Source organism: Aotus nancymaae, unplaced genomic scaffold (assembly GCF_030222135.1).
Source record: "Aotus nancymaae isolate 86718 unplaced genomic scaffold, 86718_ANA_hifiasm-v0.15.2.pri h1tg000014l, whole genome shotgun sequence".
In the NCBI taxonomy this organism is placed as follows: domain Eukaryota; kingdom Metazoa; phylum Chordata; class Mammalia; order Primates; family Aotidae; genus Aotus; species Aotus nancymaae.
This window is the reverse complement of record NW_026988425.1, coordinates 23,309,673-23,381,761: the sequence shown is the minus strand read 5'-3', so window position 1 is coordinate 23,381,761 and position 72,089 is coordinate 23,309,673.

The window sequence follows — 72,089 nt, the reverse complement described above, 5'->3', positions numbered from 1 at the left end:
TACAAATACATTAAAATACAAAAAAAGAAATGATCTTTAAAAAAATTAATCTTTAAAACTTATAGTAATAAAGCATTAAAATAGACTCATTGATTTATCTTCATGTGAAAGATAAATCCTTATGTGAACGATAGATTCTGTTTTTGACGAAAATGAGACAAGTTGAGTTTACCTACTCAATAAAAGCTAAATCTTTTTAATGCTCTTTCTGAAGAAGGCTATTAAGGTTTTTCATTTGCCCACTTTCCAAATAGTTTCCTGCTCTAGTCTCTTTACAGCCACAGATCTTCCCCTCTGAAGAGACTACGAATCCCTCGAGAACCCTCAATGGAGGCTAGGAGACCGCAAGTTCAAATGTTTGATGGAGCGGAGTGGGAAGGAAAAGTGTCTCACAGGGGCAAATTGAGTTTGCAGAGCATATAATAATCAGGAGTTCAAGAAGAAGGGTTCTAGGTGACAGAATCTCCCATGGGAGAGGCAGGGTCCAACAGAGAGAATAAAGAAGACTTTTGGAGAGCCAAAAAGAAGGTCTTTCAGCCCAGGGTGTCAGGGAATTACCCCCACTCAAAAATAGAGAGCCAAAAAGTAAAAAATAGGAAGATAATTACAGCCCAGGAATTCAGGGAATGATTCCCACTCAGAACAAGGAGCTAAGAGAAAGACCTTGCATCCCAGGTGGTATGTTTCAAAGGAAACCTATGATTCTAATCCAGTTGCAGAGAGTATCCTTATATGTTAAGAATTAAAATTTGTTTTTACCAGCTGTAGCTGATATTTGTCTGGAGCAATGTTTCAGGAGCCTTGACTCTTCAGTTGATTTTCATTCTGTCAGGAGTAAAGACAAAATCTCCAAAGGTTTGTACTTAGGGTCCTGGGTGAGAGATCTAGGAATCTAATGATAAATCTGACCCTATCTGAGTCATGATACCGTAACTGTTAACGAATGATTAAATGACACTTGTTAAAGCATGGTAAAAATACTATATTCCAAACCATTATGTTCATTCTGGGGACCACTTATACTGTGGGAAGAGAGATTGGACTCAATTTGAAATGCAATATGGATAAGTGGAAATTTATGCCCAAGAAACAGTGTGGGAATCAGTAGATAGAAAATTACTAATAGGAAATGTCAGAGATAAGAAAGATTCTGGCTAAACTGCCCCAATATGATGCTTGCTGAAGACTGGGCAAAGTGATCAGACAGCATTGAGAGAATAATGAAGGATGAGAGATCTGATCAGCTACCTAGGATGGGGAGGGGAGAAATGCTTGCTAAACTGACTTAGCGGGGTTCTTTACTAAAACTGAAATTTGCAAGGAACTGCACAGATGGGCCTAGCAGAAGATTAAAAAGCCTGGCTAACATTTAGTTAAAAAAATACTTGTCAAAATATTTTATTTCTTTGGTTTCTTAACAGTCTTCCCATTTTGAAATCATGCTTCCATTTGTTTCTTTATTTATGGTTATTCTGTTCCAGTAGCTGCAGGCTACATAAGGAGAACATAACTGAATGTTGTACCATTCCATGCATAATAATTGTAGAATAGCTAAAACTTAATAAACTATCAATATTTGTTGAATATCTTAGCGAGTTATTTTATATGAACCTTACTATTTAAAATGTTGAAGTAAAATATTTATTAGAGATTAAAATGTCAATTTTAAAAATTGAAATAATATGCAATAATAATACTAACATTTGGAAATACTAATTTCCAAATATTAAAGGATGGGTTATCAATGAAATTTATTTTATGACTAAAAGGATCACAGTTATTGAATTGATCCAAATAAATATTGTCTCCTCAATCAATAAGAAACAAAAAAATTTACCTGCTTTGATAAAATTTTTGTAAAATATAGATATATTTCATATAAGACATGAATGAAAAATAAAGGGAAATTTATAATGCTGAAATTACTCAAAATAGTTTTTATTTAAGTAATTATCACTATGTTATGGGCAAGAATATTAAAATATTAAAAATATATCTGTGAAAACATTCTAATCTGTGTTTAAATATTGGCACTACCACTTTCTACTTGTATGAACATAATCAAATTACAAAAATGATTTTGATTGTTAATTTAGCCAAGTATTAATTAAAAAGAACTGATAAAATATTACATACATTAAAGAGATGTAGTAAAAATTACAGTTACTTTTTTTTTTTTTTTTTTTTTTTTTTTTTGAGACAGAGTCTCACTCTGTTGCCAGGCACCAGGCTGGAGGGCAGTAGAGCGATCTCGGCTCACTGCAACCTCTGCCTCCTGGGTTCAAGCAATTCTCCTGCCTCAGCCTCCTGAGTAGCTGGGACTACAGGCACACCCCACCATGCCCAGCTAATTTTTGTATTTTTTTTTTTAGTAAAGACAGGGTTTCACCATGTTGGCCGGAATGGTATTGATCTCCTGACCTTGTGATCCACCTGCCTCAGCCTCCAAAAGTGCTGGGATTACAGGTGTGAGCCATTGTACCCAGCCTACAGTTACATTTTTGACAAATATAGAACTCAATGTATATAGTTTTGGTTTTTAATATTGTCTTTTGTACTACTGGGTACATCGTCTTTACTATTTTCCATTCTAAATGATGATAATTTGATAGTAGTTTTATTATTAAGCAAGTGAAACAAAAAGAAAATATTCGATAATTAATGTTACTCTTCAGTGTATCAGAGAGTTTATGCTATTTTTGTCTCTTTATTAGAGAAGAAGGAATTAGAAATAAGACAACTTGTTTATAGACTCATGACAAAGGAAGGATGAGAGTAGAGCTAATGCTTAGAGGCCAAGGTAAAGTTTCTCCTCTACTCTCTAAAGATTCACCAAGAATTAACTAAAACTGGACATATTAATAGGCTAAAAAGACAAGCAATATTTATTTCATGTGTATAGCATGGGGGAATCACAGGAGAATGATTACTCAATAACCCAATGATGGTTTTATATACTTCTTAATAGAGAAAGGGGAGATGAAGAATAGTAGAAAATTATTTTCAAAGGAGATGAATAAGCCAAAAGTACAATGTTCTGGAACAAAGTTCTTCTGAGCTGTGAGGGAAAGTGGCAGGCAGATGAGGTATGAAAATTCACTGTGAACAATGTTGGTTATGTTATGTAAGTAAAGTATCTCAGGTAATCTTCTAAAGCTGCCTTCAGAGTAAATAACAACCTACAGAGAAGTTCTTAAGACAATTGTATTTCTTCTCGAAGTAAGTTTTCTTAGATAAGAAATTTCCAGAGAGTCTGTCCTATTTGCTTCAGAAAAGTAGATAAGAGAGACAGGAAAGCAGGGGAAGGTCAGAAACCTTGAGGCTTCTTTAGTTCAGCATGTCAAACTGCCACATTTTGGGATATCATTTTCTAAATCCAAGCAATATGAACAGAAAATTATTGAACTCAAGAGTAAGATTTGCATGGTCATATGTAGCATGTATACAAAACTACCCTGATTAATGGAACACGAATAATTAGATACTGCCTTTACTTTGAGAAAATCCTAATTTATATAAATCTCCATGGTAGTATTAAAGATTTTGCTCATTGTACCCAATAGATTCTTCTTGCCTACTGCACAGAAAAGCCAATACACTGAGACAGAAGTGTTGCAGCAGAGAATGAGTTTAATAATGCAGCAGAGAAACAGGACGCTAGATGTTTCTCAAGTCCACCTCTCAGAACTCATAGGTTAAAGTTTTTAAGGATAATTTTGGCAGGCAGGGGCTAAGGAATGGGTGTTGATGTCTTAGGTTTTACAATAGTTATATTATCTATAGAGACAATTGTGGAAGTTACAAATCTGGCTACTTCAGGCTACAAGACCCCTGAGCAGTAAGCAGCTGTTAATAGATTATAAAACAATGACTAGAGTTTAACTATGCCTAAATTCTAAAAGAATTCAAGCCCCTAAAATAATTTCAACCTTGTGGTCAATATAGTAGTCTTAAAAAGGTGATTTTGGCCCCTCAGCAAGGACAGAGTTAATTTGGGGAGGGAACTATTTTCATTTTTGTTTTCAAGTTAAACTTTAAATTCTACTCATAATTAGCTTGTTCTATGCTGAGGAATGAGCAAATAGAGTTAGGTTTTAAGGTAGAAGCAAGATGAAGTAACCAATGTTAACTTTCTCTCACTGTCATAATTTTTGCTAATATGGTTTCACCATCAAAGCAACACAATTGTTTGTTTTTAAGAACTACCATTGTAATATAAATGTGTGTGAATATTATGTCTAATATTCTAGAATAAGAATGAATAAGTAAATAAATAGATACATATATCTTTCACATGTTCATAAAGTAAAACCCATGCAGCTTCATCTTATATTTTGCTTAGAAATGCTTCTACATTTTTCACTATATGAGTACATAGTAGTATGTGAAATGAAGTTTGTTCTATTAGAAAAAATGTTGAGCCTTACAAAACAAACTTTCTTGGGAACTTATATATCTACAATTTAGGGGAATTAAATCAGTGAAAAAGCAGAGATTTTTGTAGATATTCTACTGTCTTGGGAAAAGAGCATAGACTAGTTATTATCAATTGGAATCTGATATTTTTTAAAAAGGATATCCTCCTAGAGAACTCATGCTAACTTATTCATTAAATATTTTGTGGAGAATGGATATAAATTTTCTTGTAATCTTTATATTCTTCCAGTCAACATATCATAATACTTTCACTAGCTTATTAATATTGGTGAGCAGACATAGCCCAAGAGGTTCCATGGAAGTTTTGGGGAGTCATAATTTTGATTTTCATTGAAGTCTTGCTTTACCAGAGGATATGCTACATTCTCAGTTGAATTTTCATACATTTGTGAATAACAATCGTTCTTCGGACAATAAAACATGATTTTACTGAAGACAAAACACATTTCCTCATACAAAGTGTAAAGCACGAATGATTTACACAATAAAAATTGAACTCAGTTATTAACTATATTTTCACATCTTATATGTAAAATTATCCTCTGTGGAACAAATTGTTTTATACCTGTGCAAACTACCTTTTTCTGGTGTTCTATTTAGACAAACTAGCCTCCATATTCAAGAGATGTATAGAGAAGTTCATTGGCCATAATTGTTCGGATTTATCTCCATTCCTCTGCCTCAAAACACTGCACATGGATGTGCTTTCTGGAATAATTTCAACATTTTTATTCAGAGCTTTTAATAATTTTACAGCATAACTTTAACACTTGAGTTTTTAAAGTGCTTCGAACTTAAAGCAACTTTAAAGTGCTTCTAACTTAAAATAGACACTTTTTGCACCAAATACAAATATTACTATATTCAAAAATAAAAATGTATGTAAACCACAATTTTATGCATGTGTTTAATGTAAGTTTAGTTGGTTTCTAAAATTAAAATTGTAAAAAGAATCATACATGGAACATTAAATGTTAATACTTTGGTATCTAAACAAGTGAGGCATAATGGGATTATATAAACTGGAACTTTTTTTTTTTTTTGAAACAGAGTCTTGCTCTGTCACTCAGACTGGAGTGCAGTGGTGTGATGTTGGCTCACTGCAACCTCCAACTCTTGAGTTCCAGTGATTCTCCTGCCTCAGCCTCCCAGGTAGCTGAAACTACAGGAGCCCACCACCACACCTGGCTAATTTTGTGTTTTTAGTAGAGACGGGGTTTCACCATATTGGCTAGGCTGGTCTTGAACTCCTTACCTTATGATCCACCTGCCTCGGCCTCTCAAAGTGCTGAGATTACAGGTGTATATTAGTAAAATTTGAGAGAAATGTAAAATTAAGACCCTTATTTTGGTTATAACCAAAATGTTTAATTCTTGATAATATGAAATATAATTGTAATTTTTGATAGTAGGTTTAATTGGTTGGGTTCCTTAATATTTGAGAAACTAGAAATAAACATTTAAAAATTAATTAAATAGAAACTTCTAAAATTAATTATTAATATAGCAATATTTAAATAGTAGTTACATACTTCAAATGTAAAATAAAATGATTTCTACTTTATTTTATTATTTTATTTTTTGAGATAGGGTCTCACTCTACCCAGGCTGGAGTACAGCAGAGCAATCACAGCTCATTGCAACCTCTGCCTCCAGGTTCAAGCAATCTTCCTGCCTCAGCTTCCCAAGCAGCTGGGACTGCAGGCACACCCCACTATTGCTGGCTAATTTTTAAAGAAATTTTGTAGAAACAAAGTTTCACCATGTTCTCCAGGCTAGTGACAAACTTAATTTATAATTAAAGAAAGAAAAATATTTTAATAACTTTCATTAAATTTAATACAATCAAGTATACAGTATGCATAAAGTTAACAATAGTGTGTGGCAATGTCTTAGGCCTTCACATTCAGTCACTACTGACTCATTGGCTTACCCAGAGCAATTTTCAGTCTTATAAGCTCTATTCATAGTAAGTGCCTTATACAAGTGTACAACTTTTTATTTTTTATACTGTATTATTATTGTTGCTCTTCTATGTTTAGATATACTTAGGTTACAGATACTTCTCATTGTGTTGCAGTTGACTACAACATTCTGTATAGTAACCTACTGTACAGATTTATAGTCTAGGAGCAACAGGCTATACTCTATAGCTTAGGTGTGTGGTAGCTTATATATGTATACATAGTACACGTTTATAGCTTGGTGTAAGTATACTCTATGATAACTGCACAATGATGAAATTGTTTAAGAATGCATTTCTCAGAAAGCATAATGGTGGCTAAGTGACAAATAATTGTAGATTTTTTTTGTTGTTGTTCAGTCAGGAACAATATCATGGGATTTATTATGATGTAAATATACATTAGTTCCTCAGTCCTTCACACTGCTAACAGTTCCCTTAATTTTTAACCAACACAGGATTGATTAGAATGTTACTTATAAATTAGTTCCATCAGACCTCTAGAGACATTTTTATTTTTTACTATTTAGGTTTGTTATATGGAGCCTCAGTTTTGCAGGTAATAAACTTATTTACTTACTTTCCTTTAATATCTTTAATTTTATTTTTGAATACAACTGTTTTAAGTAGGATAACCAATTTCTTATTTTTAATCACATATTTAGGAATAAATACCAGTTGTTCACAAATTAGAGGTACAATCTAATGGAGTAGACAGACGCTGAAATTGCAATGAAAATAAATGTTAAGCTGTAGGAGAAGAGGACTTGAATATGGATGTTATAGTGTCTGTGGGATTTACTGATCCATATTTCCATATATAATTATAGATGTTTCACATCAAGGTTCAGAAATTTCTTAATGCTAACTGCTATATTGTACAATTGGATCCTCCAAATCTCATGTTGAAATGTAATCCCCATTGTGTGACTTGAGGCCTGGTAGGAGGTTTTGGAATAATGGGGGCAGATCCCTCATGAATGATTTTGTGCCCTTCCTATTGTAATAGGGATGTTCTTGCTCCGTCAGTTCACATGAGATCTGGTTGTTTACAAAATTGTGGTGCCTCCCCTTCTGTTTCTTGCTTCCTCTGTCACCATGTGATGCACTGGCTTCTCCTTCACCTTCTGCCATGATTGTAATCTTCCTGCAGTCCTCACCAGAAACCAAGTAGTTATTGGTGTCCTGCTCATATACCCTGTAGAACCATGAGCCAATTAAAGCTCTTTTCTTTATAAATCACCCAGTCCCAAGTACTGCTTTATAGCAATGCAAAAGCAAACTGATACACTAAGTCCATTCGCTTTTCTTACTTAAGCAGTTTCAAAAACAGTATTGGTTGTTCTGTTGCATTGTTTTGTCTTTGATTTTAAATTCCTGCCTTAGCCACCTTATATTTTAGGACTAAACAGTATTTAAATAGTATTTGTTTATTATTAATTTAAGTAAATAAACCAATGGCACTATAGAGCCTAAGGATCTTATAGTCATCATTAAAGAGTTTAAATGTATTTTTTATTGTAAAATCAATCAATTTCATATGATCTTTGTAAAACACAAAACAAAAAAAGAGTTATTTTGTGATTCGTTTTTAGTACATAAACATTATTGACTTTGGTGTCATTGAAATGTTACTCATTTCAATTGTGAGTGAATTGTAATGTTACCCATTATTTTTCATAAGAATGTTGTTTGAATTATCTTTGTCCGTTTTATACATTTTATTCATATAAGAGTGTATGCATTTACATCTATCAAAAACAAGGCTCACAATTTGGAAGAATGCCCCGCCAGACTGAGCACATTTTCAACTTTACCTAGGAATGCTACTTTTTATTTTAAGAGCAAAGCAAAGTTAATTACCTTTAAGTCTTTTATCTGTAAAATTTACAATATAAACATTTAGTATTTTATTATTTTATTTATTTTATATTTCAGAGCTTTTGAGCTAACAGTTGAGCTCAGATATATTTTAGTTCCAGGCTTTAGGCTTCCAGCTAAGCCAAATCTATTTATGCTAACAATCTCCAACAGCTGCACTCTGTATTATCTGAGACTTCTGGGAGGTCTTCCAAAGGAACTCCAAATAGAGCATATTGCAGTTATCTAGTCTGGAGTGCTGAAAATAATGTTCCACCTGCAATAATTTCTGTGCCACAGAAAACTTGCTGTAGCTACACAGTACTCTGAAGAAGAGAGAGAGAGAGAGAGGACAGAGAGTGAGAGGACAGAGAGAGGGTGGCCTTGTTTCAAAAAGGTGATTCATCCTATTCATTTTCCTTTTGTATATCCCTTGGTTTATTAAGGATAATGAGCTGTTACCTCAATCACTCCCACCCACCAGGGTTCCCATTCTCTTTCCTCATTCTACCTCCTTCCTTTTATTTCTTCCTGTGATGTGAGCAACAGCCCAGAGAAAGAACTCGAGTGAACCATATAACATCATTGCTATTAATGAGCTTAAAAAGCACAATCCATGAAAGTACACTAGTTCTGTAGAAGAAAAAAGAGAGTGGAGATTTTACCACCCATTATTCAAATGATGAATGAACACACTGTGCTATTTCTGTGAGACAGATGAACAGTTAGAGATGAAGAGGGCTGTTCAGAGGGACTGCGTCAATAAAGCCACCACTCATGAAAAATGACTGCAGTGCTGTGCTTTATCGGCATTAATGGTGCTTAAAATGCATTCTTGAGCACACACATATGCTTACACTGGTACAGAGATAAGAGAGTATTTGCTCTTCCTAGATTTTTTTTTAACCAACAGATTAGTGCAAATAATTTCTAAAGTTCAGCTTCATAACTTTTCTAATAAAAAATGAGAAAATTTTGTTACAGCTTGACAAATGATTCTACCTGGAGAAAACTCTCAGAATCATAACCATTTTTTACATAGAGATGTGCCAAAATGCTTGAAAAGAAGTTAGGCAGCTGACAGACTATTTTATTTGCCAGTTCAAGACATGGTCTTTAGCCATTTGCTTCTCTTCCTTCCATCTGAATACTTTAGTCAGGAAATTACCATTATAGTGATATAGAATTCCATATGAATTCATGTCCAGTAAACTTAATAGAAAATCAGTATTAGAAAGTTGAGCTTTTTAAAGCTTTAGTACTGTAGATAAATATTTCTGTGGTTTACAGGAGTAAATGTTAATTTATGAAGGAAATAAAGTGTGTGAAATGTTAACATATACCATATTTTGGTCCTAACAGTGTTTCCAAAATTAACCTAAAAGGATAACTTTAAATTCACATTCCAGTATGCTTTTAGCAAGTTTTACAGTTCTCAATATCTATTTATATTTATTCTATACATAATGTTTTGAAGAAAATCAATATTATTTGCTTATATTACTGAAGGTGACAAATGCCCTGAACTATATAAAATAATTTTACTTGTACTTAGAAAAGAGTGACCAAGAATTTTTATATCATTATTAGGCTGAAACCAAGGTCTTGAGCAACTGACTCAGGAGGAAATCATTTTGCTTTATTAACTTGATAACATTGGCTGTAATAATAAGCAAATGTAGACCAAATTAGCTCTTTCACTCAAATTTAAAATTTTGACAATTTCATTCTGAGTACTCACAAAGATGTGTTAAAAAAAATAACCAAACACTCCACAAGATGTTTCTGAATATAAATGTAAATGTAAAGGAGGGGAAATTATGTGAAACTCTAGATCATGTGTTTATGGCATTAGTTATAATCAATAAAAGTATTTTATATCTAACTTTTATACCCTCGATTCTGCCTACCAGTCTTCCTTTCACAAAGGTCACATTTAATGCCCAAATTGCCAGTTCCATGGATTTTTAAAATGCTCATGTCAATTACCTCTCTATATCACTTGTCTATTCTTTCACTGGACTTTGTTTCTACATTATTAACTGTTTCTGAGTTTCCTTCTATCTTTAGGGTTACTCTTTTAAACTCACTGATCCAGGCTTGCTGTCATTCTCTCCTATTGTTTCTGAACCAAACTTGGGTCCTCCTGCCTGGTGCTGCAAAGCCAAACACTGACATTGGAACTACAGGAAAGAAAGTGAGATATTTATTGCAGAGCACTACAGAAGGAGAATTAGGCAAGTAATGCTTATGACTCAAATTCCCAGAGGGCTTACAGGTAAAGATTTGTAAAAGTGGGGTGTGGTGCTGATCACATTGGTTCTCCTCACATGGGGGTACCAGCTGCAGCATTGGTTATGTTGGTAGGTCCTTGTTTGGGTGCCAGCTGTGATGGGTATCATGTCGGGGTCACCACCTGAGACTTTGATCACAACCTGTGGAGGTCTGTCCTGCAGACTCTGACTCAGAGACAGATAAATGAAATACACTCTCACACACAGAATGCAGTACAAGAGTTGGACTAGGGGGTCGTCAGTTGCTCTCAGAGGGTGATTGCAGCTAACCGACTGCCACTTGCTGCTCCTCCTCACATTAATTTAGTATAGATTTAATAATAGAGGTTCTAAGTCAACACGCTTGTGGAAAATTAACATGGATAAAAGAGTGGTTTTATGAATGATAGAAGGTTTTGGTTCTGGGGCCTGGGATAAACACCATTAGTAGATAATTCCCCTTTTACCTCCCCATGAGAGGACCATCCTGTGCGAAGTTTACATAAGCAAACAAATTAGGGTAGGGACAAAGGAATGTGGGGTAAACACCTAACTGGGGAAGCTTTTATTATCCTAATCTTCACTCTATGACTTAATGCTCTAACGTAAGAACTGGTTACCTTCAGCCCGTTCCATAAGTTAATAAAAACCTTTCGATCTTCCAAAAGGATAGAGACTATAATCTTATAACTTCCCTAATATTTCCCTTAATACTTTGCCAGCCATCCCAAGTGAATTTCAACAGTAGGAAGGCAAAGTCATAAATCAGCACATAGAGACCATCCAGGCAAAGTCATAAATCAACACACGGAGGCCATCCATTGTTTTCACCTAAACAAGCAGGCTCTAAGCAGAGTCTCACAAGCCATAAGTGGATTCAGACATTTTCCGATTTGGGATTGGTTAGGAGGTGAAGCTTCATTTAAAGATTTTGAATCAGCACAAAATAATGTTATCTCTGTCCTGTGGATGTAACCTTCTCCAGGCCCCTCAGGAAGACACTTAGAACAAAGAATGGTGGTGATCCAAGTTCAGTCCTCACTTTCCCCTTATCTGAGGTCTGCATGCCAGTGGAACCACTTGGTGGCTGTCTGGGTTTCTAAAAATAACTCAAAGACATATATTTAGATGCTATATTGAGAAGAGAAGATCTTGTGACTCTAAGTCCTTTGGCTCTTGTTTTAAGCTATTGTGACCTCTTGCTTATCAAGTTGCTCATTTATTTCTCAGGGCTTGCTAAATCCCTGGAATTTATCTTGAAGAAACTCAAAATCTTCCTTTATTTCCATGCTGAGGGGACCCAGACAGGCCCCTAAGAGAGGTCCCTGTGCTGTCTCAGCATCTTCTGAGGAACCAAAATTTCAAATAGAGCCTGAAGGGGAAATGAATACATTTCCCCTGTGTTCCAGATATATTATTTCTAGTCATGGATATCTCATCCAATTGGGGACATTCAAGAAATAATTCTCACCAACTCATAAATATATTTTATGCATAGTTATCTATCTCTATAACTAGATGCTAAAGCCTCTGAGAGCAGAGACTATGTATCTTTCTTTCCATTTTAAAATTACTTTTATCATCATTATGTGGGACAGTCCTCCCTTCCCTGAACCACTCTGCTGGAACCCTCCCCTCATCTCTTCAAATGACACAATCATCTGGAAAGGAGCTGTTTTACAGAGGTCTGAGTTCAGAGTCCTTTCCTCCATGTTGCTAGGTTCTAAAACCACAACCTCCTGAGTTATTGCCCCAGGCATAAGAAACGACTGATGCTTACTGAAATCACTAAAACTGTGGTAGATTAGTATCTACTCTTCCTTTGTGTTCAGACCTTCCATTTTTTCCAATTCCTCTAATTTGAATTATATCATGAAAGTAAACCTGTAATTTTAACTTTTCTGTTTTGATGCTGAACAGTCACAAATGTGTTACCAATATTTTTTCACCTTATGCCCCCTATTACACTTTTTTAATAGAGGCTTTGATGTATCAAAGTTTTTACTCATAATGTAGTCAACATATCCATTTATTTTTTCAATAATAATATTTTTGTGCATATTAAGAAATCTTTTCTTGCTCCAAAGTAAGATATTTATTAGCTCATATTAACCTTTGGGGAATTTATCTTCTCAAACATTTAACTGATTTTTTTTTTTGGTATATGGTTTGGATAAAAATATTATTTTTTTAATCCCTTAGTATATACGTAACAATTATCCAGGATAATTTTTTTTGAAATACTATTCTTTCCACATTGTCATTTCAGACAGCTCTGTTTTACATCCATTTCTACATGCATGTTTTTTTTCTCTGAAGTCTTCATCATGCTTCACTGGTGTCTGTTACTTCCCAGCTACCAAAGTCTCACTTTTTCAATTATTGTAGTTGTATCCAGTAACATTCTCTCATCTTGTTTTTCTAATGGTTAAGGAAAAGCCATGACCTTTTTGATATGAATATGAACACATTTTAGCTTTTCCAAAAATGATGCTGGAATTACATTGACTCCATAGATTAATTTAGAGAAAATGAACATATTTATGGTATATACTAAGACGATTGAGTTTTAATCTTTTTAGAAGACCAGCTTTGGAATTCATTGATTTTTCTCTTTTTTCCTGTTTTCAATTTGATTGACTTCTGTTCTAATTTTTATCTTTGATTTTTTTCATTCTTGCTTTTGACTTAAATTAGTCTTTCTTCTTTAGTTTCTGAGTGGGAAAGTTATGTTATTAATTATGGATATTTATAGTTTTCCATTACATTCATTTGTTATTTTATATTTACCTCTAAGCACAAATTGTGCTGCATCTCAAAAATGTTGATAAGCTGTAGTTTTAATTTAATACAAATATATCTTTGTATTTTGGAAATAAATTCTTGACTCATGGGTTAGTCAGAGCTGTGTTTTGTAATTTCCAAATATTTTCAAAATTTCCACTTATAATTTTGTTATTAATATCTAGTTTAATTCTGTGAGTTCTGAGAATGTTATGGGTTAAATTGGGCCTTCCCACCAAAAAGCATGTGGAAGATTTCAACACATGTGTCTCATAATGTGACTCTAATTATAAATAGGATAATTATAGATGCATGTAATTAAATTAAGAGAAAGTCATACTGGAGTAGGGTAGACCTCTAATCCCATGTGACTAGTATTCTTATATAAAAATGACCATGAAAAGACTGTTCAAAGAAAAACCTTAGTCAAATTAAATTTAACAGAGTTTAATTGAACAAAGAACAATTTACAAATCAGGCAGCCTCCTGAGACGGAGTAGGTTCATAGAGACTCCAGTGAAGCCATGTGGTGGAAGATTTATGGACAGAAAAAGGAAAGTAACACACAGGAAACATGAAATCAATCTAAGACCCGACCACCTTGAGCACATGTTTCAGGATATACTGGGCTGTGTCACAGGCAATTAGTCAATCATATTTGGCTCAGAGTAAATGAATATTTTATAGATCTTGACTCTTTTTGTCAGCATAGTACAAGCTCTGCTTGATAAATGCTAGTGCTCAATTTTTTGTATGTTTTTATGTTCAGTGAATGGTCAGCATATTGGAAGACTCAGATATTGGCGAACTCTAGGAGTTGAAAAGAGTCAAGCTAGTTGGTCATAAGAGGAAAATGATAATAAAGCAGAATTAATGTTTTTGAATATATAGATAAGAAGGGAACGATAAAGTCAGAAAAACTGATTCTCAGAGAGTTTTATCAAAGGTGGCAAAAAAAGATACTACAAATAAATAAACTTAAGGTCAGGAATTCAATGAAAAGTCCTTTAAACATTACATGGCAGGACATAATGTTGAAATCAATTAAGAAATCTATCAAACATAAATCTTATTAATGTAAGAGACAATCAGATGATAACTGCAAAAATCTAGTATTTTCTTGAGAAGTGGGTCTCTGTTTCTATCCAGCTACTAAAGCCTCACTTTTTCAATTACTTTAGTTGTTATCCAGTGACATGCTCCCATCTTGTTTGCTAATAGGTAAGGAATGTAGAAATTATAAAGGAATATTATAGATGTGAACAAGGCTAGGACATTTTATCAGAAAGCTCAATCATACTGTAAGTAAGCTAGACAGAATATAAGTAAGTCGAAATTCAGGCCTGATGCATTGGGAAGTGTTAAAATACAATTGATAATCTTGGATCATAGTCTTAATAAGTGTATAGATTACTGAGGATACAAATATTTTCTTACACAAGTAACACTTTTTTTTCTTATTTCCATTAATTGTTGTGATGAGAGATTATAGTCAGAGGCTCTAATTTAGATAGTGTGAGAGGAGGTGCTGGTCAAAAGTGAAAGACATAGTCAAGCTGGGACCAGCACAGTGGAGGGGACTGAACTGTAAGGAGTATGGGTATATTTATGTCCTGGTTGTGCGTGCATGTGTGTGTGGTGTATATCTATTTTGAAGGACAAAATAAAGAAGGATATTTAAAAATAAGGAGGCTTTGTTGTACAATAGCTGGTGAATTTGACAAAATTAAGGCCACGTTAACTGAGTCACAGTGAGTGGCTGAGAGAATATCAATTTGTTTGCCAGAGCAGTAGAGAGAAACCTAATCATGCCCATTTAAACCTGTTAAAAACCTTAAAGCAGTAAAAGCATGGATTCATGTGATCAGATTTGCATTTTCAAAAGATTACTGATGTTAAAAGAATTCCTCCTGGATGAATTTACCATATATTAGGAGTTGAAAATGGCAGGAATTGCTAGAACAAAGAATTTTTTAAAGTAAATCCAATATTCATTGACTTCTTGGATTTCAAAAGCCCACAAGGCAAAATTTTGAGAAATATAAAAAGAGAAAAATGGAATGGGAAAGAAAAGAAAGCGAAAGAAAAGGGGAAAACCTCAATATAAAGCCCAAACCACAGAGCTACATTTTTATCAGGGGGAAGAGGAGCAATGCAACATTTATGACAATTAACAGCTCTCATGAAATTACAATGAATAGGCAAATATCAAAGAAAATTTCAAAATCTGAGCCTAGTCTTGGAGTTAATGCAGTGTAAAACATTATTTTTGAAGTCACTGAAATGCATAGAATTGCCTAAGGACTAGAAAGTTCAAAGCTGAGGCTTATTTGTCCTCCTGTACCCTTGGAACCTTTGGATTTGGAAGCAACAATAAGGCCTGTGCAAGTTCAGAAATTTATTAAAAGAGATCCTCTCACTGGGAGAAATTAGTTACAAATAGTCACAATAGCAAAATCCAAAAGAGCCTTGTAATCTTATACGTGATAGAGAAAGGCAGAGTGAATTGTTGGGAGAATGGCATTGTGTATACTGTATCCAATAAACTTTGCTTAGAGAGTTTCTCATTAAAAATGAGAAGCATGCAGTTTGCAAATGGAAGAGAAGAGGTTGTTCTTAGGCAGCCCAGTTATAATTCAACATTGGATGTCTATAAAAGCAATGGTACAAAGATAACTATAAACCAACTTGTCTTTTTCTATTTTTAAGTTTTTGTTTATATGTACGGGATGTACAGGTTTGTTAGATAGGTAAAAGTTGTGGCAGCTACCAACCCATCACTTAAGTATTGAGCCCAGCATGTGTTAGCTATTTTTTTCTGATGCTCTCCTTTACCCCTAAAGCCCTACAGGCCCCAGTATGCATTGTTCCCCTCCCTCTGTGTGTCCATGTGTTGTCACTGTTAAGCTCTAACTTATGAGTGAGAACATGTAGTGCTTGGTTTTCTGTTTCTGCATTAATTTGCTGAGAGTAATGGCTTCCAGCTTCATCCATGTCCCTGAAAAGGACATGACCTTGTTCCTTTTTGTGGCTGCATGGTATTCTATGATGTATATATACCACATTTTCCTTATCCAATCTTTCATTGATTAGAATTTGGGTTGATTACATGTCTTTGCTATTGTGAGGAGTGCTACAATGAACACACTCATGCGTGCATTTTTATAATAGAATAATTTATATTATTTTGGGTATATATCCAGTAATAGGATTGCTGAGTCAAAGGGTATTTCTGGTTCTAGGTCTTTGAAGAATCACCCTACTGCCTTCCACACTGATTGAACTTATTTGCATTCCCAACAACAGTATAAAAGTATTCCTTTCTCTCTGCAGCCTCTTCAGAATCGTTTCTTGATTTTTTGATAATTGCCTTTGACTAGCACGAGATAGTATCTCACTGTGGTTTTGATTTTCATTCATCTAAAAATCAGTGATGTTAACCTTTTTATTGGCTGCATAAATGTCTCTTGAGAAGTGTTTGTTCATGTTATTTGCCCACTTTTTACTGAGGTTGTTTATTTTTTACTTGTAAATTTGTTTAAGTTTCTTGTGGATTCTGATTGTTAGACCTTTGTCAGATGGATAAGTTGCAAAAATTTTCTCCCATTCTGTAGGTTGTCTGTTCACTGTGATGATAGTTTCTTTCGCTGTTTTTTTTTTTTCTTTAGTTTAATTTCTGCTCTTATTGCAATTGTTTTTGATGTTTTTGTCATGAAATATTTTCCTGTGCCTATGTACTAAATGGTATTGCCTAGATTTTCTTCTATAGTTTTTTATAATTTTTTATTATTTTATTCTATTTTATTGTACTTTAGGTTCTGGGGTACATGTGTGAGAGTTTTTATAGTTTTGATTTTTCATTTAAATATTTAATCCATCTTGAGTTAATTTTTGTATAAGCTGTAAAGAAGATGTCCAGTTTCAATTTTCTTCGTATGACTAGCCCATTCTCCCAGTACAATTTATTAAATAGGGAATATTTTTCTCCATTGCTGGCTTTTGTCCAGTTTGACAAAGTTCAGATGGTTGTAGATGTGCAGTTTTATTTCTGAGTTCTCTATTCTGTTCCATCGGTCAATGTGTCTGTTTTTGTATCAGTACCATGTTTTTTTGGTTACTGTTGCCTTGTAGTATAGTTTGAAGTTGGGTAGCATGATGCCTCCAGCTTTGTTCTTTTTGCTTAGAATTGTCTTAGCTATGCAGGGTTTTTTTTTGGTTCCGTATGAATTTTAAAATATAATTTTCAAATTCTGTGAAGAATGTCAACAGTAGTTTAATGAAAATAGCATTGACTCTATAAATTACTTTGAGCAGCGTGGCCATTTTTGATATTGATTCTTTCTATTCATGAATATGGAATGTTTTTGCATTTTTTTGTGACCTCTGATTTTCTTGATCAGTTATTTGTGTTTCTTCTTGAAGAAGTATTTCACCTCCCTGGTTAGCTGGATTCCTAGGTATTTTCATTCTCTTTGTAACAATTCTGAGTGAGAATTCATTTATGATTTGTCTCCCTGCTTGTCTTTTGTTTGTTGTGATTTTGCCATTGATTTTGTATCCTGAGACTTTGCTGAAGTTGCTTATCAGCTTAAGAAGCTTTTGAACTGAGACATTGGGGTTTTCTAGATATAGGATCATACCAACTGCAAACAGAGACAGTTTGACTTCCTCTCTTTCTCTTTGAATAAGCTGTATTTCGTTCTTTTGCCTGATTGTCCTGGCTAGAACTTCCAATACTGTGTGGAATAGGAGTGGTGAGAGAGGGCATCCCTGTCTTTTGCTGGTTTTCAAGGAGAATGCGTCCAGTTTTTGTCAATTAAGTATGATACTGGCTGTGGGTTTTTCATAAATGGTTCTTATTTTGAGTTATATTCCATTAATACCTAGTTTATCGAGGGTTTTTAACATAAAGAGATGTTGAATTTTGTAGAAGGCCTTTTCTGCACTTATTAAAATAAACATTATTGTCTTTAGTTCTATGTATGTGATGAATTACATTTATTGCTCTGCATATATGGAACTAGCCTTGCATCCCAAGGATGAAGCTATCTTGATGGAGCTGACTTGATAATGGTGGATAAGCTTTTTAATGTGCTGCTGGATTTGTTCTGCCAACAACATTTTATTGAGGATTTTTGCATTGATGTTCATCAGGGATATTGGCATTCAGTTTTCTTTTGTTGTTATATCTCTGCCAGGTTTTGATATCAGGATGATGCTGGTCTCATAAAATGAGTTAGGAAGGAGTCTTTCCTTTTCAATTGTTTGGAACAGTTTCAGAAGATTTGGTACCTGCTCCTCTTTGTACTTCAAGTAGAAATCAGCTGTAAATCCATCTGGTCCTGGAATTTTTTTCATTGGTTGGCTATTTATTACTGCTTCAATTTCTGAACTTGGTATTGGTCTATTCAGGGATTCAGTTTCTTCTTAGTTTAGTCTTGGGAGGATGTATTTGTCCAGGAATTTATCCATTTCTTCTAGATTTTCCATTTTCTTTGCATAAAGATGTTTGCAGTATTCTCTGATGGTTGTTTGCATTTCTGTGGGGTTAGTGGCGATGTCCTCTTTAGCATTTTTGTTATGTCTATTTGATTCTTCTCCTTTTCTTTATTAATCAAGCTAGCACTATATTTTGTTAATTTTCTTTAAAAAATCTCAATTCATTGATTTTTTTGAAAGGTATTTCATATCTCTATTTCCTTCATTTTTACTCTGATTTTGGTTATTTCTTGTCGTCTTCTAGCTCTGGAGTTTGTTTTCTCTTGATTATCTAGTTCTTACAGTTGTGATGTTACTATGTCAATTTGAGATCTTTCTAGCTTTTTGTTGTGTAATTTAGGGCTCACACAGAATCAATACAGAGAAAAGCTTCTCCTTTAAAAGCAAGTCATAGATCTTGTCTCCCAGCTTTTCCATCTAGTAAAGGGATGGCCTTGGGTAAATTACTTAATTCCTTAGTGCCTGATTTATTTATACATAGAATATGAGGGAAACAACTGAACTTCCTAATTAGATCCTGCTTTCAAATGTTTTGTGTTGGAAAGAGTTGTAGTAAGATCCATGAATCATATGGTAGTTATATTTTTAATTATTTGAGGAACTGTCATGTTCCTCAAACAATTAATCATATGGTAGTTATATGTTTAATTATTTGAGGAACTGTCATAACTTGTTTTCCAAACTGGTTACAAAATTTTTATTTTTTTAATTCCTGAGTTTTAACATACACATTCCTGCCAATGCTTATTACTTTATTTTATGTTTTTGATTGTAGCCATTTTAATGAGTATAAGACATCTTATTGTGGTTTGGATTTGCATTCCTCTGATTAGTGATGCTGCATATCTTGTTAAGTACTTTTTGGTGATTCGTATATCATCTTTGGAAACAGTTATCTAAGTCATCTTTCACTTTTAAATCAAATGATTTAATTCTGGTTTTGAGTTGTGAAAGGTCTTTACATATTTTAGATGTTAATTCATTATTGGGTATAGGATTTGCAAATCATTTCACAGGTGGTATTTTCAATCTATTGATTGTATACTTTGATGCATAAAAGTTTTAAAGTTTGATATAATCCCATTTATGTATTTTTGTTTTTATTGCCTGTATTCTTGATGTCATAGCCAAGAAATCATTGTTGAGTATGCTGTCATGAAGTTTTCCCTATGTTCTTCTAGGACTTCTATACTGTAGGATCTTAACATTGAGCTTTTTAATCCACATGGAGCTCATTCTTGAATGTGATATAAGGATCCAAATGTATTATTTTACACGTGGCTATACAGCTTCTCTAATACCATTTATCATAAAAACTGTTATTTCCCTATTGAGTTGTCTTGGCACTTTTCTTGAAAATCGTTTTAACAGAAATAAGAGGTTGATTTCTTGGCTTTCCATACTGTTCCATCGGGCTACATGTCTGTCTAAGGCAAGTGCCACAGTGTTTGAATTATTGTAGCTTTGTAAAACATTGTGAAATAAGAAAGTATGAGTCCTCTGGTTTTGTCAATTTTCAAGATTAGATAGGCTACCAAGAGTCCCTTAAGAATACATATATATTTTTAAATAATTATTTCTATTTTATAGGAATTACTGGGATTTTTATAGGAATTGCATTAAATCAAAAGATAGTTGGGTAATATTGACATCTTAAAAATTAAGATCGTCAATCCATAAACATGAAATGCCATAGCATTTATTTCTTACATAATTTATTTCAGCAATACGTTCTAATTTGTAGTGTATACTTTCTAATTTGTAGTGCATAAGTCTTTTGTCTTCTTAGGCTTAATCTTAAGCATTTTTAATATTGTTTAAAATGGAGTTACTCTCTTAATTTTATATTCTGATTGTTCATTGTAAGTCTGTAGAAATGCAATTGATTTTAATATATTATGTGTTTTGCAACTCTGCTGAATTTATTTGTCAGCTCTAACAGATTTGTTTTATTTAAGATTTAAGGTTTTCTACGTGCAAGGTCATGCCATTTGTGAAGAGGTAAATGTACTTTTTTCTTTCAAATGTGGATGCCTTGTATTATTCTGGTATAATTGCTCTGTTTAGGACTTCCAATAACATGTTAAACAAAAGCGATGTGGGTAGACATCCTTGTTTTCTTCCTATTTTACCTATTTTAGAGGAAAATATTTCAGTAATTCACCATTAAATATGATGTTAATTGTGGGCTTTTCATATATAGTCTTTATTACATTGAGGTAATTTTCTTCTATTCATATTCTGTTATATGATGTTTATCATGAAAGGGCATTGAATTCTTCTGTATAACTTTTTTCATGAAAGAACATTGAATATTGTTGAATGCTTTCTCTGCAAAAGTTGACATGATCATGGGTTTTTGTCTTTTATTATGCTAATGTGGTATACTACATTGATTGCTTTTTATAAAAACAATTCCAAAAATAAACTTTTCTTGTTTGTGGTGTTTAATTATTTTAATGCTTTGTTGAATTAAGTTTGTTGGCATTTTTTGAGGGTTTTGTATTAATGTTCATCGGGAATATTAGTTTTTAATTTTCTTTTCTTGCAATTTCTTTGGCATTGGTAGTAGGGTAATTCTGGCTTCATAAAATTGGCTCAGAAGTATTCCCTCCTTTTCAATTTTTCTGGTAGAGCTTCAAGAGGATTGATTTTAATTCTTAAAATGTTTGGTAACATTCTTTACTAAAGCTATCTGCTTTGGGGTTTTTATTTGTTGGGAACTTTTCATTAATGATTTAGTTTAACTACCACTTATTAATTTGTTCATATATCCTATTCCTTCATGATTCAATCTTAGTAGGTTGTGTGTTTTTAGGAATTTAGCTATTAATTCTAGATTATTAAATCTGTTAGCACATTTTTAATATTAATTTCTATTAATTCTTTTATTTGTGGCATTGATTGTAATGTACACTTTTTATTTCTGATTTTAATTATTTGGGTCTTCTTTCTTTTTTCTTAGTAATTCTATGTAAGTGTGGTATGTCAATTTCATTGCTGTTTTCAAAAAATCAACTCTTAGTTTTATTTGTATTTTTCTATTGCTTTTCAAAAATGTCTTTAACCATAACTAAACCAGCTATATTGCTAAGCAAGACATTGACATTTATGAGAGCATATTAAGGTGTAGCATATTTTTTTCTCTTAATAAATAAGGGAATTATAAAAAATTCAAAAACTTTCAAGACAATATTATGACTAATATATTTAATTTTCTTTGTTTTTCTCTATTTTAGATAAATGATCAAGTTCATTCCAAAAACATAGCCTTTATGGATATATTTAGAAGATATTTAATGTTTTCCAACAGGTACAATTAATCTTAAGTTTTACTTCTCTTAGATGTGACTGACATTTAACTACCTACTTGATGTCATGTAAAACCTTATTTCATGACCATTAGAGGTTATTCTATGAGCAGAATTCTTCGGAGTTAGACCTCCAAACATTTTTGTCCTGTTCACCTACTGAAATAAAAATGAAGACAACAGCTCACTAGGAAATATTTACTTCCTAGAAAGATATTAATCAATAAATATTGCCAACAATTTATAAATGAATTTTCTTGATCATCCATTTTGTCTATTCACTATACCATACATGCTGCAACATCATTTCTATTTGGCTTCTTTGATAAGACATTTTTCCAATCCTCTTCATGCTTTTAGACCACACTTTTGAATGCCAGACTTCCTCTTATTGCCCAATAAATGCTGAAATTCAAAAGGTCCTTCTTAGACTTTTTCATGTTACCACCTTGTGTGTGCACACGTGTGTGTGTGCATGTTTGTCTTTTGTTCCTTAAGTTATCTTAACCCACAGTTTCAATTAATACCTATAGAAAGAAACAAGAGTCTTTACAAGCTTACAAATCTCACTGTGACCACTTCACTCTCTCCCCTTGGGCTCTGGAGATGTGGATTAAACTTTCTCTATATTAGCTGGAGTGTTGTAAAGGACAGTAAGCCAAAACATAAAAACCCACTGACATAGCTACTTGAGGAGTTGCCAAAACTACCAAACTTCAAGAAGCAGCCATTCTCTCTTGTCTGCATGATATATTGCACTGTATACTTTGTGTTGCCTATTTAGTACTTTAGGAGTAAACATAAGTAAATGCATCTTAGAAGTGTGAAAGTCATTCTGCGTATTTTAGAATAGCATTAATGAGGAGCAGAGGTAACTAATGACAAGATGAATAGAGAAAAGAATATACATAAAAATAAGGCTTAAGAAATATTAATTATGTCTAGCGTTAGTTTAAGCCAGGGGAACCTTCCATGCATTTTAAAGTGCATATGGGAATTATATAACCTTTAGTCCAAATTTTAGCATAATGTAATTCAGTAGCCACAATCAGTAATATTAATTACACTTAAGTAATTAATTAAAAACAAACTAACATTAGCCTAAGTGTTAGAAAGATCACGTTCAAGTAATTTTTCAGTTAATTATACAAGAAACGTTCATAGACAGGTAGACAGAAAACCTTATTTCTCTGAAATTCACTATTATTATCAGGAAAAATGAAGTAAAAGGTAATAAATTGAATTAAGATGACTAGATAAAATCAAAAATGTATAACTGAGCAGAAATTGTTTAATTATATGAATATATGAATTTATCACTAATATTAGAATGTTTGGCATATTCCTAAAGAATAAATAAACCCATCACTGTATTGCTTGATATCACTGTGGTTGGTTTCATGGAAATGAGGATATTCTATTTTTTTATTCAAAAATCCTGAGAAGGTAGAAAATTTGATATTAATATAAATTTTATTTTTTAAATTTTAAAAAAATTTATCTTCATGTATTTCATTATTATTTATGAGTTATACTTTCTAGCTATATAAGAACAATATGTAAAGTATTATGCAAAATATTTAATATAATTTATATTAATAAATTTTTAGCTCTAATAAAAAAATCTTTTTTATTATATATAGAGTTTTTATTAATTACTGACTGACTCCACCATACAAGGAATGTAAAGAAATGTACAAGAAAAAATCAACCCCATCAAAAAGTGGGCAGAGGATATGAACAGACACTTTTCAAAAGAAGACATTTATGTGCCCAACAAACATGAAAAAAAGATCATCACTGGTCATTAAAGAAATGCAAATGAAAACCACATTGAGATATCATCTCATGCCAGTTAGAATGGCAATCATTAAACAATCGAAAGAACAGATTCTGGAGAGGATATAGAGAAATAGGAACATTTTTACACTGTTGATGGGAGTGTGAATCAGTTCAACCATTGTGGAAGACAATGTGGCAATTTCTCAAGGAAATATATAACCAAAAATACCATTTGACCTAGCAATCCCATTACTGAGATATACACAAAGGATTATAAATCATTCTACTATAAAAACACATGTACACAAATGTTTATTGCATCACTATTCACAATAACAAAACTTGGAACCAATACAAATGTCCATTAATGATAGACTGGATAAAAAATGTGGCACATATACACCAGGAAATACTATGGAGTCATAAAAAAGAATGAGATAATGTCCTTTGCAGGGATATAGATGAAGCTGGAAACCATCATTCTCAGCAAACCAGCACAGAAACAGAAAACTAAACACCACAGGTTCTCACTCATTAAGTGGGAGTTGAAAAACGAGAACACATGGACACAGGGAGGTGAATATCACACACTGGAGCCTGTTGGGATTTGAGGGGGCAAAGGGAGGGATAGCGTTAGGAGAAATACCTAATGTAGATGGTACCTTGGTGGGTGAAGCAAACCACCAGGGCACATATATACCTATGTAATGAACCTACAGTTTCTGCCCATTTATTCCTAAACTTAAAGTATTAAAAAAAAAAGTCTAAAGCAGCCTGATATTTTGATTCATTTGACTGATGCAGACTGATTTAGACTTATTTAATCAATTAAATGATTAATTGCATATATTCCATATAATGAAAGACATTAGATTGAATATAACCTTTGGTATGTATTCGATGTCCTCTTTGAAACTTCTGCCTTCTCTGAATCTCATTTTTCTGACGTCTGAATAGAAACTTTTTTTATGTAATAGCAAATATTTTTATTTTAACTCCAACTCGCATTTTAAAGATTAATTATGTTAACATATATATTCTACATAGAGTTTTGTTATTGTTCTACACATAATTTTTTAAAAAAGTTATCCATATTTAACATTGTCAGATCACATTATTTTATCCCTTTGAATGTGAACAGTGAATAATGAACACAATGGTATTTTTTGCTGGTGAAAGAGAATAAATTAAGTACTCAATTGCATATGAGAGAGGTACATATTTCCTTTGAATTTAGCTAGTCTTGGGCAGGTGGGTAGAGAGACTAATGTTTTTCTCTAAGTGTGCCATTTATCAACCACCACAGTGGCTCAAAGCAATTTTGTTCTCTCTTCATGTCTCAAGGGTCTCAATATAGATTTTCATTTTGCCTGCTGGAATGAGCCTGAAAACTCTACCTGATGCTTGGTCTTGATCAGCTGCTGGTCTTCATTGACTGAGCAAGTAATCATTTTACTGCCACTGAGATGGAGAGGTGACCTATCTTATGAGTGACCCTGTAATTCATTTCCTCTTTGTATGATGCTAATCTATCCTGTTGAAGGACAACAGAAATTGCCGGGTTAAGTAATGAGAAGCCTGGGTCACTGGCCACACCTTCAAATGAAATCCACATTTTGTAGGTAAGAATAAAATATAAATGGAGCTTCTTCTAAGTAGAATTCTGCAATAGGCTGTGCACACACATGTGCACATACACACATCTCTATCAGAATTGTTAAGAGAAGTCCAATATATATTTCATTCTCACTCCAATACCATTTTTGTGTGTGGAAGCATGGCCAGTGACACAGACTTTTCATTATTTAACCCCAACAACTTCTTTAGTTCTTAAATAGTATGGATTAGTGTGACTTCAGAGCAAATTAATTACAGGGTCACTCTTATGATAGGTAACTTCTCCATTTTAGTTGTGTGTGTGGTGTGTGTACTCATCAAAATTCTGCTTTGGTGAAGCTTCATATATATTCGTGGATTTCATCAAGGGAAATAATTACGTGTATGTTTATTGTTTTCTTGCTTACTTATGCTTGCGAAGTCATTTTTTATTTACTGTTTATTAACAATAAGAATACCTTCACGTATTACTTGACTGAATAAGTCCCCTTTGGTAAACTATCTCTAATATTTTACATGCATATATCTTTAGCTGATTTTACCAAAAAAAAATACTTTTTAGGATTTGTTTTGTGCATGTTAGTACAATAGATAACAGAAATGCAAAGATGAATACAGAACAGGCTTTATTATTTATTAAAAAAAATCTCAACTATCCTGGCATCAAAAGTGAAAACATGGATGTGCTGAACAATTAAATGAAGTACACAACTATATTTTTTCAATCATTTCAGTTAAAATATTTGTATTAAGATTTAAAGTGCCAACTTTTAAAGTGTTACTTCTGCAAAGAGCTTTTATTTTTTCTTAAAACATACATATGTTTTATTCATATATTACTTCATAGCAAACTACCCTATAACTTAATGGCATACAAAAGGAGAAATTTTAATATGTTCATAGATTTTGAAAGGAATTCAGAATGAACCCAGTGAGGATGGCTTGTCTGGGTCCCCTGATGTCTGGGATATCAGCCGTGAATATATAAACACCTACAGTAGGAAAAGATAGAGTTAGAAATTTTATTTCTATCTTGGCTTCTTCCACTCATGTGTCAGGTTCTTGAGCTCAGATTGTCCGCCTCTATGTTGCACTGGAACACTTAAATGGTGATAACATTACACTAACATCATTAATTACATATTTAGAATTTATGTAATAGAATTTCAAGGCAAGATATCTAGTGACTCATTCATCTTCAGTAGTTACAACTAACTGAGAAATGGACAAAGTTATCAGATGAAAGTCTTAGTTTTATGATGATAAAATTGGATTGTAGGAAGTGGTCCAGATATGAAGCCATCGTGGTCTTTATACTCCCTGCAAGATTAAAATTACTTGCTCAGTCACAGAGAGAGAGAGACCTTCTCCTCATAGACTTCCTCAGTCCAGTAGAGTTTGGTGAGCAAAATAGAAGTACTCTCCCTCTGAACAGGAACTTCACAGAGGAGGAACAAGAGAATCTGAGCCAGTGATGCTTATTTCTTTCTCTCCAAAAGAACTAAAACTTATAAAGAGGCTGGAATCTTGTAAGTTCCCACATAAAAACAAAGAATAAAACACAAGAGGTGTCTCTCAACAGTGTGAAACACACTGAGAAAATCATGTCGTTTTATGATATTTGAAGACTAGAATATTTGTAAGTCGAGATAAAGGGATAGATAATTTGAAACGTATTTTCTCTGAAGATTGTGGGTTTTCCTCTGATTAGTTTATAAAATATGATTACTATATTGTCAGATTAAAATAATTATTTGCTTATAGTACAAGCCTAAAATTTGAAAAATGTAATTTCTATTTTCGGCTTTAAGTAAAAGGATGATACATTGAATGATTACCATTTATTGAATATCAAATCATATTATAAATGTTATACTAGATGATGACAATTAGAACAAAATAGAAAGACACACACACACGCATGCACACACACAAACTATGAGGGACTGTGAAAGAGCTTTACTAGAGTAAAGGCCAAGAGCAAATCTGAAAGCAAATCAGTGTTCAGATATTTACTGTGTCCTCAAATGTTGGTACCTTCCCCAGTTAATCCAAGAGAAGAACATTAAGTTTATGTGGTACATACACACCATGTGATACTATACAGCCCTGAAAAGAAATGAGATCATGTCCTTTGCGGGGACGTAGATGGGGCTGGAAGCCATTATCCTCAGCAAACTAACATAGGAACAGAAAACCAAATATCACACGCTCTCTCTTATAAGTAGGAGCTGAACAATGAGAACACATAAACCCAGGGAGGGTAACAACACATATGAAGAGCTTTCAGGGGGTGGGGTGTGACAGGAAAAGCATTAGGAAGAATAGCTAATGCATGCTGGGCTTAATACCTAGGTGATAGGTTGATAGGTACAGCAAACCACCATGGCATACATTTACCTATGTCACAAACCTGTACTTCCTGCACATATATCCCAGAACTTAAAATTAAATTTAAAAAGAACCTTGCAAAATAATCAGAATCTACCTTTTACTATCTCACATTTCACAGGTTTTATTTTGATGCACTGTTTATTGAATGTTTCCACTTCATCAACATTTTTGAAGGCATCATAGATGTCTCAGAAAAGCAAAGCACCAGTGAACCTGAATGTCATGTCATCAAGGACCTAAAAAAGCTCTGAATTCGAATAGTATCTTTGTCAATTACTACCCAAGTATATTCTGGTTAAATTGCCATGATTTAAGAAAAATTCATGCTAGAAGTCATATAGAGAAGGAAGCAATGTTGAAGTAGGGGATATTCATTATAGTTTTTGTCAGTTTTTCCAACTGTGTTTTTATGTGCTTGTTTGTGCGTGTTTAATAAGTGTAAAACAGATCACACAGAGATTCTTTGAGACCTAATATAACTAATAATAAATCTCAGGTTGAAATAAATTCTGAAAAATACAATTGAAGCCACTGTATGTAAGAAAAGCAAAGTTAAATAAAATCCTTGAAAATAATTCACCAAATTTAATACCAAATCAGTATACACTAAGGATATAATTGGCATTTGGAGTCATTCAGGGCTTTTTATTTTCACATAGATGTGAAATTTATGGCAACTGCCAGCTATTACCTATAACATTTGATTTTTCTACTAATAATGAAAAAATTAATAAAAGGAGTGAATTGTTTATACAGTGGTACATTTAAAGTTTGATTAGACTGTCTAGAATAATTAAATTTTTTCCTTGAAACCATGAATTGCAAATCATCATTAATTTAAACCTGTTTAATCACCTCAGATATTGAAACAAATATACATAAACTCTTAGAGATATAGACATAAAAGAAAAAAATGAGCCATTGTGTTTTCTCATGTCAGTATCTTCAAATACAACATGGAAAATTATATGTAAAGTAGACATACTGCTTTTTTCTATATTAAAATTTTATTTTTAATTTCATAGTAGTGGGATTACTCATTTTACTTAAAAAAGCTACACAAGCAAACATACACACATATTTATATGAGTATGTATTTATATAAAGTGAACAATTAGAGAATATTATGGCATGGTGACATCTGGTTTCATCAGTCATTGTGTAAACATGATGCAAAATACATTGACATAGAATAAAGCTGTCTTATTTATCTGTTTATTTTCACTGCAGTTAAAAATATGCAATTAAAACAGCACCACTTGATTGTTGATGTTGCTCCTCAATTAGCATAAAAGAAAATCAATTTTTCTTTGGCTTGAGGGGGCAAAACAACAGAGAGTTGTTCTCTTCCTCCAGCTGAATTTTTATCAAATCCATTTTTACCGCAAACTGTGTTTGAATCTTAGGCAAGTGATTTTCATTCATATAAGTCAGAAACAATTTTTAATTGAAACTTTCTATGCTCCCTTAAAGAAATATATCAGCCACGACATGGTGGTTTAAGAGCTTAATTACCCTTTTCCTCACTCTTCCCAAGTTACACACTTCCCAAGGTGGGTGGTCTTTAAACACTCAAGCAGTTATTCCAAGGACATTGAACATATGCAAGTTTAGCTCTCCTACTGGACTCAAAGATGAATTGTATTCAATCATGTTTGACGTTAGATGAAGTGGTTTGAAAACAGTTTGAGTTTTAGTTCTTCAGTGAGTCTTTCTCCACCGAATGGCAAAGTGTGATAAATTATAACCGAGATGGAAGAAAGGATGATACTAAAATAAACATTCCAATCACTCAGGAGAAACAGCGGGACAATAACAAAAATAGTCTTTTTATTAAATCTGTTGGGTACTGAATTATGGAAAGTTAAAAAAGACATAAATGTACTTTGATATAGAAATAAAGGCTGTCTACCTTCTAATAGAAAGTGGTGCACTTTATCTGATTACTCTTACAGGAAGCCACATTATTAATTAATTATAGTGAAAAGGAGATACAGGTGTGTGCCTGTTACATGCAGAGCTTTTAGTGACACTTAAATAACTAGATTACAATTTTGTAAACAATAACTGAACTGAAACCCTCAAGCTTAAAGCCTTTCTCTCAATTCTTAGGTTATTCTATTCTTGATCGTAGGTACCAGACAAACACATATAGTCTATGGAGACACAAATCCAAAGTGTGTAATCAGCATCTATTCAATAAAAGCAGGCTGTCCCTGGGAAAATGCTGCTATTAAGAAAATTAAAAATTGTTCCACATGTTCATATGTGAATTCTTCTCAGAGAAATGTGCTTCTCTCTTTTCATATCTAATGATATTCACTATATATATAGCTGTCAACAATATATAAAAATAAGGTTCAATCCCATCTTCCCTCCTTAAAAAAAAAATATTGACTCATAACCCAAAAGGAGGCATATTATCATTAAGGTTATTCAACATGATTTGTTTGGGTAACTATATGAACACAAAGAAAACAATAAAGCAGCCCACCACTCCAAAAGAAGCTATCACAATTTGAAAATGCTTCACAAAATACTTCAAAAGGAGCAAAAAGCATCAGCTTTCTTTCCCCCTATTTGTTGACTATAATTATGACTTTGCTTTCATCAAGAATGTTTGAATAATGTTTGTTTCTTTGCTTACTTCTAAATGGTTTTATTATAGTTCATTATGTGAATATTAAGCTGTTTATATATGTTGTCTGACATGTCAATATTAATACACTATAAAATTAGTTGAGAATGTTAGAAATATTATTTTATACTTGAATCATATAATTTTCAAACTAAATTAATGTTAGTCGAAAGGTTGCCTTGTTCCTTGAGTAAATTAGATAATTTTCTGTCATTTGATATGCTGTACTGTTTTGGTCATAATAGAGAATATTTTTTAAGACTTCAGTGTCACTAAAAAGTCTGGTCACAGGAATTATAATGCCTGTTTCTCTTTTGCAGCATAATTATCTAATAATGTGGCTTTTTACTGCCATTGTGCCTCAATTTATTCATCTATAAAAAGGGGATAATAACAATTGCTCCATAGTATTCCCTGGGATATTACATTTGTAACTTATTCTCCATTAAAAAGTGCCTTTCAAATATTTAAAGATTCAGTAAATGTTAGCGTTAGTCCTAGTATTAATATAAACCTGGATTGCTTATTCAGCACTTGTATTCCTTTACTTTGCTTAGCCATCAAAGAAGTTCTAGAGACAAAGAAATATTCCCAATTTCTGATTGACTATGCAGAATTGTATTTACTTTAAAACCCTCTTCAGTGATAGTAGGCATGTCAAAGACAAACATTTTCTGAGCCCTAACAGCAAGTTCATTCCATTTAAATGCATATACAGGGTAGTTCTTCGGAGAGCTATGAAAAATGAAAGAACTTCAGAGAGTTCTTTTAACTCTCCCATGTTATTCTAAAAAAAAATATGATTTCTCTGAGATCTCAAACCTGGGAATGTGAAATAACACCTCTTCTGTGAGCCCCAAATAAATCCAATGTCTTAGCTACTCTTTGAAACTTTTGACAGTTTTTTTTTTTTTTTTTTAACATTTGTATTATTTTATTTCTGGATAGCTTGCAAAGAGTAAATGCAGAAATCATAAGTAATGGCTTAATAATCAGATACCCTATGACCATCACAAAAAATTAGATAATTATTGAGATTTCAGAAGGCAACCTTCATTTTTCTTCCAGATCTCTACTTCTCTCTCCATCCTAAAGGTCACCATTGTGCTGACCTTTGAATAGCATATCCTACATTAGTTTTTTCCACCTACTGAATATGTATAAGTGAATCACATAATAAGCATTGCTTAGTGTCTCATTTCTTTCACTTAACTATATGTATATAAGTCATTTGTGTTGTGAGTAGCAATGAGTTCACTTTGATTGCTGAATAGAATTTTATTTTATGCCTATAACATATTCTTTACTTGTTTAATGGAAATATTGTTGTTCCAGATTAGACAATTATGAATAACTATACTATGGATACTTTTATGCATAAATTTTTTATGACAAATATGCATATATCTTTTGGGACTACATCTAAGATCATTAGTAGTCAATTTCAAAAGTTTTTCTAAAGAAAATAGAAAAACACTTCCATCAGTAGAGCTTCCTTGCTAAACTGACAATACTCTTTTTCATTTCTATTAGGTTTGTAGTAGTGTGTAGATATTCCAGAATTAATTTGCATTTCCTTTATTCTTATGAATAGCTACCTTTCCATAAATTTTTTGGCCCATTTGGACATCTTTTGAGAGGCACATTGAAATCTTTTTGCAATTTTTTATATTATTTCTTTGATTTTTTTTTTTTTTACTGATTTGCAGGAGATCTTCATATAATCTAAATAAGAAGTTTTTGTCTATTTGGGGTATTGAATGTATATTCTCATTCTCTGTGACAACAGAAGTTATCAATTTTAGTATTTTTAATTTGTTTCTATCTCTGGTTAGTGCTTTTTGTATCCTGTCTAAAGTTAGTGACTTTCCCAAGGTTATGAACATATTATCCTATGTTATATGATAAACATTCTTACTCTTTTACTTACATACTTAGGTCTATAATACATAGTGAATTCAATTTTGTATCTGATGTGACATGGAGTAAATTTCATTTCTTTTCATTTGGATATACACATGACCGATAGCATTTATTAAATAGGCCATCTCATCCCCAATGTTCCATACTGCAACAGAGTTGGCAAACATCCTGTAAACGGTCAGGTTTAAAATATTTTAGATATTCAGGGCCAGTCTCTGCTACAACAATTCAACTCTGCTGTTGAAGCAGACAGTAGCCATAGACCACATGTAAGTGAAGAGACGGATCTGTGCTCAAATGGAATTTTATTTACAAAAATGGGCAGTGTGATATTTGGCCCACAAGCTATACTTTCTGACCCCATATCTGTAATGTCATATATGTAGATTCTGTTTGAAAATTTGTTTTCTTTCTTTCTTTTTTTTTTTACTATTACTCTATAACTATTGTGTTTCAGTTAATTTTCTTAGATCCTATATCTTTATTGTAGGTTTTACAGATAATAAAGTATTCCAGCTTCTTAGTGTTTTCCCAAGATTGCCTTAGTTATTCCTGATTGTAATGGCATTAATCTATTGATCAATTTGAGAGAATAAAAATCCTTACACAACTGATTGACCTTCCTTATCTCTGATCCTTGTTTGATTTCTCTTAACAAATCACTATAGAGATGTCAGCAAGTTGGTGGACTAGGACTCTTGAGCATTTGTTTCCCTGCAGAAATACCAATTTGAACAACTATCCAAAAACAAAATTATCTTCACAAGATCTAGGGAATTAGATGAGAGATTAGAGTACATGAAGATAGCACAGAAATAAGAAGATGCACATTAAAAAGTATAGAAAGGACAGTTTTACATGACCCATGCTACCCATCTTTCAACCCCCAGCAGCACAGCTTGAAGAGAGATAGCCTCAATCATGGAGGAAGGAGGAAGAAATGAGCACTGGACTTGGCCTCAGACCTCAAAACTGTACCCACCGCTGGAAAACCCAGCACTGAGAAAGTTTCACTGACCCCAGACCCTAGGTTAGTACCTGCAGACTGGCCTGTGCCTGACAAAGCACCAAGGTAGATCCTGCATCTCCAGGCTCCAGGCCTGTGTACGTGTCTTGGTGTCTAGGCAGCCACCCTGTCAGGCCAACCCCAGTGGCCCCAAACTCCAAACTGCTCCTAGTGCCAGGCCAGCATCCACATTCTTAGTCTTTAGACAAACATTTAGGGATCCAGCTTCCAGGCCTGCTCCTGCAAATATAGAATTTTGGACCATCTAGCTCCAAGCCAGCCTCTGAAGCCACAGGCTTAAGCCTGCCTCAATGCCGGGTCAACATTCCTGGCCTCAAACACCAGACAAGCACCCACAGACACAAGCTCCAGGGATACCCAATGCCAGGCCATTCCCTGCAGTCCCATGCTCCAAGTCACTTGCTACAGCTTCATTCTCCAGCAGACCAGGTCTTCAAGTTTGACTGGGTAGACCTCAGCTCTGATTCGGCCACCATGGTCCTAGGCTCCTGGATTGTTCCTCTGCACACAGATCCCAGGGAGGCCCCTGAAGCCTCAGGATCTAGGCCAGTCTTCATGGACCTAGTCTCTAAGCTAGTAACTGCACATTTGGAATCCAGACCAGCCCCAGTAGACACAGGTTCAAGAAATATGTCCACGCCTCCAGGCACCAGGCCAGCCTCAGTGGCTTAGGCAAAAGGACAGTGCCCATGGCCATAGGCTCCAGAAAAGTCCCTCTAAAATCCAGGCTCCAGGACAACCCTAGGCTCCAGAAAGCATTCTGCTCCAGATTACCTAAGGTCTAGTCCTGCTCCAACAGATCCTGGTGCCAGGCCAGACCTTATGGACTAAGGCACTAAAGGTTAACCCTGGAGATCCAGGCTTTAGGCCCGACTTCTTAGACTCGGAACTCAGACTAAGCTCCATAGAGGTAATCTAAAGACTGTGGTAAATTTCCTGAGGCCTCCCCAGGCATGCTGAACTGTGAGTCAGTTAAACCTCTTTTCTTTATAAATTACCCAGTCTCAGATATGTCTTTATTAGCAGCATGAGAATGGACTAATACAGTTTTCAGCTAAAATGGTATAAAACTAGAAATTAATAATAGGACAATGTTTTTAATAAAAAATACAGAGAAATTAAACATTAGCTTTAAAAATACCAATGGGAAAATGAAGAAATTAAAAAAAAAAACTCTCTCTCTATATATATATTTATGTGTGTGCATATATATATGTATATATATTTGAGTCAAATGGGAATTGAGATACCATATACCAAAATGTATGATATGCTGCAAAAGCAATTCTCAGAGGGAAGTTTCTAGCAATAAATGACTACATCTCTAAGCTAGAAAGTTCTCAATAAAGAGCCTAATCTTACATCTTAAGGAATTAGAAAAACAAACTAAGTACAAAAGTAGTCAAAGAAAATAAATAATAAATATCAGAGCATAAACAATTATAGACTGGGGCTAGGCTTTTAGTCTGGAGACTATAAAAAACAGAAAATATCAACAAAACTGAAAGTTAGTTTCAGTACTGATAAAATTGGCAGGCCTCTAGCTAGACTAAGGAATGAAAAAGATTAGACTCAAACAAAACCAGAAATGAAAAACAAGTTACAAGTGATAACCACAGAAACATAATGGATCGTTAGAGTCTACTAAGAACAATTGCACATCAATAGTTTTGAAAACTAAAATAAATGGATAAATTCCTAGGCACATGCAACAACATATTAAGACTAAATCAGGGGATCCCAAGATGGCCGAATAAGAGGCAGCTCCAGAAAGCAGCTCCCACTGAGAGAGATGCAGAAGACAAGTGGTCTCCACAATTCCAAATGAGGTACCAGGTTCATTTTGTAAGTCTGGTTGGACAGTGAGTATAAACCAAATAGGGTAAGTTGAGGCAAGTCAGGGCACTGCCCCACCAGGAGATGCATGCAACCAACCAGAGGACCCAGGATCTCCCCCTCTACAACTTGGGTTCAAATACAGTGCTCCACCCAAGCCCTTTAAAACCGACAGAACAGGAGATCTTTGCTGGGCTGAAAAGCCTCAGTGAGCTACCTCAACAGGGCAGAACAGCAACTTCAGCAACACTGGGGTTGTCAGCATAGATCTAGGTGGAAGTACTGGCTGATGCAAAAGACAGAAAGTCAGCTGGACGGAGCTACCCACAGGCCAGAAAGAAGGGGAACTGAAAGCAAGGAAACAGACCATATGGCAGCAAGGGTCCCCCCACGCAAAGTCCAGCAGTCTAAAAAACTCTCACTCCAGAGTTTCGTACCCAGAACATTAGTTAGAGAGCAACAAGGAATGATCAAGCTCGGCAGGGGAAAGGGCAGACACCATTGCAGAAGCTGGCCTAATTTTCCTGAGTAAATAAAAGATGAAGCAGCTCCACTGAATCTGTGGCAGCCCAGCAGCACCTGTGCAAGCAGACAAAGGAAAGGCTACCTCCCTAAGCAGCTACCTGAGATCAAAGCTATACAAAGCCAGCAAGAGGGGAAGAAACCAGGGTAAGAAGAATGAAACCACCAAAAAGCAGAATGCCTCTCCCCCACCATGAGATCACAACTCCTCATCAGCAAGTAAACAAAGCTGAATGGAGAACAAATTTGACAAATTGACAGAAGTAGGCTTCAGAAGATGGGTAATAGCAAACTTCTCTGAGTTAAAGGAACATGTTCTAGCCAAATGCAAAGAAACTAACAACCATGAAAAAAGGTTAGATGAAATGCTAACTAGAATAACCAGCTTAGAGTAGAAGATAAATAACTTGATGGAGTTGAAAAACACAGCACAAGAACTTCGTGAAGCATACACAAGTTTCAATACCTGAATAGATCAAGCAGAAGAAAGAATATCAAAGATTGAAAATCAACTCAATGAAATAAAACAAGAAGGTAAGAAAAGAGAACAAAGAGTAAAAAAAAAAAGAACAAAGCCTTCAAGAAATATGAGATTATGTGAAAAGATCTAATCTATGCTTGATTGGTGTACTGGAAGAGATGGGGAGAATGAATCCAAGCTGGAAAACACTCTTCAGATATTATCCAGGAGAACTTCCCAAACCTATCAAGGCAGGTCAACATTCCAATACAGGAAATATAGAGAACACTACAACAATACTTCTCTAGAAAAGCAAGACCAAGGCACATAATCATCAGATTCACCAGTGTTGAAACGAAGGAAAAAATGCTAACGGCAGCCAGAGAGAAAGGTAGGGTCACTCACAAAGGGAAGCACATCAGACTTACAGCAGATCTCTCGGCAGAAACCCTATAAGCCAAAAGAGAGTGGGAGCCAATATTCAACATCCTTAAAGAAAAGAAATTTCAACCAAGAATTTCATATCCAGCCAAACTAAGCTTCATAAGTGATGGAGAAATAAAACCTTTTATGGACAAGCAATTGCTGAGAGTTTTTGTAACTGCACAACCTGCCGTACAAGAGCTCCTGAAGGAAGTACTAAACACAGAAAGAAAACACCAGTACCAGCCACTGTGAAAAATAACCAAATGATAAACACCAATGACACAATGAAGAAATTACACCAACTAAAGGACAAACTGACCAACTAGGAACAAAATAGCAGGATCAAATTCACACATAACAATATTAACATTAAATGTAAATGGACTAAATGCCCCAATCAAAAAACACAGACTGGAAAATTGGATAAAAAGCCAAGAACCATGGGTGTGATGTATTCAGGAGATCTATCTCACATGCAAAGACACACATAGACTCAAAATAAAGGGATGGAAGAAGATTAACCAAGCAAATGTAAAACAAAACAAAACAAAAAAATGCAGAGGTGGCAGTCCCAGTCTCTGATAAAATGGACCTTATACCAACAAAAATCAAAAGAGACCAGGGCATTACATAATGGTAAAAGGATCAATACAAGAAGAGCTAACTATTGTAAATATATATGCACTCAATACAGGACCACCCAGATACATGAAGCAAGTCCTTAATGACCTACAAAGAGACTTAGACTCCCACACAATAATAGTAGGAGACTTTGACACTCCATTGTCAATAATAGACAGATCAATGAGACAGAAAATCAACAAGGAAATCCAGGACTTTAATGCAGATCTGGACCAAGCAAACTTAATAGACATTTACAGAGCTCTCAACCCCAAATCCACAGAAAATACATTTTTCTGAGCACCACATCCCACTTACTCTAAAATTGACCACATAATTGGAAATAAACCACTCCTTAGTGAATGCAAAAGAACAGAAATTATTAAAAACAGTCTCTCAGACCACAGTGCAAACAAATTAAAACTCAAGATTAAGAAACTAACTCAAAACTGTGCAACTTCATGGAAAATGAACAACTGGCTCCTGAATTTTGACTGGATAAACAAAGCAATGAAGGCAGAAATAAAGATGTTTTTTGAAACCAATGAGAATGAAGACAAAACATACCAGAATCTCTGGGACACATTTAAAGCAGTCTCTAGAGGTAAATCCATAGAAATAAATGCCCACATGAGGAGCAAGGAGAGATCTAAAATCGACACCCTATTATCAAAATTGAAAGAGTTAAAGCAGCAAGATAAAAAAAAAAAAACCTGAAAAGCCAGCAGAAGACAAGAAATAACTAAGATCAGAGCAGAACTGAAGGACATAGAGACACAAAAAAACCCTTCAAAAAATCAACAAATCCAGAAGATGGTTTTTTGAGAAGATCAACAAAATAGATAGACCACTAGCCAGACTATTAAAAAAGGAAAGAAAGAAGAATCAAATAGATGCAATAAAAAATGATAAAGGGGACATCATCACCAATTCCACAGAAATGCAAACTACCATCAGAGATTACTATGAGCAACTCTATGCACACAAACCAGTAAATCTGGAAGAAATGGATAAATTCCTGGACACTTGCACTATCCCAAGACTAAACCAGGAAGAAGTTGAAACCCTGATTAGACCTATAAAAAGAGCAAAAGTTGAGGCAGAAAGTAATAGCCTACCAAATAAAAAAAGCCCAGATCCAGACTGGTTTACAGCCAAATTCTACCGGATGTACAAAGAAGAGCTGCTACCATTAGTTGTGAAACTATTCCAAACAATACAAAAGGAGGGATTCTCCCCAACTTGTTTTATGAGACCAACATCATCCTGATACCAAAACCAGGCAGAGATGCAACTAAAAAAGAAAACTTCAGGCCAGTGTCCATGATGAATATCAACACAAAAATCTTCAATAAAATACTGGCAAACTGAATGCAACAGCACATCAAAAAGCTTATTCATCACTATCAAGTAGGCTTCATCCCGGGGATGCAAGGCTGGTTCAACATATGCAAGTCTATAAACTCAATCCATCACATAAATAGAACCAAAGACAAAAACCATGATTATTTCAATAGATGCAGAGAAGGTCTTTGACAAAATTCAACAGCCCCTTATGCTAAAAACCCTCAATAAACTAGGTATCCATAGAACGTATCACAAAATAATAAAAGCTATTTATGACAAACCCACAGCCAATATCATACTGTACTAGCAAAAACTGGAAGCATTCCCTTTGAAATCTGGCACAAGAGAAGGATGCCCTCTCTCATCACTCCTATTCAATATAGTACTGGAAGTTCTGGCCAGAGTAATCAAGCAAGAAAAATAAATAAAAGATATTCAATTAGGAAAAGAGGAAGCCAAATTGTCTCTATTTGCAGATGACATGATTGTATATTTAGAAGACCCCATCATCTCAACCCAAAATCTCCTGAAACTGATAAGCAACTTCAGCAAAGTATCAGGATACAAAATCAGTGTGCAGAAATCACAAGCATTCCTATACACCAATAATAAACAAACAGCGAACCAGATCAAAAGTGAACTCCAATTCACAATTGCTACAAAGAAAATAAAATACCTAGGAATACAAATAACAAAGGATGTAAAGGATTTCTTCAAGGAGAACTACAAACAACTGCTCAGTGAAATAAGAGAGGACATAAACAGATGGAAAAAACATTCCATGCTTATGGTTGGAAAGAATAAACATCATGAAAACGGCCATACTTCCCAAAGTACTTTATAGATTCAACACTATCCCCATGAAGCTACCAATGATATTCTTCACAGAACTGGAAAACACCAATTGAAACTTCATATGAAACCAAAAGAGAGACCTCACAGCCGAAACAAGCCTAACCAAAAAGAAAAAAGTTGGAGGCATCATGCTGCCTGACTTCAAACTATACTACAAGGCCACAGCAATCAAAACAGCATGGTACTGGTAGCAAAACAGAGACATAGAACAATGGAACAGAACAGAGGACTCAGAATCAACACCACACATCTACAATCATCTGATCTTTGACAAACCTGACAAAAACAAGCACTGGGGAAAGGATTCCCTGCTTAATAAACGGTGTTGAGAAAACTGGATAGCCATGTTCAGGAAGCAGAAACTGGACTAAAATTAACTAAAATTAACTACAGATGGATTAACGATCTAAACATAAGACCTAACATCACAAAAACCCTAGAAGAAAACCTAGGCTAAACCATTCAGGACATAGGAATAGGCAAGGGCTTCATGGCTAAAACACCAAAACCAATGGCAACAAAGGCCAAAATAGACAAATGGAATCTAATTAAACTCCAGAGCTTCTGTACAGCAAAGGAATCAATCATTAGAGTGAACTGGCAACCAACATACTGGGAAAAAATTTTTGCAATCTACCCATCTGACAAAGGGCTAATATCCAGAATCTACAAAGAACTAAAACAGATTTACAAGAAAAAAACAAACAAACCCATTCAAAAGTGGGCAAAGGATATGAACAGACACTTTACAAAAGAAGACATCTATGAGGCCAAGAAACATATGAAAAAATGCTCATCATCACTGGTCATTAGAGAAATGAAAATCAAAACCACATTGAGATTGAATGGTGGTTAGAATGGTGGTCATTAAAAAATCAGGAGACAACAGATGCTGGAAAGGATATGGAGAAATGGAAACACTTTTACACTGTTGGTGGGAGAGCAAATTAGTGCAGCCATTGTGGAAGACCTTGTGGCGATTCCTCAAGGACCTAGAAATAGAAATACCATTTGACCTAGCAATCCCATTACTGGGTATATACCCAAAGAATTTTAAATTGTTCTATTGTAAAGACACATGCACACCTATGTTCATTGCAGCACTGTTTACAATAGCAAAGACCTGGCATCAACCCAAATGTCCATCACTGATAGACTGGATAAGGAAAATGTGGCACATATACACCATGGAATACTACACAGCCATAAAAAACAATGAGTTCATGTCCATCATAGGACCATGGATGTATCTGGAAACTATCATTCTCAGTAAACTAACACAAGAACAGGAAACCAAACACTGCATGTTCTCACTCAGATGTGGATGTTGAACAATTAGAACACATGGACACAGGGAGGGGAGCATCTCACACTGTGTTCAGTTGGCAGAGGCTAGGACAGCAACAGTCAGGGGTAGGAAGGTTGGGGTGGGATAACATGGGGAGAAATACCAGATATAGGTGATGGAGAGATGAAGGCAGCAAACCACCTTGCCATGTATGTACCTATGTAACAAACCTGCATGATCTGCACATGTACCCCAGAACCTAAAGTACAATTAAAAAAAAAAAAGAAGACTGAATCATGAAGAAAGAGAACATCTAAGAAGACCAATAGTGGGTAAAGAGATTGAATCATAATGAAAAGCTTCACATCAACGTAAAGCCTAGCAATTAATGGCTTCTCTGCTGAATTCTAGCACACACTTGAAGAACTAATGCCAATCCTTCTCCAGCTCTACAAAAAATTGAAAAAAAGGGACTATTTATGATGTCATTTTGCAAGGCCAGCAACTTGATACACAGAACAAGGACACTAGAGGAAAAGAAGATTACAGGCAAGTATCACAGATGAACATAGATGCAAAGATTCTCAAAAATACTATACAACCAAATTCAACAAAATATTAAATGGCTCATGTACCATAATCAACTAAAATTTATTCTATGGAAGTAAGGAGAATTTAACATATGCAAATTTCTAAATGTAGCACACCATATTAACAAAATGAGGGGTAAAACTGAATGATCCTTTTAACAGATGAAGAAAAAGCACTTGAGGAAATTCAACATGCTTCTATGATAAGAACTCTCAACAAATTAGGTATAGAATAAATATAACTCAATATAATAAAGGTCATATGTGACAAATTCATAAATAACACCACACTTACTGGTGAAAAGATGAAACCTGTTTCTCTAAAATCAAGCTGACAATGAGGATGCCCTCTCTTACCATTTCTGTTACACATAGTCCCAGAAGTCCCAGCAAGAGTAATCAGGCAAGGGACAGGCTCAAAAGCCATGTAAATTGGAAAGTGAGAAGTTTTCTTCCTGTTTGCAGATGACATTGGCTCATATAAGAAAATTCTAAATGCTCCAATTATTTATAACTAAAAAATAATTCTGGAAAAAAATAGCAAAATATAAATCAACATTCAAAAATTAGTAGTATTTCTACACATGAACAATGAACTATCTAAAAATACATCAAAAAAGCCATCCCAATTACAATAGATATTTTAAAAATAGAATACTTTGGAATAAAGTTAACCAAAAAAATGAAGGACATGTATATTGAAAATTATAAAACATTGATAAAAGAAATTGAAGAAGACACAAATAAATGGAAATATGTCACATGATCATGATTTGAAAGCATTAATATTGTTAAAATTTCTATATCAACCCCAGAAATGTATAGTTTCAATAAAATCCCTACCAAGTAACAATGAAAATTTTTTCCAAAATAGAGAAATAATTACAACCTTTGTATAGAACGAAAAATGACCTCAGATAGCCAAAACACTCTTGAGTAAAATGAACAAAACCAGACACATCACACTACCTGACTTCAGAATAAACCACTGGCATACAAACAGACACATGGACCAATGGAACAGAATGGAGAACTCAGAAATAAATCTACACATTTATAATCATTTGATTTTTGTGATGAGCAAACATTGAGGAAAGAGTACTCTCCTAAATAATTGGCACAACTGGATATTCATGTGCAGAATAAAGAAACTAGACCTTTGTCTTAGACCATACAGAAAAATCAACTCAAAATGGAAAAAAGACTAAAATGTAAGACATGAAATTGTGAAACTACTAAAAAAACACACAGAAGAAAAATTCAGTGACATTGATCTGGGCAATGAATTTTTTTGTATATGAACCCAAAAGCACAGGCAGCAAAAGCAAAAATAAATAAAACTTCCTCAAGCTAAAAATCTTCTGCATAGTCAAGCAAACTTTGAAAAGAGTGAAGAAACTACTTACAGGATTGGAGAATACATTTGCATGTCTAATATATAATGAGGTTAACATCCAAAATATAGAATAAACTCAAACAACTCACCAGCTTAAGTTAGAGTTTGGAAACTGTTTGTTTGATTCTGCCGTTTTATATAAAAATTTAATTCCCAATGTTGGAGGTGGAACCTTGTTGGGAGGTGTTTGAGTCTTCGAATCAGTTTCCTGATAAACGGCTCAGTGCCATTCTCATAAGGGTGAATTCTCACTCTTAGTTCCCATGAGAACTAGCTGCTGAAAATAGCTTGGTGTCTCCTCCACTCTCTCTTGCTTCCTCTCTTGCCCTGTGTTCTGTATACTCAGTCTCTCCTTCACCTTTTATTATGAGTGGAAACATCCTGAAAACCTCAGTAGAAGCAGATGCTGGCACCATGCTTTTTGTGCAGCCTGCAGAATTGTGAGCCAAATAAACCTTTTTTCTTTATAAATTACCTAGCCTCAAGTATCCCTTTTTAGTAACACAAAAATGAACTAAGACACAATTTAATAGTAAGACAAAAAAAATAACACAATTAAAAAGTGGTCAACCTGTAATCCCAGCACTTTGGGAGGCCAAGGCAGGCAGATCGCAAGGTCATGAGTTCTAGACCAGCCTGATCAACATGGTTAAACCCCATCTCTACTAAAAATACAAAAATTACCTGGGTGTAGTGGCAAGAGCCTGTAATTTCAGCTACTCAAAGGGTCAAGGCAGGAGAATCGCTTGAACCTGGGAGGTGGAAGTTGCAGTGAGCTGAGATAGCACCACTGTACTGCAGCCTGGGGAACAGAGGAAGATTCCATCTCAAAAAAAAAAAAAAAAAAAGTGGGCAAAGTACCTGAATATATATTTCTTAAAAGAAGACATACAAATGGCCTACAGGTACGTAAAAAATGTTCAACATCACTGTATTAGCCTGTTCTCATGCTGCTAATGAAGGCATACTTGAGACAGGGTTATTTATGAAAGAAAGAGGCTTAATTAACTCAGTTTCACAGGGCTGGGGAGGCCTTAGAATCATGAAGGAAGGTGAATGAGAAGCAAAGTCACATCTTACACAGTGGCAGGCAAGAGATCTTGTGCCAGGGAAATCCCATTTATAAAACGATCAGATCTTGTGAGACTTTTTCACAAGAATAGCATGGGGAAAACCACCTCCATGATCCAATTATTTCCACCTGGCCCCACCCTTGACACATGGGGATTATTAAAATTCAAGGTGAGACTTGGGTGGGGACACAGCCAAACTACATCAAACACTAGTCATCAGGGAAATGCAAATTAAAACCAGGATCAGATATCATCTCACATATGTTAGAATGAGTATCGTTAAAATGATGAAAGTTCAGTATTGATGAGAATATAGAGAACACTGCTGGTGGGAATATAAATTGGTACAGGCATTATGGAATACAGTATAAAAGTTTCTCAAAACTTAGAACTATTGCATGCTCCAGAAATCCCACTTCTGGGTATATATTAAAAGGAAATGAAATTATTATGTTAAAGTCATATCCGCACTCCCATGTTTATGGCAGCATAATTCAGAATATCCAAGATATGGCATCAACTTAAGATTCCATCAACAGACTGATGGATAAATAAATATGGTCTAATGCTAATCTCTCTTAAAAAAAAAAAAAAAAGCAAAACTTGTCATTTGAGACATCATGGGTAAATCTGGAAGACGTTACGTAAAATAAGTTAGACGCAGAAAGACAAAAACCACATGAGCTCATTTATATGTGATGTCTAAAACATTTGAGCTCTGAGAAATACAGAGTAGAATCGTGGCTATCAGGATGGTGGGGCATGGGGTGAAGTTGGGAGATGTCACCCAAAATTTGTTTAATAATTAGTTAAATAGGAGTAATAAAGCAATTTATCTGTAGTGACTATAGTTAATGCTTTATATGTTTGAAAGTTGCTGAGTTTATTTTAAATGTTGTCACCACACACACACACAAAAAAAAGATGAGTGTGTGAGGTAAAGCATATGAGAATTAGCTCAATATAGCCTTTCTTCAATGTATAAGTATTTTTAAAAACAGGTTTTACACAATACATGTATGAAAATTTGATTTTTACATTAAAATGAATACATTTAAAAATGATCATTGCAATTTTAGTGTAGAGATCAAATATATTTTGTTAGATTGAGCTCTATGTATTTGGTAATTTTGATCATATCACGTTTTCCTGTCTTTTATTTTCTCATTCTTTATTGCTGACTTAGTTAAATAAAACTGATTTTTGTATATTGAACTTAACTCCAAAGACCTTTCTAAATTCACTTGCAAAATCTCATAGTTTTTCTGTAACACCTCTAGGATTTTCTGCATACAAAACTAAGTGATCAGAAAAAACTAAAGATGTATTTCTTTTTTTGCAATCTTACTATCTGTTTTTTGTTTCTGTCATTTGATTTATTCACTGGTTATGTCTTCTAGTACAATGTTGAATAGAAGTGGCAATCCTTATCTCCAAGAAAAATTTATCATCCTTTTGGTATTCTGTACTGTGTTTATGTTAGAGTTTTGAATATATACTTGTGAGAATAAGAGAATGTCTTTGCAATCTTTATTTGATGAGATTTATTTTATAATTGGGTTTAAATTTTATAAATTTTTTTTTTACATTTACTGAAATAATTGTATATTTTTCTCTTATTTCATTGAAGAGGTAATTACATTATTTGGTGTTTAAAAAGCATGTTTTTCTAGACAAAACATAACATGATCAGGTACTTTTAACATTTTGTCTAATCTTAATTACTAATGTTGGGAATATGATTCTATGTTCAAGACTATTTTAATACAAACAGGTATTGAGATGACTTGGTCCTGGGCTTTAGACCTGGTGAGAGTGAGCTAGCTCTGCTTTCCCCTTTCTCAAGTGTGTAACTTTTCAGATATCTTACAGAGAGAAATGGAGATTAATACAAAATATGTGTTTAATTTACTAAGTCCCCACCTGCTTGGGTGGCACAAAAGTAGAAATTTTGGTGATACTTAGACAGAAGAAAGAGAGAAAGACCACAGCACATTCATCGTTTAACTAAAAATAGATCATCTATATCTAGTCACAAGACATTCACCAACCAAACAGTCTAACTGAAGAGTGTGGGAAAGGAGATCATGAAAAAAATAGTCACAAATCATTTTGGGTCAATTTTCAAGGTCATTCCAATGTTAAAGTGTACCACAAGTTGTATTCCTTCACCACCCTTCACTATCAGCTCATTGCTCCATGGCTTTTGTGATAACAGAACCAGCATAATCTGGTTGTCAATAATCCAGAGAGTCAAAATTACAACACGGATAATCCTAAAGACTGAAAGGGGGTCACTGGAGTTAGCTAATTGGATAGAATGAAACAGAGTGGCAAACTGAAAAAATATTCACATTGGAAAGACACCACTGATGGTTCTGAGAAGAGGGTAAATACTGAGGTAGTTAAACTGTCAAGAGTGAGAGAAAATACTTCCTCATGCAATGTGTTACCCTTCCCTGAAAAACAGTTTAGGTAGGAGTGAAACTTTAGGTAGGGGTCAAATGGCTGACATACAGTGATAACCTCTGCATCAAAATCATAGTCTTTTACTATGATGATTATGTTGCCATGTCTGAGATGATGATAGATCCATCAGTGAGCATTAGCGGCAAGCTACGCAGTGAAGGCTCCATCTGCAAGTTGATCCCAGTTAATCACATCAGAAAAAAGACCTAACCATGGCATTTACATGAGTAACACAGATAGTTCACACAATAGTAATGAGCTGTTTCCACAGATTACAGCTCCAAATAGCTGAATGTTTAATCTGTTTGTCTGTAATTTTCCAAAGGACAGCATAACATGTATAATAGCAATGGCATTACCCAAGAGTCAGTTAAAATATAAGTTTCACCGGGTACCATCATTCTCAGCAAACTGACACAAGAACAGAAAATCAAACACTGCATGTTCTCACTCATAGGTGGGTGTTGAACAATAAGAACACATGGACATAGGGAGGGCAGTATCACACACTGGGGTCTGTAGGGGGGAAATAGGGGAGGGGCAGCAGGGGGTGGGAAGTTGGGGAGGGATAGCATGGGGAGAAATGCCAGATATAGGTGATGAGGAGGAAAGCAGCAAACCACACTGCCGTGTGTGTACCTATGCAACAATCTTACATGTTCTTCACATGTACCCCAAAACCTAAAATGGAATAAAAATAAAAAATAAAAAATATAAAAGTTTTGCCAAGTGGAGTATTGATTACAAGTACAAGAATGATCTTAAGTTTTGCCGACTCAGCAAATGTTTACCCATTTTTAAGCTAACTTTTTGGCCTGATTTTAAGCATATGTATATAATTTGGAATACTAGAAAATACTAGTCTTTTCCTAAAAATATTTCTTTGATGTTAAAAAGTTTTATTTAGGCCGGGCGCGGTGGCTCAAGCCTGTAATCCCAGCACTTTGGGAGGCCGAGGCGGGTGGATCACGAGGTCAAGAGATCAAGACCATCCTGGTCAACACGGTGAAACCCCGTCTCTACTAAAAATACAAAAATTAGCTGGGCATGGTGGCGCGTGCCTGTAATCCCAGCTACTCAGGAGGCTGAGGCAGGAGAATTGCCTGAACCCGGGAGGCGGAGGTTGCGGTGAGCCGAGATCGCGCCATTGCACTCCAGCCTGGGTAACAAGCGAAACTCAGTCTCAAAAAAAAAAAAAAAAAAAAAAAAAAAAAAAAAAAAAAAAAAAAAAAGTTTTATTTAAGAGGAATAATGTATATCTTTGAATATTATAAGTTGATTTTATCTCTTTAACTTTTAAAATTTATACAGTGGTGTATTTCTATTCTATGGTGGTTTCAGTCCATATTTATAAAAGTAAAATATTTAAAAGTCTATATATGTGTGTATTTCTATATTACAGTTACATATGTATATGGGTGTGTGTGTATGTGTGTGTGTATATATATATCTATATGAGTTTTAAAATATTGCTATTTTAAAATCTGAGTACATATATATATAGACAAAAATATAAATGCATTTTTAAAATATGTAATTCATGGAATTATGCATTCATTGTTTTGTAGATTCTCATTGAATTTTTATTTCATAAAATATAGGACATTTGTTCATTAGTGACTATATATCTAATTCATTCATACTCTAAACACTATAGATATTTGAGTTTATTTCCCAGAGTGAAAGCCCTCAGTTTGTAGGATAGTAAAGGGAAAATTCAAATCAATTTAATCTATTAAACAAAGTACAATTCAATAAATAAAACAATCTCATTGCATGATTCACTCTTGTTAAGATAAATTTCCTGTCCTTGGAGATTTTCTTTCCCTCCCTTTGCTCCTCTCCCAGATGACAGGAGAATTTAGGGACTGGGAAAGGAGAACTCACATAGTCTCCTAGTGAGAGATGGTTTGGCTGTGTCCTCACCCAAATCTTATCTTGAATTGTAGTTCCCATTATCCTCATGTGTCATGGGAGGGACACAGTGAGAGGTAATTGAATCAGGAGGGCAGTTCTCCCATGCTATTCTTGTGATAGTAAATTCTCATGAGATCTGATTGTTTTATGAGGAGCTTTTCCCTTTGCTCAGTTCTCATTATTCTCTCTCCTGTCACCATGTGAAGAAGGACATATTACTTCTTCTTCTTCCATGATTGTATGTTTCCTGAGGCTTCCACAACCATGCTAAACTGTGAGTCAAATAAACCGCTTTTTTTAAAAAAATACATTACTCAGTCTTGGGTATTACTTTATAGCAGCATGATAATGACTAACAAAGTAAATTCGTACTGGGAGTATGGGGGCACTGCTGTAAAAATACCCAAAAGTGTGGAAGTGACTTTGGAACTGGGCAACAGGCAGAGACTGGAACAGTTTAGAAGCTCAGAAGACAGGAAGATGTGAGAAAGTTTGGAACTTCCTGAGACCTGTTGAATAGTTTTGACCAAAATGCTGATAGTGATATGGACAATGAAGTCCAGGCTGAGGTGTTCTCAGGTAGAGAGGAGGAACTTGCTGGGAACTGGAGTTAAGGTCACTCTTGCTATGTGAAGAGATGGGTGGCATTTGCTCTTGCCCTAAAGATCTGTGGAACTTGGAACTTGAGAGAGATAATTTAGGATATCTGGCAGAAGAAATGTCTAAGTGGTAAAGTGTTCAAGAGGAAGCAGAGCATAAAAGTTTAGAAAATTTGCAGCCTGATGATGTGATAGAAAAGAAAAATCCATTTTCTGAGGAGAAATTTAAGTTGGCTGGAGAAATTTACATAAGTAACAAAGAGCCAAAGACAAGCCAAAGACTAACACCAAGACAATGGAGAAAAGGCTTCCAGGGCATGTCAGAGACCTTCATGACAGCCCCTCCCATCACAGGCCTGGGGGCCTAGGAGGGAAAAATGATGCTGTGGGCTAGGTCCAGGGTCAGCCTGCTGAGTGTAGCCTACAGACTTGCTGCTCTGCATTTCAGCTGCTCCAGCCATGGCTAAAAGTGTCCAAGGTACAGCTCAAGTTGTCAATTTAGAGGGTGGAAGCCCTAAAACTTGGCAACTTTCATGTGGTGTTGGGACTCTGGGTATACAGAAGACAAAAATTGAGTTTTGGGAACCTCCACCTAGGTTTCAGAGCATGTATAGAAACATCTGGATGTCCAGGCAGAAGTCTGCTGCAGGGGCAGATTCCTTATGGAGAACCACTGTTAGGGCACTGCAGAAAGAAAATGTGGGGTTGGAGCCCTCACACAGAGCCTCACTGGACCAGTGCCTAGTGGAGTTTTGAAAAGAAGACCACCATCCTCCAGACCCCAGTATTGGAAATCCACTGACAGCTTTACACTGTGTGCCTGAAAAAGCCACAGATATTCAATGCCAGCCATGAAAGTAGCTGGGAGGGGTCCTCTGCCATGTATAGCTACAGGAATAGAGCTGTACAAGGCCATGGGAGACCAAAGGAGATCATTTTGGAACATTAAGTTTTAATGATTACCCTATTGGATTTCTGACTTGCATGGGGCTTGTGTTCCCTTTGTTTTAGCTAATTTGTCCTATTTGGTGCAGATATATTTGCCCAATGCCTGTACTCTCATTGTATCTAGGATGTAACTAACTTGATTTTTATTTTATAGGTTCATAGGTGGAAGGGACTTGCCTTATCTCAGATGAGACCATGGAATTGAACTTTTTGGGTTAATGTTGGAATGAGTTGAAATTTTGGGAGATGGGTGAAAAAGCATGATTGTGTTTTGAAGTGTGAGAACATATGATTTGGGAGGGGCCAGGGTGGAATGATAAAATTTGGCTGTCTCCACCCAAATCTCATCTTGAATTTTAGGTCTCATAATCCCCACATGTCATGGGAGGGACCCAGTAGGAGGTAATTCAAACATAGGAGCAGTTTTCCCCATGCTATTCTTGTGACAGTGAGTAAGTTCTCATGAGATTTGATGGTCTATAAAAGTCTTCCCCTTTACTCATTTCTCATTCTGCTCTCTCCTACCACCATGTAAAGGAAGATGTATTTCTTCCTTTTCTGCCATGATCGTACATTTTCTGAGGCCTCCCCATCCATGTGGAACTGTGAGTCAATTAAACCTCTTTTCTCTATAAATTACTCAGTCTCAGGTATTTCTTTATAACAGCATGCTAGCAGATTAATACATAGTGTCAGGTGGATAAACTCTCATTTTCCCACACATAGGTCTTCATATTTTCCTCTTGTTACCCTTATTGCTGAGATAATGCTGACATCACATGACAAAACGTGTTGCAAGTTCTCTTACTTTGATTGGTGTCCTGTGATTGCTTCTACTGAACTACCCCCTCAGCAATTGGTGGTGGTGTGTATACTGTGAGACCACACTGTAATATTCTGTTGATCCCAAGGCAGAATGGTCTACTCGAGAATCATCAGCTGTAGGATCACTTCACACCACTGAGACATCTCTCCTGATAAGCTCACCAATAAGCACCATCAGCTACTTCTCATATCCCTCTTCAGAACATGTGAAAATAAGTTGAGAATATATAACAGTTTTAAACTCAAATTGCTATATTAGCTATGTGACAACATATTCATTGTTAAGTAAACTTTAGCATCTTAGAACAAAATATGCACCAAAAACCAAAATATAGTCAACAGTAAAATCAGTAATTTATCCATCATGAAGCTTATGTATTAAAACATCTTACTGGGCTGCTAGATAACCATGTAAAACCCTTTTAGGAATTGTATCCATAATCTAGTTCTGAAAAAGCTCCTCTTTTGGCCATTTCCACCCATCTGGAACAAGATACTCTTATTTGCCATTTTAGCATTTTAATGTGTGGAAAATATTCTTAATCATCAATCACTTTTATCTTTAATCGAGAACATGCTGTACAGTTTATATGAAAATGAAAATGCAAAGCTTATAAATAAATGAGTCAGTTTGTGAAATAATATAACAATTTCACAATAAAGTGAATAAAGAGATTGTTTACTGACTGAGATAGAGGAGTAACTATGCTTGGTTCCAATCAGTGTCACACCTGCTTAGAGACTAGATTGCATTATTTTATGCTACATTAGAATTGTATTTTCTAGAGTGATATTTTATGTTTCTGATAAACAGTTGTGAATTCCTTTGTAAACTGTGCAACATTCTATTTTCGGCAGTGAACATTTCTATTAGTGACAATTCAGCCATAATTTAATTTCAGAAAAGAGAAATGTCAGCCAGGACACAATTATATGTACATCCTATTTTTCTAAACCACAGTAATAAGAAATCTTAACATCATTAATAACTTTTAAATTTAGGCAGATGGAACTTCAATTTAATGTTTCATCTGAAAACCACCCCATACAAACATGAATGCTGCATAAAAACCTGTGAAAAGAGAATACGTTTTTATTTTATAATTCTATGTTAGATTTTTTAAAAATGGAGACTAATGGACATTTTGGTTATGCATTTGTTTAATTTATTTTAGAAAGACTTTGACCTGCATACATGTTATGTATTTTTTAAATTTATGACTAAAAATGTATTTGTATTTGATTAAATTCTGGAAATAGCAACCATCCAATGGTCTAATGTGACCATAATTTTAAATCAGATTTTTAACTTATGTATTTTTGTTAAACATTGTATCTTTTAAATTTAAAAATTATGCCTATTACTTCAGTGAAAATATCTGAATTACAAAGTCATAAAATGATTATATACATTTTAATTAAACATAAAACTGATTTTTAATGTTAGGATCTATCATTTCATTAATGATGGAGAATATGGGTCAGCATCATTCAACATGCATTACACAATTGCACTCACATACTTTTATTAAACTAATACTCCTCTGTTACTGTCAACTTTCATAACTCTTGTTCATACAAGGACTTGTTCCTCTAGACTAGGCATCAACAAACCAAATCCTATGGTCTAAATTTATTCTTAAGCCTGTTTTTGCACCTAATTTGAGTGTGAGTGTTTTTTATGTTTTTAGAACGTTGAAAAAAGGAAGAGGATGAAGAGGAGGGGCTGTAGGAGATAAACGGAAATGAGAACAAGAACAACAACAACAAAAGAGCAAAAGCCAGAAGAAACAAAAGAAGGATCAGGAAGGGGAAGAAGTTAATGATATGTGAATTTAAAGACTAAATTATTGACTACCTAGACATTTAAAGAAAAGTTTTGTTGATGTCTGTTCAAGTTTCTTGCCAGGACAGGCTCTTCTTCAGCATTCAGCATCAAATGCCATAAGCTTACCTAAACCTACACCTATCCTTTCCTTTTTATCTGATCAGAATGAAAAGGGCATACATTTCTACATGATTCCGTGGTTAATTCTCTGCTGTATACTCAAATTCCTCTCTCTAAATTACCTTCTCCATCAATTTTTTGTGTTTTAAACTTTTAAATCACCACTTTCCCATAACTAATGAATCATACTATCCTTGTGAAAGAAATCTACTAAGTGTGAGAGTCATAATTTCTACTTTCACATGTATGCCTGACTTCTGACTCCATGACTTTTCCAGTACAACAGTGCTTCGGAATGTATAATCCCTAGGAGTTCCAGGGTTCCTTTACAGGTGCATAGCATCCTCCTTTCAAACTACATACCTGTGTGAGGCAAGATTTTCCTCATATACTTAAACCAAAGCATCATATCACAAGAGACTGGATGCAGAAGCAGATATGAGAATCCAACTATCTCCTAGTAAGCAAGAGTTTATAAAGGACTATGAACATATATAAAGCAATAACATCTTTCATGTAATTTCCCATTTGAAAAATAGAGTTATGTTTTTACAAAATATATTATTTATAATAGTATTATGGGTTTTTAATAGTGTAAAATCAATCAACCTATTTTTTAAAACTGTTGGCTTTAATTTCCAATAAATATTGATCTGTATAACCTATATAAACAAAAATAACTTTATTTCCTGAGACAGGAAAGTTTGAGAACCACTGCATCATAGCATAGATTCAAGCTAAGTAAAAACCAAACTACAATAGATCTGTCCAAACATGGAAGGCAGTCTCCTATTGCCTCTGATATTGATAAAAATCACCTCTTTTACCCAGTTGTCTTCGATATTAACACAATGCCTTTTATGGAGTAAGTGCTTAGTAAATATTAATAAACACTGATATAATGCATAAATAAATTGAATTTATGAATGAATACATAAAGAGATCAATCAATTCAGTTCAATAGATGGAAACGATGGTGAATTGGAGATGCATTGTGTCTGAGCTGTGGTGGTTTTAAAAAATACAATAGCTGTTTATATTATTTGTTTGAACAAAGGAACAAACAAAAACATAAATGCCACAAATTAAGAAGTCATTGTCTTCTCTGATTCACATTACAATCCCTCATACATTCATAACTTTGAATTTTCCTCTCTTGTCTGCTACTGGTCACTCACTAAAGTGAACATTACCAGATCCAGATTTGGGTGATCACATGACTGCTACTGATCTGCATTATTCCTATCTCATGTTAGGCCTTCCCTAATGTTTTATTAATAAATGTATGATCACATATATTTTTGTTGGAGATTCTACATTTTAGCAGAAACTTCCATCTTAAAAAATGCAACAATTTTAAACACATTCGTATAAAATTTTGAAGAACAAATCAAATTTTGAGTTGTTAAAAAAATAACATCAACATAGAAAAAAAGAGGAGGAAAATAAAAAGAACATGTCATAATTCATTTTAATATTCATTTATAATGAGAATAAGAATCCAAATCAGGGCAAAAAAGACCCTTAAAATTTTCAGGATGACCTTCACTTTTCTCCTCATTCTGCCAACAAGCATACCTGGAGATATAGGGAGTTTGGTTCCAGACCACTGCAAAAAGCAAATGTGTCAGTAAAGTTAGTCACAAAGAGCATTTAGTTTCCTTGTGTTACTGTAGTTTAGCAAGTGTGCAATAGCATTATGTCTAAAATGCAATGTACATACCTGAAATAAAAATACTGATTAAAAATGCTAACAGTTATTTGAGCCTTAACTTCTTTTTACAGTGGAAGGTTTTGCCTTGACATCGATGGCTGCTGACTGATCAGGATGGTGAAGATGAAGGATGGAATAGCTGTGGCAACTTCTTAAATTAAGGCAACAGTGACTTTTGTTGCATTGATTAACTCTTCCTTATACAAATGATTGCTCTGTGACATGCAACGCTCTGTAGTAGGATTTTACCCACAGTGGAACTTCTTTCAAAATTTAATTCCCTCAACTCTTATTGCTGCTTTATTAACTAAGTTTATACAATGCTTTTAATTTTTTGCTGTTGTTTCAAAAGTGTTTACAACATAGTTACCAGCAGTAATTTCCATCTCAAGAAACCACTCTTTTTTTTTTTTTTTTTTTTTTTTTCATTTATAAGAAGCATGTCTACATCTGTCAAGATTTTACCATGATATTGCAGCAATTCAGTTCCATCTTCAGGCTCCACTTCCAATTCTAGTCCTCTCGCTATTTCCACCATATCTGCAGTTGCTTCCTCCACTAATGTTTTAAACCTCTCAAAGTTATCCATGAGGGCGAGAAGCGACTTCTTCCACACTCCTACTACATTTGACATTTTTATCTTCTCCTATGAAGCATGAATGCTCTAAATGGCATCCTGAATCGTGAATCCTTCCCAGAAGGTGATCAATTTACTTTGTCCAAATTCATCAGAACAATCACTTTCCATGGCAGCTATAACATTATAAAACGTATCTCTTAAATAGGACATAAATATTGAAATAACTCCTTTATCTATGGTCTGCCGAATAGACATTGTCTTACCAGGGATAGAAACAACACAAATCTTTTTGTACATCTTCATGAGAGCTCTTGAGTACATTGTTAGTGAGCAGTAATACCTTAAAAGAATCTTCTTTTCTGAGCAATAAGTCTCAAGAGTGGGCTTAAAATAGTCAGTAAACCATGCTGTAAGCAGATGTGGTTTTCTCTAGACTTTGATGTTCAATTTTTAGAGCACAGGAAGAGTAGATTTAACATCCTTCTTAAGGGCCCCAGAATGCTTGGAATAGTAAATGAGCATTGGCTTCAACTGAAAGTCACCAGCTGCATCATCCCTTATTGTCTTTTTCTCTTCAGTTCTGAGTGAAAGACCTAGATTGTATCTTCTTTCAACATAAGGCTATTTTACCAGTGTTGAAAATCTGTTTAGTGTAGCCATCTTCATGGGATATCCTATCAGGATCTTCTGGACAACTCGCTGCAGCTTCTACAACAGCACTTCGCTGCTTCACCTTGCACTTTTATGTTATGGAGACAGCTTCTTTTCTTAAACCTCATGAACCAAGTTCTGCTAGCTTTCTTTACTCCTGTGGCTTTCTTACCTCTCTCAGCCTTCCTAGAATTGAGAAAGGTTAGGGCCTTGCTCTGGATTACGCTTTGGTTTAAGGGAGTATTGTGGCTGATTTAATTTCTCCAGACCACTCAAACTTTCTTCGTATCCACAATAACACTTTCATTTTCTTGTTATTCATGGGTTCACTGGAGTAGCACTTTTTAATCTCTTCAAGAAGATTCTTTCGCATTCGCAGTGGCTGTGTGGTGCAAGAGACAGCTCTCGGCCTCTCTCCACTTTCTACTGGCCTTCTTCAGTCAGCTTAAACATTTCTCGCTTTTGATTTAAAGTGAGAAACATGAAAAGTGTTTCTTTTACTTGAACATTTAGAGGTCATTGTAAGCTTATCAACAGGACTGATTTTAATATTGTCATATCTCAGGGAAAAGGGAGGTCCAAGAAGAGGAAGAAGGACAGAGGAAGAACTGGTGGATGAAACAATAAGACACACAACAGTTACCAATTATTTGTCATCTTATATGGGTATAGTCCATGAACCCCAAAACAATGCAATGATGATATCAAAGATCACTGATCACAGATCACCATAACAGATAAAATAAATAATAAAATTTTGAAATTTTATTTCAAAATTTTGAAATTTCAAATTTTGAAATTTGCTAGAATTACCAAATGTCACACAGAGGCACATGCCAAACATATGATGTTTGAAAAATGACATACATTGATTTGCTTGGTGCAGCGTTGCCACAAAGCTTCACTCTGTAAAAAAACACAATAATTGCAAAGTAGAATAAAACGAAACTCAGTAAAAAGAAATATGCCTGTATTTTCATGCATCTATTAAAATAGTTGGAAAAACAATTCAGCCACTTGGTAAAACCATCTTTTTGATTAACATGGATTTCATTTCTGCTCCTAACTGTGGAAAATGTATCATGCAAAATTATTTGTCAACCAGATAATTTTATATCTTCCTACTTTTTTTTAAAGGCATGCCACTGCAATTACTATTAAAACAATATATCTAGTGATTTAAATATTTTAATGATAAAATAATGCTACAATAGCAAAGTAATTTTATTTAAGAAAATACAGTACTAGAAACAGCAAACACAAACTGTTAGCAAAATAAATGAAAAAATTAAATGTCTCAATGAGGAAAATTTTAACTTGAAACATTGAATATATACCACTTCCATTTGCCATCGATGTTTTAAGAGATGTATTTAAGAAGATTATGTCTATTGAAACCAGCATTTAGTTTGTAGACAATGCCATGTCAACTCTTTCATTAGATGTAAAACATCTTGTCTGAAAATTTCAATCTATTAACTACCTTCAATAAGAAATGAAACACATAAACTCCAATAATTTCAAGGACATATGTTCTAAATCATATTCAGTCTCACAATAAAAGTTTCTCATATTAATAAGCATTCAAGCATCTGAAAATAGTCTTCCTTTAATTTTGCTGTTCCTTTTCACAAAGTACTTATGTTTTGCTAGTTAAAACAACATAAAATTCTGACTAGAAAAATTTGCACAAAAGGCAGGCAAACTCAAATGTGAAGACAGGTCTTGGAAATTCAAGTGAACTAAGATGCCCATCACTGTGTAAGCAATGACTGGCAGGAATTATGCTAATAAGAGATGACATTTTGAGCAACATGAGTCAAAATCTTAAGAACCTATATGTGTATTAGAATTATCCAGTAATCCACACGAGTAGATGTAATCTTGGTTCAGTCAAAAAATACATTGTGAGGTCAAATTTCTGTTTGCAATTAGTATCAGTTCAAGAATATGAAATGAAGCAAAAATATATACACTGCCAGTGCATTCGATCTTTAGATATAAGAACTCTATTTTAGAAAAAAAATGACAGAAGGGAACTTACATAATCTAACAGCAATTCTTTTCCATTCTATTTCTAAACTATACTGCTATGTTGTTCATTTCTTTCATACAAACTCTACCATTAACAGGGCCAAGCCTTGTTCATCACCCAAGGGGTTGATTTTTCAACAGATTTTTTTTTTTTTACTTATAATTTTGTATTCTACCACATATTTTGGAAAACAGAGTGATTGCTGAAAAATCTAAAAATGATGCTGTCATAATTCCCGATTAAAATGCTCCACTAAATTCTAAATAGATATGAAATAATATCAAAAATCTTTACTATTTATCCGTATCCTGCAGTTATGAAAGTTAACCTGACTGGGCGTCCTGGCTCATTCCTGTAATCCCAGCACCTGAAGAGGCCGAGGCAGGTGGATCGCTTGAGGTCAGGAATTCTAGACAAGCTTGGCCAACATGGCAAAACACCATCTGTAGCAAAAATACAAAAATTAGATGGGCATGACCCTGCCCCTGTAATCCCAGCTACTCAGGAGGCTGAGGCAGGAGAACTGCTTGAAACTAGGAGATGGAGGTTGTAGTGAGCTGAGATAGCTCCCCTGCATCCCAGCCTGGGTGACAGGGAAACTCTGTCTCAAAAACAAACAAACAAACAAACAAATAAAGAAAGTTAACTTACAGAAATGATCAAGCAGATTTGTTCATTTTACAGAAATATATAATCATTTTTATATCATTCAGTTTAAGTTAGGTCATATTAAAGTAACAACAGACACAAAATTCTCAGTGGTATTGTCAGAGGCTTTTGAACCAAAATGATTCCCTCTTGAATAGGGGCTGAGTAAAATGAAGCTGAAACCTACTGGGCTGCATTTCTAGTAAGTTAAGGCCTTCTTAATCACAGAATGAGATAGGAGCTCAGCACAAGATATAGGGCATAAGGACCTTGCTGACATAACAGGTTGCAGTAAAGAAGCCAGTTAAAATCCACCAAAACCAAGATGGTGATGAGAGTGACCTCTGGTGTCCTCACTGCTACACTCCTACCAGTGAGATGACAGTTTACAAATGTCAGGAAGTTACCTTATATGATCTAAAAAGGGGAGGCATGAATAATTCACCCCTTGTTTAACATATAAGCAAAAAATAACCATGAAAATGGTTATTTCATATAATAAAAATGGTGATTCATATAATATACACACATCCCCCTGTATACTTTAAATCATGTCTACATTATTTATAAAACCAAATACAATGTAAATGATACGTATTTGTATTATTTTTAATTTTCATATTTCATTTTTGTTTTTATTTTGGTAGACACAGTATTTTCCATTTGTAGTTGTTGAATCCACAGATGCAGAGGGCTAACTGTAATTCTCTTTGTTTTATTCAGAAATCTGAAAGCTAAGTATGACTATTATGCCCCATGAAGGTGGGGTGATAAATCATTCAATGTTGTAAAATCGAAATCATCCTAAATATTATCTAAAATGATGAAATAGTAACAATAGAAATAAGTGTTTAAAAAGTTTTATTCTACTGGACACCACTGTCCTATAACATCAGGGAATTGTAGGAGAAAGATGGTAAGCCTAATTTCCTAGAACATGAAAAGAGATTAAACTTCGTTATTGGCATGAACATTGACAAGCTCAATTTGGGATGATTTTTATTATTCTTTCCATTATAAGGTGTACAGAATATTAATCTAATGAGTGTAAATAAGATTGACTTATCATTAGATGTGTAAAGTATTTCAACAGCATTACTTTATTCTCCTTCAGTCTCCTAATGTAGTGTGTGATTCATGTCACAGAGATATTCATTCAAAAAGGTGAAAATGTTAATCTCTCCCTAAGTTTTTCAGTGAGTTACGAGGATGTCCTTTGATGACTGAATGAAATGACACAGAAAAATGCCCAAGATAGTCTAATGTACTCTTATTAAAATGCATGTATATTTTACCTAGTATATGTTTTTCTATTGGCTATGCACCTAGGGATACACATTTTTTTTTAATGCACTCCGATGGATAATTTCTTATTGGAAAAATTTTTTTGAAGATCACATTCTGGTGAATAACTGTGGAAAAGTGTTATTTGTTTTGCTCAGTCTGGATTTCGTCCAGAAAATAATACTTCCCTGTGTTCATACTGAACACATATAAAATTGTGACATTGGATTTTCACCCACAAAGTGTTGTGACAGGTATATTAGCATTTATATAGAAAATATGATTTTTTTTACAATGAACACCAATTATTTTTACTTTTTACCATATCTAGAACTCAAGATAAGTGCATGATATAAACTCAGAACATAGATGAATGCCAAGTCATATATTCTATTATATACTAAATGCCCATTAAATTATAGATGTGTTGTGTTTAGATAAATTCTTAGTTATCAGAGGAATGCATTTTTGGTGATAAATTTTAGGATTTAGTATAAACTGTATATATGGCTGGTTAATTTTAAAGGCCAAATAAGAAAAGATGACTGGGAACTGCCCTCAGAAAAAATGATTGATATGAATTCAGTGAAATTTTACAACATACAAACATTTCTTACTCCATGAAGGGGGATGGGTTGGTACGGTTTGAAACAGAGAGATGAAATTGGGCAAATAAAGTTAAAAATACTAACAACATAAAGTGTACTGCTTAATATTAGCTTATTTGAGAATATTGTTCCATAATTTATTGAATTCAGACTGGTTTATCAAAACTTACTATCTTCCAGGCAATTGAGATATAGCAAATTTAGATATTATCTTGTCTTCAAGAGATACAGGCTGTCATGCTAGGTATAGAAAAGTAAACTGGTGATTTTCCTAGAGTAAAATAAATATTTTGACAGATGAAATATTCAGCGTTTTATGGGATGAAATAATAGAGACCTGTAAGCATCTTGGAAAATGTGGCATAGAGCTGAGTCCTTGTGGCTGCTCAGGAGCTAACCCAATAAAGAACTTGGAAGAGCATTTTCAGGCACAGAAGTGTAGTACATAAAAGCTGAGAGTTGGGAAAGATTGTATATAAAGCATAAATGGGAGAAGCCAGGTGCGGTGGTCCATGGCTGTGATCCCAGCACTTTGGGAGGCGGAGGCCAGTAGATCACAAGGTCAGGAGATGGAGACCATTCTGACCAATATGGTGAAACCCCGTCGCTACTAAAACTACAAAATATTAGCCAGGGTGATGGTGCACACCTGTAGTCCCAGCTACTCGGGAGGCTGAGGCAGGAGAATCACTTGAACCTGGGAGGCGGAGGTTGCAGTGAGCCAAGATGGCACCACTGCAAACCAACCTGGCCACAGAGCAGAACTCCATCTCAAAAAAAGTACTGAGCCAAGTAAACATATGGGCACCAGTGCATGCATGCTCATTTGTGATGCATAGATGGAAGGGCATGGGACAAAGACCCTGCAAACGTAAGCCTCAGTGTACCACGGAAATAGCACAGCACTTTGTTTTCTTCTCCCTTAGGAAATTTGAAGAATTATAATTAAAGATAGTTTATAAGGATAAAGCAAATTAAAAATACAAATATATAAAGATGGCAAAAAATACCACCTGGCTCTCAATATTTGGTTTTCATTCTCACTGTTATATCTGAATATATTTTAGCTTCCTAGTTATAATTTTTTTGAGAAGGTTTGTAGTTGGAGATTATATCACTCTCCCTTCTGCTCTGAGGAATTTGACAAAGGAGTCTGATCTAAAATGTTAATTTCATTTACGGACAAATCTGGATGACTAAACTCTTTAGGGACAAGGCTACAAGAACTCTTGGGTACTTTCCCTTCAAATTGAACTTTGCTAAAATCTCAGAAGGAGCAGCACCATACTCAGCCTAGTGAAGAAGATCTTGCTTCCCCTTTAACTTCTGCCATGATTGTTGGTTTCCTGAGGCCCCTCCCCAGCCACACTAAACTTTGAGCCAATGAAACCTCTTTTCTTTATAAATTACCCAGTCTCAAGCAGTTTTTACAGCAATGTAAAAGCAAACTAATACAGTGGGGTATAGAAATATTTTATTATTATTAAGTTTGAACTGCCACTATATATATTCTCATAATGTATCAAAGTATATACCTAAATTTTTTTTTAAAAAAAGAGAAGCTATACTTCAATAATGTGGATTATTTAAACAATTAAAAATATGGGAAGTAGAATGGCTTATTTTCTTGTTCTAAAATCTTGCAAACATGAAATAAAATATTTGTCGTGTTGTGTTTGGGGACATGTTACACATTGATGCACTGGATTGAGTACTATGAAAACTGAGAAATATTTTCTAAAAATCTGTCTCAAGTTCATTATGAAATTTGACATTAATGTAAAATTAAGTAATTAAACCTTGTCTCTACTTTATTTCAATAGGCAATGTACTATTATTGTTCTTTAGAAATAAAAGTATCTCTAAAGTGATTTGAGTTTATGATGGAAAAATAAAAATTGAACATAAATATTTGCACAATATTTGTGATGTTTATTTACTGGTTCATTGCCTTTTGTTTTGTTTTGTTTGTATTCTGATCTACTTTTTAGTTCAGCAAAAATGTCAATTCCTTAAATAAACTCATTATACATACTAAATGAGCAAATATGCTCTTTATAAAAAATATCATGTTGAAACTTAATAAAAATGCCCAAATATAAATTTATGAAAAATTCTGTGGGTATGATGTTAATTAATCCATGTGGAAAATAGCAGACTATTTAGACAAATAATTTATATGCTTCTATATAGAACAACAATTTAAATAAGTCACCTACCAGAAAAGAGATAAAAGCATTGTGTGTTGGTACAGCAAAAGGAATGCTAGACTTCATCTCAAGTTCAGTGAAGCCATATGGAAATCTCAATTGAATGGTAAAGAAAATAATGAGAAATGCTTTTAGGCTTGAACAATATTCAACAGAAATATCAACCAAAAACAAACCCCACAAGTTTAATGTGGCAGGAATTGAGTAAGCCTGCCAACAACTGAAAATCTATTTTGTAGTGAGTATAAAAATGTGAAGGTGATTCCAAGGAATTCAATTGAAATAAATGCACATGAACCATAATTAACTGAATTGGCGACTAAAACTAGCTAAACTCTGCTGAATAAAGCTGTGTTAACAGCTAAAAGAGAGATGTTTTTTTCCTAAATGATACCTTATGTCTACTTAACTTTTAAAAAATGTTTCTTTTTTGTTGTGCTAAAAATCATATATGATTTATCCTCTTAGAATTTTAAGTGTACAACACAGAATTGTTTAAACACAACGTCCTACAGTCAACTTTAGAATTTTGCATCCTACATGACTGAAACTTCATACAGTTGAACAGCTGTTATCCATTTTCCCTTTCCCTCAGCCCTGACAATAACCATTGTACCTGCGCTTCCCTGAGTTTTCTTATTTAGATACCTCATACATGTGGAACCATGAAGTGTTTGTTTTTAATTGACAGGCTTGTTTCATTTTGTGTAATATCCTCAGATTAATACATTTTATAGCATATGACAAGATTTTCTTCTTTTTGTGGTTGAATAATATTCCTTTATGTATATATACCATATTTTCTTTATCCATCTATTCATCAATAAGCATTTGAGTTGTTTCCACATCTTGCAAATCAGACTGCAATACCATGAAAATGTACATACCTCTTTGAGATCCTGATTTATTTTAACTTCTATTTTTGGTTCGGTGATACATGTGAAGGTTTGTTTTATAAATAAATTGCATGTCATGAGGTTTGGCATACAGATTATTTCATCATGCAGGTAATAAACATAGCACCTAATTGGTAGTTTTTCGATCCCTTCTCTTCTTCAATCCACCCCCCTCAAGTAGGTCCCGGTGTCTGTTGTTACCTTCTTTGTGTCTATGTGTTCTCAATGTTTAGCTCCAATTTTTAAGTGAAAACATTTGGTATTTGACTTTCTACTCACATGTTATTCCAGTTCGCTTATGATAATGGCCTCCAACTTAATGAATGTTCTCCAAAGGACATGATAGGATCCTGATGACAATAATTATAGATAGATATCAGAATAGGGATTGCCAGATTTCATGGTGATTCTACCTTTAATTGTTTGAGAAAGCTCTATACTATTTTTTATAGATGCTGTACCATTTTGGATTTCCACCAGCAACATACCATAGTTCCAATTTCTTCTTCGCAATACTTGCTATCGTTTTTATTTTGTTTTGTTTTTCTGATAGTGGCCATTCTAACAGGTGTGAAGTGACATCTCATTTTGGTTTTAATTTGTATTTCTATGATGATTACTGATACTGCCATGTTTTCATGTAGCCTATTGGTCACTTGTACGTCTTCTTTGGAAAAATGTCTATTCAAATTCTTTGCACATTTTTTAATTGGGTAATTTATTTTTTTGCCATTAAATATTAGGATACATCTTAACTTTTAACAGCATTTAACAACTTTACAATCGACAAGGCTTTCTTTAGCATGTGAGAAATACAGTGCAAGACATTGGGAGAGTATAATAAATTTAACAGCAATCTGCAACTGATATTCAGCATATCACTAATAAAGTAATAATGCTTTAAAACACACACTTATTGATCAAGATAGAATTAGGCCATCTATGTGTCCATTAACCTCCAAATTAATATCATTTGAATTATATTTCCTTTCAAAACATCTCTCATTTGATGAAGTAAATAATAATATTGTGAAGAAAAAATAATCTATCATCTTCCACCTCCATCAATGTCAAAAAAGGAATTTTATATAGACAAAAGAAATAAAACACAATTTCCTACTATAAAATTTAGATGGATGAATAGATGCTACCCATAAAAGATTTCATCTATGATTTCTTTCTGCCTCAGAGACATTTTGTAGGGCAACACTTTTAAATATTTCATATGAAATCTTGCAGTCTGATGAAAAATAGATGGCTCCTGAATACTTAATTATGTTTTTATTAAATTCCAGTTTTGGTTTTATTTTTAAAGATCCATTGGTTCCCTTTTATAATTTTAACAAAACTGAATTAATTTAATAAAACATTGGTTATTTTAAAGCACCTTAAATTCTACTGATTAAAGGAAATTACCATTACCATTTAAATATATTTCTTTCCAACCTTTTGTGTATATTTTATGTATCTGTGATTTATAAACTATACATAACATTCTCAATACTCATTTTATAATGTAACTATATACTAAACATTTGTCTTATTAAAATTATTTTATAACATGGGTTTGAATGTGTTCTAAGTTGATAGTTATTTTATTGAAAGGCTGGAATATACTGTAGCTTTTCTCATATCATTAAGATGTAACTAATACAAGTATTTTGCTTTTAACTTTTGATTTTGTATGTAACAGCAATTAGAATAATCATTATTAAAATGTTTATTTCCATTGGAAAAATCCTCAAAATGAATGCTAAACAAAATAATGACCATAATTTTAAGGTGTGATATATATTAGGGTAAGTATATCTGAATAGATTATCAATTATTCTCTCAAATTTTCTAATCACACTTTATTTCTATCCATGTATTTATGTAGTGTTATATAAGTACATATTTATACTATCCTTATAACAACACATAGTATTTACTACTTTTATAACTGTATACTTACAATAGTCCACATATTTTCACTTTATTGAATATTAATTTCTAGTGGCTGCAGGGTGCATCTTTGTAGAGTCACATACTTTATATTTACCTAATCACAAATTGTTGGGTATATTGGCTAATTTATTTGGAACTAAAATTTCATTTTGATGGAATCACTTAATCAACTCTGTATAGTTCTCATCATTTTCTTCATAGTGAATGGCATTGGTCATCCAGTTGATATTATAATTATAATCTTAAAAATTTAATATATCTCTTTAAAATGCTCTGTACATTTTCACTGTTTTTCTCTAAGAAGAGTGACTATTTTCTACATATCTGATAATATTAGTATTACCATTGTTTTGCCAATTTGATTGAGGGAATATATAAGTTAAATAATGTGCTATTTTCCTTTGCATACTAATTTTATTAATATTTCTCTTTTTCAGAAATAAATATTAGTACATTTTTTCTTTTAAAATAATTTTCTATTTTTATTTCTATTTTTTGCTTATTAAATTTTGTTGTACTTTTTCTCCAGTATATATATTTTTTATTTTTCCCCTAGTAATTCAACAATCACTATTGTCTCTAATTTTTGTTGTCAAATGTTTTGACCTTACCTCTTGTGATCTGTTTTGTTTTGTATGCTAAGCAAAATCTTATCAACCTCACATTAACGTTAATTCTGACCTTTGTCAGTGATCCTCAATGTTTTTGATGATATATCAATAATAGTGTAGAAAATTCAATGTTTTCTTCTAGAACCATGGGAATGGAGATGGGGCTTGGATTTGAGGAGCAGTAATAATGGCTGGTATGAAAGAAAGACGTTTTGGAGAAATACCTAATGTAGATGATGAGGTGATAGATGCAGCCAACCACCCTGGCGCATGTATACCTAAGTAACAAACCTGCATGTTCTGCACATATACCCCAGAACTTAGAGTACAATTTAAAATAAAGAAAGACATTTTATTAAATTTTCTGTAAACATTAAGAAATTGATTACATTTCTCATTATACAGCATTATTTACCCTTACATTTAAAATTATAACGTTTAATAGTCTAAGAATAAATGGGCAATTGTTCTTTATATTTAAGAGTACCCTATTTTCTTTCAGATTGCAGGTAGTTTTATGGCTGAAAAATATTATGAAAACAGGATGCAGGATGTTTTTACAATTTCATACAACTGGAATTAATAATGGTATACATGTAAAGTAATTACAATTTTACCCTTTACAATTTAAAAAATATTACCAAAACAGTGTATGCTTTTTGTTTTTTGTTTTGTTTTTTTGGAGACAGAGTCTCTCTGTTCCCCAGGCTGGAGTGCAGTGGGTGCAATCTTGGCTCACTGCAACCTCCATTCCCTGGGTCCAAGCAATTCTCCTGCCTCAGTCTCCCGAGTAGTCAGGACTACAGGAATACGCTGTATTACCACGTTCAGCTAATTTTTGTATTTTTAGTAGAGATGGGATTTCGCGATGTTGACCAGATTGATCTGGAGCTCCTGACTTCAGATGATCCACCTGTCTCGGCCTCCCAGAGTGCTGGTGAGCTTCCACACCCAGCCTTGTAATTTTTAAAGTGTATTTTTTCCCACTTGTTTTAATATACATTTCTTTCTGGTTTTAGTCTCTACTACACCTATGTTAGTATCAAGATGCTTTAAATTTGTGATTCATAATACTTTTTATTATTTTTTAATGCAAACCTTTTTTTCATATTTTTTGAAGATTCCTGGGCTATTTGTAAAAACATGTTTATTCCACATGAGGATTTTTTTTAATTTAACTTTTATTTTAAGTTTGGGGTGCATGTGCAGGTTTGTTAGTATGTAAACTTGTGTCATGGTCTGTGACCTCACCAACATTGTTATTTTTTGACTGCTCAATAAATCAGAAATGATACAAAGAAATGAATAGACATTCCATGTATATTGACAGGAACAATCAATATCATTAAAATGGCCATACTGCCCAAAGTAATTTATACATTCAATGCTATTCCTATTAAACAACTATTGACTAGAAAAAAAAATTTTTAATTCACGTGGAACCAAAAAAGAGCCTAAATAGCCAAGACAATCCTAAGCAGAAATAACAAAGCGTGAGGCATCATGCTACCTAACCTCAAACTACACTACAGGGCTATAGTAACCAAAACAGCATAGTACTGGTGCAAAAACAGACACATAGAGTGACAGAACAGAATAGAGTTCTATACACAAAAATTAACTCAAGATGGATTAAAAACTTAAATGTAAAACCCCAAACTATAAAAACCCTGGAAGACAACCTAGACAATACCATTCTGGACATGGGAACAGTCTTAGACTTCATAATGAAGAAGCCAAAAGCAATTGCAACAAAAGCAAAAATTGACCAAGGAGATTTAATTAATTAGACTAACGAGCTTCTGTACAGCAAAGGAGACTGTCAACAGAATAAACAATCTACAGAATGGGAGAACAGTTTTGCAAACTATGCATCTGACAAGGGTTTTATATTTAGCATCTATACGAAATTTAAACAAATTTGCAAGAGAAAAACTACCCCATTAAACAGTGGGCAAAGGTTATGAACAGATGCTTTTCAAAAGAAGTCATATATGTGGCCAGCAATCGTATAAAAACGTCTCAGCATCACTGACAATTAGAGAAACGCAAATCAAAAAACCACAATGAGATACTGTCTCACACCAGACAGAAGGGTTATTATTAAAAAGTCAAAAACTAAATCTTAATGTAATTTTTGTTAAAATTAATTAAAACACTAATTAATTAGGGTGAGCTTGTATGTTTTATTTTAGGCTTTCTATACACAAACATAAAATATCCTTCCATTTTATTTTATTTTCTTCAATAGAGGTTTTGCAGGTTTTATTTTACTTATGCAGGCCTTAAATGTTTCTTCTTATATTAATTCTATCAGCCTGTGTAATCAGTGTAACTATTTACTTTTGTTTTTGTTGCTATTATAAATGATCTTATTTTCAACCCATCAAATATTCGTGTTATAATTAATAGTTTTAAGAAAATTTATTCAATTCTATTCATTTTTTCCAAAAATTATGTTTTTCATTTATTTTGAAGGTAGCAACGATGTGATTTCACACTGACAATTTTACTATTTGAAAATTATTATAGTATGTTTTCAAATATTTATACCTATTTCTATACTTCACAGCATTTGATAAAAAAAATTTCTTAATTATGTAATACGTTAGATTAACTGAATAAGTCAAATTATTTTTATTTATTCAGTTTTTTTTGGTCTTGTGTCTTCTCATATACAATAACTCAATCTTTTCTTTATTGATTTTATAGGTTTATGTCTTCTACAAATTCTAATTATTCATCATTTAGGTTAAGTCTCATTTTCTACCATATCAGTTCTTTCCATATATTTTTTTAATTTTTTAATTAGATTTTAATATTTATAAAGTAACATAAGAATATCCAATATTGACATTTGAGTAGCTACATTGTAGCTAAACACTGTGTAATTGATTAGGTACTATAATACCTAATCTTGGTACTATAATAAACAAACTCCCAAATCCTAGTGGGTTTACTAAGTAAATATTCCTGGTGGGTTCACCGAGAAATTTTGTTTCTTGCTCATGTTTCAGTCCAGTACAGGTCAGTAAGGGAGTGAGTCAGAAGATTTCTGTTCAATATAATAATTTAGGAACCTCAAATCCTTCCATCTCAAGGCTCTTCTATATTCTAGGACACCACTTCTCTCTGTTGGAACTTAGCCCTTGGTGAAGAGAACAGGAGAAAAAAGTATACTACTTTTAACTCCTTTGACCTCAAAGTAATCTGTGTCAGTTCAATAGGCATTCTAAAAGTGGGTACACTTCACATATCACCACCTAGACGCACAAGACTTCAAAATATTTTCTAGCCATATCCTAGCAAATAGAGAAAAAGACTAATATTTTAAGAACTGTATTTCTCCGTCACATAATGCTACATTATATTTTCATTTCCTTGCTTGTCTCCCTGCTAATAATGGTACTTTACCTACTTTAAATATGTAAGGAAAAAAGATATCTTTTCTAGGTAAATGAAATATTTATGACAATGTAGTCTGTGAAAACAGTTTAACTTTAGTCATAATAATAAAATTAACAGAGAAATAACACAGTCCATATTGGTACAGGTAGAACAGATGCAAACTATCTTTCCCACAGCAGGTAGAAATGTCTTCATAATGAGATTTTAAAAAATACTGTAAAAATGACATCATTCACACATAATAATGGTAATTAATGTTCAACATTAATTTTATTTTATCATTTTGATTTTGTGCTAACATAAGTTCAGTTGCAAACTCACAAGACATCTTATGAGTTAAGTGTATTTGACAACATGCCTTTCCTGATCAGTAAATAAATACAACATATTCATTAGGAAAGACTGCAGTTAGCACTATTAAGATGATGCCATAAATAGACTGCATAATATTTAATGGTTAAAGAAGTTTATTTCTCTGGCACACAATGTCCAAAAGAGTTTTACTTCTTTGTACATCACTATCTTTCTGGTGGTGATTGAGACATCAAGGATCATTTCATCCTGGGGCTTTGCTATCTTTAACATCTGGCTTGGGAGTTCACGATGCTCATCTATTAAGATGACAGAAGGGAACATAGTGAAATAATTATTTTCGGAGGTTTTCATAGCAAAGGTCTGAAAGTTGTGCACATATTTTCTGTTTATACATCATGGACTATGATTCTGTTCATATGTGATTGAATATTGATATTGTTTGACTGTGTCCCCACCCAAATCTCAACTTAAATTGTACTATAAGGACACATGCACACGAATGTTCATTGCAGCACAGTTTACAATAGCAAAGACCTGGAACCAACCCAAATGCCCATCGATGATAGACTGGACAGGAAAAATGTGGCACATAAACACCATGGAATATTATGCAGCCATTAAAAATGAGGAGTTCGCGTCCTTTGTAGGGACATGGATGAACCTGGAAACCATCATTCTCAGCAAACTGACACAAGAACACAAAACCAAACACCACATGTTCTCACTCATAGGAGGGTGTTGAACAAGGAGATCACATGGACACAGGGAGGGGAGCACTATACACGGGGGTCTGTTGCGGGGGAGTCGGGGGGACAGTGGGGGGGGGAGTTGGGGAGGGATAGCATGGGGAGAAATGCCAGATATGGGTGAGGGGGAGGGAGGCAGCAAATCACACTGCCATGAATGCACCTATGCAACAACTTTGCATGTTTTTCACATGTACCCCAAAACCTAAAATGCAATAAAAAAAAAAAAAAATTGTAATAATTCCCGCATGTCAAGGGAAGGGCCAGGTAGAGATAATTTAATCATGTGAGCAGTTTTCCCCATACTGTTCTCATGGTAGTGAATGAGTCTCATGAGGTCTGATGGTTTTATAAATGGGAGTTCCCCTGCACATGTCTCTTGCCTGCTGCCAGGTAAGACGTGACTTTGCTCTTCCTTCTCTTTCTACCATGACTGTGAGGACCCCCCAGCCATGTGGAACTGTGGGTCCATTAAAATTCTTTTCTTTATAAATTATCCAGTCTTGGGTATATTTTTATTAGCAGCATGAGAACGGACTAATACAAATATATTGTATTTGTCACATTGTTATGTTTAATTTTAAAGAAGTCTTGAAAATATATTTCACAAAGTATTGAGGAAAATACCACAGGTTTTGATCAACAAACAGCAATCTCTCACACTAGATTTTTAAATTCATCTATCTTTATATTAAAAACTATCAATAAATGAATAGATAAATATAAATTTTAATATAAAATGTATCAAGACAATAGAAATTTATAAACTACAAGAAAAATGTACATATTATCTATGATAGAATGAGAAGCAGCAGATTTCTAATCCTGAATAATGAACAAAAGATGTCAATAGAATAATATATGTATAAAGATAGTAAGGTAAAGACTTGTCTAACTGGAAATCTGAAGAGAACTCAACTAGCATTCTAAAGATAAAATTACAGTATTTAAGCTATATTAAAAAACAAAAACAAAGATAGTTTTTGGTCTCAAGATTCTCACTTCACCAAAAGGAAAAATATAAGAAATAAATTTGAGCAAATAGTTTAGTACAAATAAATGAACAATAATTAACTATACAAGTATTTGAATATATGATGCAAGTATTTTGAGATTATATCATCCTTATGATTTTTTAATTTATGGAGAAATTATACTATGTAAGTTAAGTCAAACATATGTAAAATAATTTTCCCCTATATTTGATTTTTTAAATAACTGCCGCAATCTCTCTTCTATTTTTACATACAGAATTTCTTTCTAGTCAATAATAATTGAAAAAGTTGAGATATTGTAGAAGTATATTCCTTATGACATTCAGAATGTCATATATTTTATGTATACATTTTGAATATGTAGACTGTGAATTTCATGTTTGAACCTATTTTTATGGTTTAAATGTGTAGGTATATTTCTACTCTACTATTATTATACCAAAACAGGTGAGCTTATTTCAAGTGAACTTCAAATCAGATTTTCCATGTAAATAGCTATCCCTCAAATTGTTTCTTTAGATTTCTAAATATATAATATGTTGGAGGGAAAAAAAAAGAAATCTTGACCGTTTATGAAGAAAGTATGTCAATAATGTAAAACTAACATGAACAAAATCACCTTTTCTGACAGAGAGTAAAGTAAAATTATTCTAAAAAAATGATTTTAATGAATGATTTATCTATCTTAACATTCATCGTGGGTCAAAGAAAAACGAAACACAAAATCCCAATGACGTTTTTTGCTGTATGTTGAAATAATAGACATCTATGGATTTTATTAGTCATCAGAGGTTTTCATTCATAAATCATTTT